Source organism: Morus notabilis, unplaced genomic scaffold, assembly GCF_000414095.1.
Source record: "Morus notabilis unplaced genomic scaffold, ASM41409v2 Scaffold241, whole genome shotgun sequence".
NCBI lineage: Eukaryota > Viridiplantae > Streptophyta > Magnoliopsida > Rosales > Moraceae > Morus > Morus notabilis.
The window spans coordinates 432,368-495,972 of NW_010358037.1; the positions used below are offsets into that span (position 1 = coordinate 432,368).

At 34.9% G+C, this 63,605-nt stretch overlaps 6 protein-coding genes and 1 non-coding gene across 10 annotated transcripts; 2 read left to right on the top strand and 5 right to left on the bottom strand.

Moving 5' to 3' along the window:
- Nucleotides 1-5,364: 5,364 nt before the first annotated feature.
- LOC21403883 (UDP-glycosyltransferase 83A1) lies at nt 5,365-8,143 on the bottom strand. The gene is made up of 2 exons (XM_010091321.2): nt 7,657-8,143; nt 5,365-6,352 (listed from the first exon to the last, which is right to left on the bottom strand). Exons 1-2 carry the CDS (start codon nt 8,141-8,143, stop codon nt 5,478-5,480), a joined length of 1,362 nt encoding a protein of 453 aa, XP_010089623.1. The 3' UTR covers nt 5,365-5,477.
- A 6,552-nt stretch (nt 8,144-14,695) lies between these two features.
- LOC21403884 lies at nt 14,696-22,879 on the bottom strand. Of its 4 annotated transcripts, XM_024161153.1 has the most exons (12): nt 22,782-22,879; nt 22,624-22,688; nt 21,193-21,589; nt 19,571-21,022; nt 19,196-19,462; nt 18,639-19,108; nt 18,423-18,550; nt 16,453-18,165; nt 16,298-16,346; nt 15,952-16,199; nt 15,685-15,792; nt 14,696-15,251 (listed from the first exon to the last, which is right to left on the bottom strand). In XM_024161153.1, exons 3-12 carry the CDS (start codon nt 21,383-21,385, stop codon nt 15,026-15,028), a joined length of 4,854 nt encoding a protein of 1,617 aa, XP_024016921.1. In that variant the 5' UTR covers nt 21,386-21,589; nt 22,624-22,688; nt 22,782-22,879; the 3' UTR covers nt 14,696-15,025. The 4 variants fall into 4 exon arrangements, with proteins under 4 accessions (XP_024016921.1, XP_024016918.1, XP_024016920.1 ...); XM_024161150.1 differs by having other exon boundaries at nt 19,196-21,022; XM_024161152.1 differs by lacking the exon at nt 22,624-22,688 and having other exon boundaries at nt 19,196-21,022.
- Nucleotides 22,880-28,183: 5,304 nt separating this feature from the next.
- On the bottom strand, nt 28,184-35,523 carry LOC21403885. The gene is made up of 15 exons (XM_024161124.1): nt 35,342-35,523; nt 35,025-35,176; nt 34,800-34,860; nt 33,023-34,532; nt 32,836-32,867; nt 32,226-32,358; nt 31,911-32,008; nt 31,761-31,805; nt 31,450-31,555; nt 30,910-31,036; nt 30,291-30,406; nt 29,635-29,711; nt 29,313-29,447; nt 28,924-28,992; nt 28,184-28,740 (listed from the first exon to the last, which is right to left on the bottom strand). Exons 2-15 carry the CDS (start codon nt 35,168-35,170, stop codon nt 28,468-28,470), a joined length of 2,928 nt encoding a protein of 975 aa, XP_024016892.1. The 5' UTR covers nt 35,171-35,176; nt 35,342-35,523; the 3' UTR covers nt 28,184-28,467.
- A 6,255-nt stretch (nt 35,524-41,778) lies between these two features.
- On the top strand, nt 41,779-41,852 carry TRNAI-AAU. Its single transcript has one exon. It is a non-coding gene; the product is annotated as a tRNA-Ile (tRNA).
- A 3,480-nt stretch (nt 41,853-45,332) lies between these two features.
- Nucleotides 45,333-49,792, top strand: LOC21403886 (ribosome biogenesis protein WDR12 homolog). Its single transcript, XM_010091324.2, has 13 exons — nt 45,333-45,592; nt 45,709-45,809; nt 45,967-46,073; nt 46,229-46,264; nt 46,402-46,487; nt 47,115-47,173; nt 47,259-47,369; nt 47,467-47,592; nt 48,132-48,275; nt 48,462-48,570; nt 49,103-49,239; nt 49,333-49,368; nt 49,458-49,792. Exons 1-13 carry the CDS (start codon nt 45,430-45,432, stop codon nt 49,545-49,547), a joined length of 1,305 nt encoding a protein of 434 aa, XP_010089626.1. The 5' UTR covers nt 45,333-45,429; the 3' UTR covers nt 49,548-49,792.
- Nucleotides 49,793-51,190: 1,398 nt separating this feature from the next.
- LOC21403887 lies at nt 51,191-55,557 on the bottom strand. The gene is made up of 10 exons (XM_010091325.2): nt 55,168-55,557; nt 54,605-54,705; nt 54,412-54,509; nt 54,238-54,287; nt 53,905-54,000; nt 52,742-52,831; nt 52,509-52,601; nt 52,299-52,394; nt 52,022-52,087; nt 51,191-51,618 (listed from the first exon to the last, which is right to left on the bottom strand). The coding sequence occupies exons 1-10, from the start codon at nt 55,372-55,374 to the stop codon at nt 51,424-51,426; spliced, it is 1,092 nt and encodes a 363-aa protein (XP_010089627.2). The 5' UTR covers nt 55,375-55,557; the 3' UTR covers nt 51,191-51,423.
- A 1,342-nt stretch (nt 55,558-56,899) lies between these two features.
- On the bottom strand, nt 56,900-57,379 carry LOC112095414 (uncharacterized mitochondrial protein AtMg00240-like). The gene has a single exon (XM_024177354.1). The coding sequence runs from the start codon at nt 57,377-57,379 to the stop codon at nt 56,900-56,902; it is 480 nt and encodes a 159-aa protein (XP_024033122.1).
- Nucleotides 57,380-63,605: the final 6,226 nt, after the last annotated feature.

A 63,605-nucleotide genomic window follows, 5' to 3' on the forward strand; every position in this document is an offset into this window, starting at 1 on the left:
CTCATTTTTGCTCCCTAGTGATTGCCTTATGGTTTCATTCTTGTGGAAGTATTGAAGATGAACTTATGCAAAGGTTTAGAATTTTGTTGGAGCTTAGGCTTAAATACGAAAAGAAAAAGACAAAGGAATGACTGCATCATGTTCATTCATGATCTGATTGGTTTCTTAGAAGCATCAAATATCCTATTTTGTCGATGACAAAACTAAGCTGATTATTGAGATTAAATGACATTCATGTGTGCTCTTGTTTCTTAAGTCACCGGATTGAAAAGAACAACAATGAAAAGTCATCGAATGTTACTATATACTTTGTTGTGGCTGGATTTAGTATATGGTTTTTTTTTTCTGCAAGAATTACTATATGGTTTACTTGTTTCACGCAAGCTCTAAAATGTAATTTTTTATTAAAAGCGTAGAAAAATCACGGCGTTGCGTATGAAAGACGTACGTAACTTTTGATAAAATGGCACCTTAACAAGTCGTTTTTATTCGACAAAAGACCACTATACGTACAACACCTTCAAAATGACGTAGTTGTTTAAATGGGGAAATCGTCTATTTATTTATTAGTTGAGGTAAATAGCAACTTATGTTACGGACATTTATATGTGATCAAGATTTTTCTCTTCCGAAGAAATTCATTCAAACTAAGGGACAGGTCTTTTTTGTAATAGCAAATGTGTTGATTGCTCAAACGACAACTAAACAAAAGTAACTTCTTTTCGGCATTTTGTAAAATTCTCTTTGTACCACCATAATTCAAATGGCCAAATGATTATTATTTGCTAAAATAAAAAAGTAAAAAACACATGAAAAAATTCTAAATCTAAACATTGGAAAATGAATTCTAAATTGGTGTACGAAATATGATAATAGACAAATACCGAGTAAATGAGATAAAAAAAAATTAAAAAAAATGAACAAAGTAAAAAAAAAAAAAAGAGAGCTAGAAGAGATCTTATACAAATATATAAAAGCCTGGCCACTGTCGCTGGCATGGCCTTTCCCCAATGACCAATGCTGCCTTCTTAGGAATCCGACATGATAATCTCATCCCATAGAAGAATTTTATTGTTTTATAATTTAATCACTTTTGCAATTGATTCTTAAAGGTTCTCTAAAAATATTTAACTGAAGAGAAAAAAGAAAATCTCTAATAGCCTTATAAAATAAAGCCTAGAATTTTTTGAATGATGAAATTAGGAGTCAAGTCAAGCCTTATTTATAATAGGCCAGAGACCTCTACAACTCAGGATGTAGGACTTTTTTAAGCATATACAAGCAAGCCAAATTTCAACAGAGTCATGGGTTGGTTAGAAATAAAACTGCTTTTGGTCATGATACTTTTTTGGTAATATACTTGTTGATGAAATGGAAGATTTTTTGTTGATTAGACATTTTGGTAATATACTAGTTGATTAGTCTGATCAGGATTTTTTAAGAGACGTTTGGTTCATGGATTAAAATCATGTGATTAGATTATTTTCGATTTATGTGTATTTTTTGTGAGAGAAAATACCGTAACGAACCATGAACCATAATTCAAATCACGGTTTGAATCCTCCAACTAAATATCCCCTTATTGATTAGACTTTTTGATGATACTAGTAGAAACATAGATTTCATAAATATAAATAAAAAATATATTTACTAGGGTCTCATTTAGAAGAATAAAAAAGAAAATGTATAATAGAACCAAAATAAAAAATATATGAATGCAAAAAGGGGAAGACAAAAAGAGAAAAAGAAAGGAAAGTAAAGAAATAAAAAAAATCGTGTTTACGAAATGTTATAGCAGTGGAAGAAGATTTAAAAGAAATTTAGATAGGAATATGAATATCTATGAAAATAAATTATTTTAATGGTAAAAAAGATAAGGGTAGAAAAAAGGAATAAAGAAAGAATACCTACTGGGGAAAAAAAAAAAAGAGAAGTAAAAATTAAAAAAAAGTAAAAAAGAAGGTGGAATGAAAAAAAAAGAAGAAGAAAAAAACTTCAAGGAAACGTTTCGTTAGGAAGCCAGGACAAGCTCATTCTCCTCTAGTTAATGTTGTACGGATACTTGTTGATGAATTGGAGGATTTTTTTGTTGATTAGACTTTTTGGTGATGTACTTGTTGATCAATTGGAAGATTTTTTGTTGATCAGACTTTGTCGTAATACTAATTTTTTAACTTGTTTCTATCGTATTATTATGTTAGGGATATCTAAAAAGCTTACATTTACTAAATAAGGAGAAATTTATTCATACAATTATTTGAGAACCTTTTAATATGATAGGAATTACACAAAAATAATTAAGTATGACACATTTAAAGAAAATTATTTTAACCATTAGTAAAATATAAAATATGAATACATGCGAAATAATTAGAGTAAAGTGGAAAACTATATTTTTAAAAAACACACAAAAATAAAATGTAAAAAAATTTCCAAAAAAATAAAAAAACAATTCAAAAATAAAAAAAAGGAGATAAAAGGGGGGCTCCATAGAAGAGAATTTTGGCTCTATGTTGGTTAGATTAGATTAGATATAGAATGACTTTTTTTTTTATCATATTCAACGGTTAGAAACTGACCCGGGTACCTCTGTGGGCGGATTATAGCGGACCTATCGGCCTACAATAGGATAGAAGATAGAGGTTTTGAACCCTTTGCGGACATAGCTGCAATTGACACTGTAGTTGAAGTTCTCGGTCCTTTGAAGATTGATTTGACCTCGAGTCCCTGATCTTGAGCAACTCTTTATCTTTTTGTTTCGTTTTTATTCTTTTCACTTGTACGGCTTTCGACTTGTTTTTTTTTATATATTTCCATTTTAGTGTGAATTTCTTGCTTTGTCTATTTTCTACGTGTCTACTTACTTTCTCGCGTGGGTCTTCATGTCCCAACCTGAAGGAAGTTTAATCCTAAAGAACAAAATGCACTGAGTCCTAGGCTTTCTAAAAACGAAATCCATTTTGATGGCACACCGCGGCTTCCCTGTCTTCCTGTGGTAGTTTCTAAGGAGAGAAGAAAAGCCAAAGTGATTTTTTCATAGATTAGAGCGGGTAAAGATGAATAAAAGCGTTACAGTTCTAGCAGGTGACCGAACGGACTAAGCCCGAAAGAGGAAATAATATGAATATTGGCCAAGCCAAGTGCATATGTACTCAGGAAAGCAATTGATCGATTAAAGATGTCTAACTAAAAAAAAATCCTAAAAAAAGGAAAACACAAAAAGATGGTTAAATAAAGATTAAATTTTAAAAAAAAAAGTATTAAAAGACTTTTTTTATTTTAACTATATATAATAGTCAAAAACTAACCCTAACATAAAAAGTATTACTAAAAAAAGTCCTAAAAAATGGAAAACACAAAGAAGGCCAAATAAAGATTTAAAAAAAAAGAAAAAAAGGAAAAAAAAGGAGCAATAAAAAGAGCCAAATGCTCTCTTCTCCTATGCCGCCACGTGATAACATGAGAGAAGATAAGCTCTTTTATGTTTATTAAATTAGATAGAAAAAAAAAACTCTTTTATTTTGACCATAGTTAAAAATTGGTCTTAACGATATAGAGGTCTTGTTAGAGAAAGTCCAAAAAAAAAAAAGAAAATACAAACAGAAGGCCAAATAAATATTAAAAAAATAAGAAAAAATAAGAAGAAAAAAAGAGTATTAAAAAGGCTCTTTTTATTATCTAATAGTTAGAAACTTATCTCAATGATAAAGATGTCATACTAGAGAAAGTCATAAAAGAAAAGAAAATACAAAAAGAATGTCAAATAAAGATTAAAGAGATAAGGAAAAAAATAAAAAAATGAGTATTGAAAATGTTCTTTTTATTTTGATCATAGTCAACTCTAATAATAAAGAAGTCCTATTAGAAAAAGTCTAAAACAATACAAAAATAAAGCCAAATAAAAATAACAAAAATAAAAAAGAGAAAAAAGAGTAATAAAAAGAGTTAAAATATCGGTAATATACTCGTCCGACATAGCCTCATCTCATCCTTGCCACTTCTTCTCCCCTGCTTTAATATGTATTTTTGTGTTAGTATTAACACATTTGTTGCTTTGAACACTGCAAGCACATGCACCCATAAGATTCCTTCAAATTCAAACATCTTACAACTACAACAAGCGACTTATTCGCTAACATTAAGGTCCAACAAGTATATTTTTTGGCTTCGCTCAATTCGTTGATTTAAAATTTTAACTTAAATTAAAATGTGACTTTATATGAGAATTTTAAATATTTTATAAGAGTTTTTAACTATAGTAAGATTAAAATTAAAAACTCGAATCGGTGAAATAAACGAGACATTTATCTTCTTCATCGAATCTAGGCTATCTCGTATTTAGTGGTTTTGTTGTCCTATCTGGAGAATTTTACAGCAAGCACGAGAGACTTGAAAACCTCATCCTGAAATATGGAGAACATCTTTCTAGTGTACAGTTCTGCTGCTTGTTTTTCCACAGGTAGTGCCATTTTCAGAACTGGTTAGGTTTTTTCTCGTACCGATCATCCAAAGTCTTTTTCATATTGCTCAGCAAAATCTCTCAAGGCGGTCCTTGCATTCACATAGCCATCAAAGAGCGAGCTCACACGGTCACGCTTCCACTTCTCTGTGAAAGAGATATCTCAATCTGATTGCACCATTCAAGGAGAAAATCATGCAATCCCATTGGATAATATCAAACCATTAAGACTCCAGTAGAATTGCCTTGAGGTATCTCTAAAATTTTAAGGAAAAGAAAAAGATGTTGCCAAATTGGTTGCAATATAGGAAGTTGTGTGAAAATGGACAAAGAGATATAACTCAGAACTTGGAACCGGCCGGCCGGTCAAAAATTTCTTATTTGCTAAAATAAAAAAAGTAATAAAACATGTCAAAGATCTAATCTAAACATTTAAAACGAAATGATCCGATCAATAGATAATTAGTAAGTAAATAAGATGAAAAATGAAAAAATAAACACGAATAATCTGACACAGAGAGTCAAAGAGAGAGGCTAGAAGAGACCTTATACAAATATATGAAAGCCCCTAATCAATCATAAATACACTTTAGAAAAAACACATAGTTCCTGATCTGGAGTAAGAATTAGCTTCATAGAAAATAAAAAAAGCACCTTATACAAAACCGGAACTGTGGCTAATTAATTAAGAAAGGTCCATCAAGTAACTCTCACCACATTGTTAAGATACATGTCTATGAAGTATGAAGAAGCATTCCTTTAATTATCATCACAATTCACAATCACGATCATCATAGGAAGTTTGATTTGATTGTGTATGAATTGGCAGAACAAAGGAGAATGAAAAAAAAAAAAATGTAAAGGGATTTCCTTTTGTAATCACCACAGTCATTGTTGTAGGAAGTTTGCTTTTGATTGTGTAGGAATTGGCATAACAAATGAAAATGAAAAAAAAAAAAAAGAAAAAAGAAAAAAAGAGCGTTGAAAATCAAACACAAAAGAAGTTAAATTAAATGATCTAGGACTTGATCCATTCAACAAAAGCCTTGAAATTCGTGGTAGAGCTACCGCCTTCTTTGACACTATTTTCAGCCATTTTCTTCAACTCCAAAGCCATTCCTTTAATTTCCTCATCACACATCACTCTCTCCACTTTACTCCTTATCTCATCCCTAGTGATGACCCCATTTTCATCTCTATCAAACCCCAACCCAACCCTCCAAACATCACAAACATAACTCTGGTTAACAAATTGGTCAGCAAAGTAAGGCCAACACAAGAAAGGAACCCCACTGCTCACACCTTCCACGGTCGAGTTCCACCCACAATGGCTCACAAAACAACCTACAGAAGAGTGACCCAAAACCTTCTCTTGTGGGGCCCACTTCACAACCATCCCTCTATTGGTAGTAGTATTATTAGCCACTCTCTCGAGAAACCCATTTGGGAAATCATTGTTATCAGTCCTCACAACCCACAAGAATGGCCTATTGGAGAGCTCTAGTCCCAAGGCCAGTTCCACAAACTGTGTTGGTTCTAAAATTGTGGAACTCCCAAAGGCAATGTATACGACTGATTTTGGTTGGTGTTGGTCAAGCCATTTAAGGCAAGAACTGGTGCTACTACTTGAACCCTTGAAATATTTATGGCTTGAGAGAAGCGGGCCAACGGGGAGGATTTGTGGGGCCAGCTTAAACGCTGCTGGTTCGAGGTCGTAGGCTGAGTTGCAAAGTAACCAATCGGTTTTCTTCACAGATGTGTTGTTTTTTACCATGAGCTGAAAGACGTACTTTTGCATGTCTGTGTTGCCGAGGGAGGCCCAAACTAAGTTTGATGTGTCCATGGCGGGCATTTCTGGTGATAACTTTATTACCTGTTTCTTAGCCAAAGTTCCTGTGAAGAAAAATTACAGAAATACAACAAACGACATGTCATTTTACTTAGGCGTCGTTTATGCAAACAACGTGTTAATATTACAATTTATTAATAACACCTGTCACTTTTAGTTTAAATAAATTTATCCAAAAAGGAAATACCTCGTTGACATTAAAATGCTGCATATGTTGCATTATAAACGACATGCTATTTACGTGGTCATTTCTAAGCTGCAGTTTATTTGAGTAGTAAACGACATGTTGCTTAGGAATGACTTGGATTTTCTTTACTTTTTTCATTTAGAAAAAGACAAGGAATTATGAGGTGTAATTTTTCAGGAAAAATAAACGACATGTAGTTAACATTTTTTTTTTTGGAGGATACATGTACTTAACATGTTAAGGACAGGTGCATTTTAAGGTGTATTTATCTTTTATCAAATTCATCATTTGACATGAAAATGACACCGTGTACAAATGACTTGTCATTTTAATATGTCGTTGACCGTGGAAAAATGTCGTCTCTTATTGATTTGTTGCTTATCACATTTAGGTAAAAAAAACAAGTTGTTTTTAATGTGTTCTTCGTATCAATAACGAGTTAAAACAAGTCGTTTACTTATATGGTTTTGTCTCTTTTCAAATTTAGATTTAGTTAATAACTTGTCGTTTTCTGTTGTCAACGTTGTTTATCAAAAGTAAGAAACGACATGTCGTTGTACATTTAAAAGAAAAGTTGTCGTGTTGCGAGACACTGGCTTGTGGGGTCACAAAAGACACGTCTTTCACAAGATGTCGTGTATCGTGCTCCTTGAAACTACAACTAGTCTGTATTTAAAACTTTTACGTGACATGTCGTTTTTTGTTTTAAAAAAGAAACCATGTGTTAGTGTCGCCTGTGATGATGCAAAATGGAGATGATATATAAGCTTTTAAGGACAAATAAAAAAGCATGCCGTCTTCAATGAGAGGAAAACGACATGCTTGTGTACCAAAAAACCGCACTTTGATTTATTTGGTCATCGATACTCTCCATAGTAAACAACAACGTGTCGTTTAAATTGATCGAGAGAAGTGGCGCATCATTTATTCAAAAGTAAAACGGCATGTCATTCCTATTTAAATGTCATCCAGTTTGAGATTAAAAAACGACATGCCATTCGAAACTCAAAAATAATGAAAAATCATTACTATAGAGGATAAAAAAAGATTTTTTTTTGGTAAGTGTTAGTGCATCGTTATAATTTTTTTTTATTTTTTTATAAATGTAGCATACTACTGATCCACAATAGGAAAAGAACATGAGTAAACGTATAATCTCACCATCTTTGTTAGTGATTCCTTCATCAATCAACTTGGGGATGCTAAATCCTTGGACCAACATGGCAGCTGCAGCAGGACAGAAAGCAGCTCTCTTGATCCCTTTCCTCTCAGCAATGTCCAGGGCCCACCCAAGACTCTGATCAGCAACCACACAAGTAATCATCTGATCTCCACTTGACCCATTAATCTGTTCAATGACTTCAGCCACTTTCCCGGGCATGATCTTCAATACTGACTCAGACAGTTTCCCTGGCCTCTTCCTTTCTTCCAACGACAACCCATCTTTGACCAACGCTAGATTTATCTGTTCCACCATGTCATAATCCTTGCTTGCCATTATTTCTCTGACTTTCTCATGAATATACTCAGTGCTCACAAATGTGACATTTAGGCCCCCCTTGACTAGGCGTTGGGAAAGTTCCAATAGAGGAATAATGTGTCCCTCTGCCGGATAAGGTACCACTAAAGCATGTGGATTATTGCCCATTCTGTTTACTTTTTCCTGATGCGCTTCAATTGGGGTCAGTAGTAACTCAGTATGCATTTTTATGGGGGTGTAATTGAAAGAAATGGGATTGTTATTAATTACGTTGTTGTCTTCAAGCTTCTTGATTTTTTTGGATTTTAATGAGGAATCTGCCTTTTCTGTGAGTTAATCTTGAGAACATTTTTTTTTTTTTTAATGATGTATCTGATTTTGTCGTACTGTTTGGTATTAACTTGCACGGCTCTGAGGCCTTTATGGTCTTCCTCTTTGGATTTATTGGGTTTTTCTTTTGCTTGGCTGCTCCAATATCATTTTCAATCTTTGTCATAAAATATTTGCTGAAAATGTTGCTGGGGTATCTGATTCTGTCCCATAAATTACATTATCAATTGGACAGTTTTTTTAAATTTTAAACTTTTATTTTTTTTAAACAGTTGAGCTACCCCACAGGGTTATCAATTGGACAGGTTTCTAGCCAATCATTCTTACTTTAATACTATGTATTGGCTAACAAACAGGCTTGATAATGAAATATATATATAGGTGGATACAATTGTATGCAGATATAACTTCTCCAAGTTCTTAAAAACGTTGTCAAGTTGTATGGAGGCTTGGAGCTTAATTTTATTATACTTTTTACTTTTTTTTTTTTTTGCTTTGATCACAGTTCGACTTGAGTATTTTACATCAGTTTGCCCTAATTCTTGTGATATGTGTAAGGGATTTTTGGGGCAACCATTTGCTGTAGAAAAAAACAAAGAGACTAAAATATGCATTTTGAGAGCGGATATTATATGATGCGTTTCTTTTCATGATTATAATAGTAACTCAAATTACATAGCTCTCATACTAAGAATGAATTATATGTTGAAGTGTGTTCTATTTATTTTTATTTTTCTCTTTTATTTTTTATTGCTATCCAATAATAATAGGTATTAGGGCTCCTAACAAACATTGCCTCTACGCAATGTTTTTTTTTTTTTGCCTTAAAAATATACTCAATTTATTTATTTATTTGTCTATGATAGGCCTGATCTAAAACACAATCGAAAGAGACATACAGCAATTGGTACTTTTTTTATGGAGACGTACAATAATTGGTATTTTTTTATTATAGACATATAATAATTAATAACTCTATTTTTTTTAATTGTTTTTGGAGACATACAATAATTGGTGCATATTTTAATGAAAAAAGTACAGTAATTGGTATTACATGATCACATCGTTACCTACTTAGAATTCAACTTGATGGGGTACTCTCACCAACATCATAGATGGTGGTACTAACACACAATTGTAAGGCTATACACAAACAGTTCTATACCTTAAAAAAAAAATAGACAGTTTTATAAAAATATAGGAGATTTTTTTATACGCCTAGCGTCAAGTTTTTTTAACTATTAAATTTGTGTATTTTTTAATTTTTACGTGATTTTATATAAATTTGACAGATAAAAAACTTGACCTACCAATATATTTGTGTATTAAAAAAGGTTTCTAAAAAGAAATAAAAAAATAAAAAAAATGTAGGACTACATGGACATGCGATGCTGAAAAAAGACACCACTTAATAAGCGGCAATGTTAGGATCACAATTTCACGGGATGCATTTTTTTTTTCAAACTCACATTTACACAAGCGCACCGCAATTCTTTAAAGAGGCCTTCTCTGGTATGCTAACATATCAGTAGGTTAAGTTTTTTGTCTGTCAGATCTGCATAAAATTGCGTAAAAGTCAAAAAATATGCATATCTAGCAGTTAGAAAAAACTTGACTAGGCGTACTATAAAATCTTCCTTCTTTAAATTTTAAGTCCTAAAAGAAAGAAACAAGAGGAAAAAAAACAAGAAAAAATTGTTGAACTTACTCTTAAAAGTACACGAGTTTAGATTTTTACCCTTACTCTTAATTAGTATTATTTTTTTAATATAGTTTTTTATAAATAGTATTAATCAATAATAAATGGTACAAATTAAGTCTCATACACTTTTAAAGAGTATTTATTAAGATTTTTCACTAAACAAAAGAGTTGTATCTTTCCATTCCATTCCACTTGAAACTCCAACTCAAAAAAAAAAAAAAAAAAAAAAAAAAAATTCGAGGCATGATGTGAATAAATTTGTACGAGATCTCATGTAGCTCTTATCATATCCATAGCACTCTTGATTCTCCCGCGGTTGAAGTTGTATGTGTAGTCAAAAGACAAAAGTGACCTTGAAGCCATGTTGGCTAGCTTGTGAGAGATCACCGTGAGAGGTTTCACATGGCCATAATTAGTGACTTTTGCTGAATATATGTCTGTGTGTGTATGTGTGGGGTAGGAAGTTGTATGTGTAGTCAAAAACATTTTGGCCGATCGTAGTTATCTTTCTTTGTGAGATCGGAGGAAGAGAGTGACCAAAAGTTTCGTCTAGCTACGAGTAAGTCACCAATCCTATATGCTTTTCCCTTATCGTTCTAATTTCATTTTCATTTTTCTCACATCTCTATTTATATTAACGCAACTAAAATTCATATTGTGAACATATGAGGTGCATTTGGATCTCGTTCTAAATTGATTTTGTTTTCTGTATGAAAATGAAAATGAAAGCGTTTTCAATCTCAAATAGAAATCATTTTTGAAAATGCGTTTGGTAGTTTTATCAAGAGATTATTTTCAGTATAAAAAAATCTATTAATGTCTCTCTCTGCTCGAGAGAGGAGAAAATGGAAACAAAAAATGAAAAACGACTAAAAGTATTTTTTTCATTTCTCTCACATTTTACACTAAACTAAAAAATCATTTTCATTTCCGTTTTTTATCTTTAATTGTGCCAAACGCCGTTTCTCTCCCGTTTTTAATCGTTTTCATATTGGACAGGATACAGGCTGGTAGAATTGGGCATCTATATCTATTAGGTTGGTACCACTTTTCAAGCTCTCAACGCAGTGTTAGTTTGGCTCTATATCTATTTATTCATATATACCACTTTCACGTGAAAATGCCAGTTAACTAGCATAACCTGAGGGCGAACTCGACTTATGCCAGCCACTCTGATCTTGTAAAATATGCTATGCTAATGAACATATATATATATATATATATATATAGAGAGAGAGAGAGATTGAGAGAGAAATTTTCCATGTGTTTTTTTTGGCATATTTTAAACATAAATAGAGTTTTTCTTTCTCTTTCTTTTTATATTTTTCCTTATAAACTATTTCCTTATTTTCTTTCTTTTTCTTCCCGCCGTCGCCACAAACCCCACCCTTCGGGTGCGTTTGGTAGATGGATCCAGAATCAAGATTCTGGATCCTAGTTCAGAATCAGTGTTTATTTACAGTGATTCTAAATCATAATTTTAAATCATGATTCGGAATCTGATGTGATGATGTTTTAAACTAGCTCAAATTATGATTCTAAAACCACCCCTCCTCTTGATTCAAGGTGATTCAAACATCTGATTCTGAATCATGAGTTGAACTTAAAATCATGAATCATGGTTCTGATTCTAAAATCATGATTAGAATCACCCTGATTTAAATTCTCGTACCAAACGAATCTGAAAAGATCCGAGTGCATAGGAATTTTACAACTTGAGGAGCGTAGAGATCGATGCTCAGAGTATCACGATAGGATACCTTGCTATCATCGCTAGCTACCATTGTTTATTAGAGTTTTTTGTATGCGACAAGATACCTTAAGTATCTTGGTAGGATACGGAGGTCACTTCCAGTTATCGTCGGTCACTGAAATTTTTGAAATTACGACGGAATACCTCTAAGTACCATGATAGTATACAGACGATCGCCGATTGCTTGAACTTCTAGCAGTACGATGTAATACCTCCAAGTATCATGGTAGGATACCCACCAATAGCGGTTGACGAAATTTTTAGTATCATGGCGGGAAACCTCTAAGTATCTTGATAGGATAAAGGCGGCTACTGGTGACTATTACCAATATTATTTGGTATAGAAATATCGTGGTATGACGTTGTTCTCTAAAAATATTATTTTTTCAAGGCACAAATAAATCTAAGGCTTTGATAAAAAAAAAAAAAAATAACAATAACAAAAATAAATGTGGCATTTCTTTAAATAGCCCCTTAATTTCCTTTCTCGATTAGAAGGAGCGAGATGAGATTTTCAGCAGTTTTAATCGGGAAGAGAAGTCCTGCCGATGCAGAAAAAGAGAATTCCATGGACAGTTTTGCATGTCTTTGATTGTTCACTACGACGATTAGACCACACAGGTTTGTATAGCTTTGAAATGATTATTTATCACCAAGAAAAGAGCAACAGCACCTTGAAAGAAAAAGTTTCCCCATCTTGTATGTATGTAAATCTCCTGTGATAATTTTGGTGTGTTTCCATTTCGCTCTCTTTTGGTTGAAACTTTTGTGTTGCCCCACGGCCTAAATTTCCTGTCCTATAAAAGTTTCTCGGAACTGTTATCCTGATGCAATCACAATGTGGTGCCAATGTTCTGATGATCTATCACATCGCTCTATCATGGATTTGTAAGTACGTTGATTTTTACAAGTGTTTGTGCATGCGATAATCGACATCAAAACCACGATAAAAAAGATCATAACAATTATCCATAGGTAGCATGAATCATGAATGGTCTTGGTGGTAATTGTGTGAAGAAAGCGTTTATTTGTCCCCAGATGAATAGGTCAATTCGTTTATATCTTGTAGCGCAAAAGCTAAAGTTACAGTCCTACCTTTTTGATTAAGTCGACTATGAAGTTCGCTTAGGGTTTGCAAAATCGACATTCTTAGTTCAATTTTTCTTGATAGAATCCTCCAAGATTTTAGTAACACGAACTGATGCAGAAAAGAGTGTGCCGGTAGAAATCAATTTCCGACTCAGCCTGTTGTTCAGGTAGACATGATAGCTGCCAACCCACATATGGAAGGTGATATATATATATATATATATATATATATATATATATTTGACAGATGATGCCATTGAGAAGAGAGACGAGTGCATTCATTTCCCTCTTCACATTATTACCATTTTCTTTTGAGTATAACGAATTTGTGCATTTGCAGTGACTGCTGTTGAGAGGTATGATTTTTAGATTTTTACTCGTTACAATTAGTAGTATAGTTTAAAGGTTTTGAGTGAATTTGATTGCCCTTGAAAACAAAAGAAACAATCTTCTCACGTTAAGCCAAGCCAAATTCCAAGCAAATTGTGGAAGAATAGTAACTTTGCATGTTCTCCTGCACTTCGGAAAATATATCCTGTCATGTTTACTTTTTTCCCTGTTTGACTTGCTAGAGGTTCTTTATTGTTCAATATCTTTGTTCCCAACCAAAAGAACCCACATCTTATCATTTGATAGGCATGGCAAAAGCGTTGAGTATTGATGTTACCTTTTCTTTATGGTTTCAATTTGACAAGAAAAGCCACCCATGTAGAAACAAATAATGAATATTTCATTTAGGACCACCGAACTGTATTTCCTTAAACCCCTCAAAAAAAGATATAATAAAATCAAAGTCCACCGAAGCATGAGTATCCATGGAGTGACCAGGACGAGCTGGGCCCCATTTTGAATGGTGGCAAACTAGTACAGCCCCACAATGGTGATGATGGAAGAGAATCAGTATTGTGTGGAAATAAAAACACCCAGCAATGTTGTCAGCTATTCTGTTTAGAAAGACACGCTGTCTGGTGTCAACCAATTAAAGCTTCCTCGTATGCACAACCCCACAAGAGCTGTCATTTTTTTATGTAAAAGATTTGGGAATGTTTCTTTGTTTCATTGTTCTTTATTCTTCTACCGGTTCAGAAAAGATTTTCTCTACTCTCTCTCACATCACTTTCCCAATCATGAATGGATCAGATACTGATACTGACAGAGTGGACACCAAATTTATTATTAAAGAGGATCACAAACTTTCTCTGATGTGTCAGTGCTGCTTTGCAGTCAACTTTTTATTTTTATTTTTAAGCAAGAGTGGCTAAGACTATCAAAAGTACTGAATATCCTTTCAGACAATAAAATACATGCTTTGTCATCAACCAATAAAAGCCCTTTTCTTGTCATTTACCACATCATGCATGCACACCCTTTTGTGACGTTTGAGGGACACAGAATCATTTGTCTGAACCCTTGTACTCTTCAAAAAGATTAAATTAAGTGTATAAATATAAAGTTGTCATAGAAGCTTCTATAACCTTTTTATAGATTTTTTGCTCCCCAACAAACCTGAAGCCAAAACTAAAACTAGTACACGTGACAAAGGAGAATAAATTATTAAGGAAATGCAAAATTTGAGAACCTTCTAAACCCCAATGCTTGTCTCTTCAATAAAAGAACCTGGTGGAATTAGTTTGGCAGAAACAAGCACTATAAAATTACAACCAAATGTACCTATTTACATATTTGGTGGCTTGACTATTGCTTGACCTTCAAGACGCCAACTCCTCTGTCCTCCAAAATCCATGCGAAATACACCTGAAAAGAGGGCAAAAAGTACAGGACAAAAGAGATAGAAACAACACCACCACAGCTATTATATGTACCTATCTAAATTAGGTATACTAAATTAGACGTTGGAAACTGGAGAGACATTCATACCAAGGATCCTCTTGCTATTTGAAAATATTACTTTGGGTACTACCTATCCTCCTTGGAATTTCATCAAAATATACAAGAAACAATATGTACTTTCTCAAAAATGACAACAATTGGCCTTGTTCAAAAATGAACTAGCAGTCTCGTCACTTGGGGCCGTATTTTCCTTGCATTCCATTTTTCAATCCTCTTCTTTCTTTGATGCCAGAATGTTTATCAACGAAAAGAAATCATTGAGATGCCGATGGAATATATAGATCGTAAGAAGATTCAATTGAGAAGGAGATCAATCAATTGATAATCACAGTGAAAGACATTGTACCCCCTCTGGCACATTGCTGGGCATCGGCAGTCCAGTGATGTATCTCTGGGGGAGCACTCTCGGTGCAGCTGTACCAGAGAAAGATGCAGTTCCGGAGGCATCCCCTGCTCTGATATGGAACTTGGCAAAGCGGTTGATGACAGAAACCTTTTCCAACTCCTGGCATTCCAGTCTCAAGTCTAAAATTGATGCTGCCTTGTCTAATCTGCATCGCCAAATTGAATGTTTTAAAAGAATGTCCTAAAGTTAAAAGGGTTTTGAATATTTGCTTGCTGCCAGATACAGCTTGTTCAGAAATATTCTGAATGATAGAATTTTTAGGGGAGGATGCACTGATGAAAATTTTAATTCCATAGCTTAACAGCGACATTTCCTGGTGGACATGATAAGTAGGGGACTTCAAGCGTTAATAGTGCACATGATCAATCCAGAACTTCCTCTAATTCTTCTCTCCCCCACTCTCTCTTGTTATTGTGTGTTATTAATTTTTGTTTGTTTGTTTGTTTTGGACAAACAACTTAACTAAGCCTTATTCCAATTTCCAACTAAGGGTTCAGAGTTGTTGAATTAACATCTAGCACTTAACCCTACGGTATATGATAACTGAGGTTGACAAGAATGTCAAAATTATTTCATACCTTAACAAGTCATTTTCTATTTTCTTTGATCTCCTGGTGAAATCTTCAACAGCTTTTGAAAAATGTTCAGCTTCAGCGCTCTTTGAAACTTTGAGCTCCTCCGAAAGCCTGAAACAAATTTTACAGACAAATTTATGTTCCATAGCGTAAACCTCAAGCTTAAAACACATTATCTTCGACTACAAACTATGCAGCATTTCAACATTAAAAGTCAAACTCAACTCTCTAGCACTCATTTGGAAAAAAAAAATGTTCAACAACACATACATGTTACCACTGATTAGTGGCTTGCACAAATCATTTCTTTGGCCATGAGCGAGGCTGCATGCATCTCCCAGTGATAATCTGGCAACATAGCATACCACACAGTCATAGTGAGAAGCAGCATTTGCTCTTAAAAGAGGTGCTGGTGCGGGGCAAAGCAGTTGCTGCATGAGCTGTGTTGTCAAGACAAGCCTTCTCTTTGTTCGAAGCAATGGTGGTCTGTCCTCAATCATTTCAACAACATCTTCCACCTGACAACAAAGATGAGAAGTTTTAACCTTTTCTGGACCTCAGTTTCTACATGAAGAAGAATGAGTGGGTTGCATGGCTCAATTAACTAGGATCCCACCTTCTCAATCAACCTGTATGAGGCTTGTGCCCATTCTTGTTCTGCAATGCTGTGGGGAAAAACATTTGAAAAAGAAAAAAAAGATGAGAAAAGGAACATTATTATCTAATGACAAATTAAACGCAAAAGTGAATAGTGGGCACCACTGGAAATACCTCATATCCTGAAATCTCTTGAAGCCTTCAGTTACTTCTTGGTGCCACGGTAAACGTTCAGATGTCATAGTTTTACGTTTCTTTGGTCTCACGGTAGCCGCACTTTGGCCAATGACATCTGAAGAGAGCAGGTAAGAAGCTGAAAAGGGTTCACTTGCAACAACGGCAGCAGCTGTGCTTGGCAAAACCCGGCTACTCTGACTGGCATCAGCAACATCCAGTTGCTCCACAGAAGAATGAATATCAAAATTCTGAGAAGGCTTCGAAATTGAGGACTGTACTCCTGCACTCCCTGCAAGCTTTCCTTCATATAGTGGAGGTATCTGTCCATTTCTTAAAGTTCCATACTGCTTAAACCAGGATGGTACCATATTTAGACTAGCTAGAGGATTTTCTACGTGCTCAGATACCACATTACTGCCACTAGGTTGATTACTAATATCATTCTGACGAAATGCAGCCACTTCTTGAGTAGGCATCTCTTGGAGAGCAGGTTGTGATGAAGCTTTTACCCTCAGATCTTCTCTCGCTTCGGGGAGGAAGCTTGGCATTTTATTATCTCCAGATGACGATGACCTAAGATGTAAAGCAGAATTTAGTCCATCGTCCTTGTAGTTCCTTGATGTTGAATTAGGTTCATACGCCGACTGCTGTCCCACTATAGCACTGACCTGCCGTATATTTAGAACCCCCGTACTTTGGTCAGTCTCTGCATTCTTCATTGCCTGAACTTGGTGCAGCAGGGAGTAGTTTTGACGGGAACCATATGATTGCTTCATGGAATGGTCAAAGGATTCATAACTTCTTTCAGAGACTGTTGGGGAATGGTAATGACTCTGATGTAATCTGCCCAGATCTGATGGCTCATATCCAGCTTTCTGAGAATCTTGGTCATTTAGCTCCTGTTGAGTCAATGAAGTGCTCTCCACACTATTTCTTGAAAGTTCCACAGGGGGAACCTTAGAAGGTTCCATGCTAGAGAGATAATGCTGCGTACTTGTCCATAAACTCGGTGGCCATGCCGAAAACCCACTCTGTTGTAGCATGCTGTCAGGTGGCTGAGGGGTTGTAATAGCCTCAAAACCTGGAAATTGTTGACCACAAAGGTTGGCACGTATCTGTTGGGAAGTATCTTGAGATGGATCGATGTTAAAAGATGGATATCTACTAGCCGTACCATGCAATGATCCCTGAGGAGATGAGCAAGACACAGGTCCATTTGACATGGGCCGCATTTGAAGTAGATTCCTGGTAAGTGGAGGATTGGAAGGAATTGCTGCATTAGAGCTTTGATGTACGTACATAGATGAGGACATGTTTGAGCGTTCTGAAGTGCTAAACTTATTACCCCAGCTCTCTCTTGGAGACAATTCATTTGAAGCCGGCAACGACTGAAATGATGGAGTTAACTGGGTCTGATTTTTCTCGCCTAGATTAGAATGTCCTTGCCTTAAATTGAGGTTACTTGCAGTTTGTGGCAAACCCTGAGAGATGAATGCGTTTGAATTGACTAGCTGTTGAGATGGAGGAAACAACCTCAAAGCAAAACCTTGAGAAACAGATGATTGATTGTACATTTGGGCAATGGGTGCCCGCACATTTCCTGCCTCAGCCACCTCGTGCAGCGGACTAAAGTTGGTGGAGCCAAAATGGGACACAGTGGTATTTTCCTTTGATTGGTCAGCCTTGGGAAGAAGCTCAAGCATATCATGACTGCCATGGTTAAGTTGGTCAGAGATTTCATACTAAAAAATAAAAGTGAAACAAATATATTATGAGAAGGAAAATTGAAAACAGGAAGACAAAGCTTTTTTTTTATTATTATTATTTTATAAAAAAAGGCACACAAATTATAAGCACATGATTAAACCAAGGCTTGTCCAGGAAAGCAGTGACATGCTCTTTAGTGTGCTTTGCAGTTATTATGATAGCAACATTTCCGTTCTATGATAATGTTTTGAATTAACTACCTTGTTTGAGCATTTATATTTGAGCCACCAGAACCAACTGCCCTGTGAAAGGTAGCAGATATATTAAGATTACGTCCAGAAGACTCCTCTGACGCCCTTAAATCTCCTTGAAGATTAGGTAAATGCCCCTGTAATAGCAAAGTTGAATTAAAAAATGAGGTATGCAACTATGATCACCATAAATCTAGTCAAAGAGGAAAAGAATCTACAATTCACCTTGTCCAAGCTAAAAGCATTGTTAGAAACATCACCCATAAATTTGAACTGCCCCAGATGTCCTTGTTTATGGAAGTTGTCCCGTGGAGAGCAGTTCTGCTGCTGCCCATATGCTTCAGCACCTCTATAAGAGTCCTGCATAACATTCGTGATGTTGCTCATCTGATACGTTTTTACTCCTGTGTTGTCATTCTCTTCATTATTCATAGATATTTTAACTTGTGTTACGTAATCAAGCTGATTACTATCCGCAACTTGCTGACTTGTTTCCTGATGAGCCTTACTAATGCGTGAAGCTGGAAGGGCAGCAAAGTTGAACAGTTGTGCATTTTCTCTGCCTAGCAGATTACTATCCGTATCAGATTCTACTTGGGCCAAACCTCCAGTGGATCTTGAAAATGAATCACCACCAGTCTTCCATGGAAAGCCATCGGAATCGTTTTTCTTGTACATGGCTTCACTAGCATGACCTGTCCAACAATCACCCAGAGTTTTCATCATCATAAGTGCCGAAAATACTAGCAACGCTACAAGTTGATCAGCATGTAAATACTCACCTTCTGGTTTGCTACTCGGATCACTAACAATATGATATGAGGCAATTCTCTGCTGATGTGCATTATTTTCTGCAAGCTTGTTGATTTGGGAAGCCCATGAATTGTCCAAGTGCATTGGTTGTTGAACCTGCTCACTTCCCTCCATAGGTAATGGAGGTTGAGGGTTACAATCCAGCCACTCACTTGCGTCTTTGGGCAACTTCTGAATGGATTCATGAGAGTCATCCTGGTGAAGATCTTCTCTCTGCCTGGTCATGAATGCAAAGCCTGTTGGATGAAAACCAGGGAAGCTAGAATTAACACTAGAATCGTTAAGCATTGACAAGGGTTTCGAACCCAAGGATGAGTCGCTCTGCAGGTTATTATCAGCCCAACCTCTTTGTTGCTTCTCCTTGTCCAAGATGTTTGAAGTCTGATTATCAGTCGAGAGCTCTGTATTCTGAAATGACAATCCACTCCACTCCTCTTGCATTCCAGTATCGCTACTTGAAGCTTCTGCAACAGCAGACTGCATAAGAGCACTCCAGCTACCACTTTGAAGAGAAGGAAATGCATTCAATTCAGTTTGTTCCAAAGCATTGCCAAAACCAGTGACCACGTCATTGCGCCTACCAAAGGGAGCATTCCAAACGTCATCATCCATATTATACAAAATTTTCTCCTCCATTGGATCAAGGGAAGCAAAACCCTGTGAAGGGGCGAGCTGCATTGTTTTCTGCTGCAAAACTCCAGGCCAGCCAGCTGGTTCTTGCTTTGCACTAAGTTCCTGCAATGGAGCATTTGCTTGAAGGGAAGTGCCCAGTAAAGAGTTACCCAATGCACCACCACCATTAAAACCCTGAAGGGGAACATGTCCAAACATATTTTTTCCCTGAAGTCCATCTTTGGACATAAAAGCCCCTTGGGGCAGGTAAGCCTGGTCGGGAGAAAAATTATATTGATCACCTAGAAAGGGATTATTGACCGCCATCGATTGCATTACAGGTTTCTGTATTTGGCCACCGACCTTGTTAAACAAATTGGGAGAATCATGTGGCATCCCCTGAACATTGGGAATGTGGCTCATAGTACCTCTTGCATTAGCAACAGGAGTACCATATAATGAGGCATCAAACTGCTGAGAAACCAGAGGCATTGAACGCAATGTCTGACCGTGCTCTTGCAAAAAAACAGATCTGTTAGATATACCTTGAGAAGCAGGAGATGCACCACGCTGCATCCTGTTCAAAAACATTTGTGATGCATCATTTACAGGTGTTCCATTGATGAGAGTCGGATACTGAACTCCAGAACCCTGCTTAGAGATTGAAGAGTGCTGACTTAGTTGCCTGGTATCACCAAATTGCTGTAGTTGCTGTTGCTTCTGAAGTTCCTGCAGCTGTTTGAACATTATGTGCTGCTGTAACAACTGCACGTCACTGTAACCAGACTGCTGCATTGAGGTAGGTTGTGGAACACCCGGTTGCTGGCCCCTCACAAGTTGCTGCTGCCCACCGACGAAGTTAAACTCCGTGGAAGCATCTGTCATTTCTGACCTTTCTGAATTAGTTGTCAGGGTGGGACTGTCCCCTGGAGCATATTCTTGCTGAGATTTAAGGACAGATAAACCTCTCAGTGCTAAATTATGTGGAATAAGACCTGTATTCTCAGCCAAAAACTCCAACTTGTTCTGCCTTTCCTGGAAACTCTGCCGTCCAAGCATAAAGCCATTCGTGTTTAGCTCTTGCTTGATGGATAGAGTATCAGATAAGTCAGATCTTCGAGTCAATTGTCCATAATTCTGATCAAATGCACAAAAAGATTCACTTCCATGTCCTCCCAAAGAACCTGCAAACATAAAAAATTAGGGGTTTCAGAAAGCGTGAATTCTTCACATTGCAAGGATTAAGGCAGAAAAATACCATTTCTTATTTAACAGTGTTAAGTACAAAGCAGTTAATGGTACTAAACAGAGGCCTCTAGGAAACATTATAACCACAAGTAAAATCAGAGCAAACCTAATGGTTGGACAGTATAGTTCTTCAGATTGGAGCTCAGTGGTTCACTGATCTGTCTCTGGTTTTCAACCCACTGATTATAAATAAGCACGGGCCGGCTGTCATTGACAGCGTGAGATAGATGCTGACCCTGCGAAAAGTTCTCTAGCTCATAAAGAATTCGGATCCTTTCTTCAACTTCGTTGCCAGGCATTAAATATCCAACTACAACCCTGTTTCCAGATACTTCTTTTCACTGAAAATGCTTATGCCCGTAGAGAATACCATTATGAACTGGACCACTTCATAGTCACAGTAATGCTTGACTACAAACTTGATGTGCTTAACGTGCAACTCGTACAACAAGTTTACTCCTAGAAGGCAAACAATTTCTTTCTTAGCATACGTCTGAAACCACCTACATAAAAATGTTTTAATAGACAAATGAGATTGGCAGTAATACTAAATAATCATAATTAAGATGTCAAAAAATAGTGGCAAATTGCAGTTATAGTCTTGTCATAGAAAAATATAAAAATAAAAGAAGGTATGACGGAGAACCATCGTACAACGTATAATGTTCGAGTTAAGACAGAGTGCAACAGGTATTTGTATGCGAAAAGCATGCCTATATGGCTAAATTTAAATGTTAAAGTTCAAGTGGGCACGTCTAGAAATAAGAAAAAATATACAAATAAAATCAGGCAACAAGAATTAGGGGACCAAAACAAAAAAGGAGAAAAGAGGCTTGTAAGACCAAGTTCAAAACTTCATGCAAGTGCCAAGAATTTCTCCATTTAATTTCAAGGAAAACTTAGGTTAAGAGGGAAAAATATTGGAAAGTCGGAATTTAAGAACTCGATTGAAGCTTCAAAATTTCGAACTTTTCTACTCTCAAATAACTTTTATGGAAAAAAAAAAAACCCCCAAAAAAGAAATTTTTATATGTTCCCTAAATTTTCCGCTCCCAGATAAGGAAAATTATGGTCTTCCAAAAGTCTTTCGAAGGATAAACAGAAAATGAGAGGCTACAAAGCTGACCAAAAAGGTAGAAAAATTTGGAACATTAGAGCTAATGTGAGCTCTAAAATCACAGAAACTATGGAAAAACTGAACAAAATCCCCTCAGAAACTACAATTAAGCTTTACAAAGCAAAATTAAAGCTTGAAAAAAAAAAACAAAAAGAAAAAACCTCCAAACCCTAAAATCCTCCACAAGACAGACATTCCAAGCTCAATTCCTCGCAGGCAAGAGAGAAATCGCCATTATTGAACACTCCAAAGCTAAATTTGACCAGAATTAAAGCCCCGAAAAAAGCTCAAAACTTTACGCAACCAAAATCACTCATCCTTACACTACAAGGAATCAGCTCAAAGCAGCGAAAACGAGCTTCCGAACTGGAATTCAAGAGCAAAATCAAAGCAAGTGCAGTTGGGAAGAAGCTTGCTTACTGTGTGATCTGAGCGGAGAGTGTTTAGGGTTCTTCAGGAGCGTGGAACTTACGGCGTCGTTTCTTCTGGCAATTGATCAAAGCGTGTGGTTTTCTATTTACATTTATATATACAAATTATAATATATTTTATTATTTATATAATATAATATAATTTACCTTGAAAATTATACAGTTCTTCCTTTTAGAGCTTCAAAACGACGACGCAGAATGCTTTCTCTCACTCCAACGCTTGCCTGAGCTGAAACTTTCTCTCCTTCTCTCTCCAAAAAAAAAAAAAAAAAACCCCACTGCGCAGAGGAGGAAAGTGTGCGAGAAAATACAAAAATGATTTTTCAGACCAGAGAGAAAGAGAGAGAAGGCCGAAGATAAAGGGGATTGGAAACAAACAGTGTCTTAAAACATTATTAATGCATTTTCAACGTGAGAGACGGGAAAAAAAATACAAATAAAAGAAAAGAAAATTAAATTAAATTAAAATGAGATACCGAAAAAAGCGCCTCAAGTTCGGATCCGAGCCTGAGCTCCGGGTTTGGTTCGAATGTTCGAACCAAGACATGGCGAGCGATGTTACGGTGTTTCTCGCGCCTATTTTTGTCGGCTCGCGAAGGAGATATTTGGGTGATCGACGGTTGTGATTAGAGGAAGACGTAAGCTCCTGGCTTTTAAGGGAAAAGGTGAACGGGATATTCGGATTCCACGCGCTTTTGGCCGTACGTGGGAACTGGGAAGAGTTTCCACTTTAGTTTTCTGCTTACTTTTGAAGAAAATTCAAAAAGGACCCCTCCAGTTTCGGTAAATCTAAAACTTACCCCTTAATTTTTAATAATAATGAATATATCCTTTATTTTTAAATTATCTCAAAATTATACCCTAAGTTTTCAAAAGAAGCAAAATACAATCCTTTAAATTCTTTTTTGTCGATCTCTGTGAATCCGACGATGACATCATTTTTTGCAATTTGGTTTTGTTTGGGTTTGTGATTGTTTATACAAGTTCAGTGGCGATGTTGTGGGGATGGGCGATAGGTTGTTTGGCAGTAAGTTTGGGTCGCGACCAACGGGTGGATGATTTTGTGTTGTTAAAGTTTGGTTTAGAAGTTAAGGTTATCCGTTTTGGGGGTTTGGGGATTGATTTTGTAGTTATCTTAATTTAGTGGTATTTTTTAAAAAATAAGTTATGTATTTACCATTTTTAATCATGATTTTTGTTCTTTTTTATCGTGATTTAGTTTCTGATGCAGATAGGAAAAGTTTTCGCGTTTGTAAGTAAATACGGTATTTCAAGTAAATATGGTATTTTTAGGTAAACACCGTACTTACCGGTCCCAATGATCAGCTTTTTGAGTAAATACAGTACTTTTAGGTAAATACGGTATTTTTAGGTAAATACAATATTTACCGGTTGTTGGCATCGGCGACCGGATTTTTAAAAAAATATTGTATTTATGAGTAAATACAATATTAACCAGCCACTTGTGTTGGCGGTCAAATTTCTGAGTAAATACTGTATTTCCTAATAAATTCAATATTTTATAGCAAATATGGTATTTAAAGGCCACTGGCTCTGATGGACAGACTTCTAGGTAATTACAATATTTTTCATGTAAACATGGTATTTTTTGTAAATATAATATTTTACGGTAAATACAGTATTTAATGGTAAATATAATATTTACTGGTAAATACAGAATTTACTAGATGCCGGCACTGACCGCTAGTCATCGGCGTAGGCCATAGTGGACCTAATTAGATGAGAGAAAGAGAGAGATATGGGACTAAGATAGAGCTTAGGGATATTTTTGAGTTTTTAATAGTGTTAAAAATCTAAGATATTAAATTATGCTATAAACTACACCACATCAAATATGTTATTTCACTGATTATGTCTTAAATATATCATTTCGATCTCTTCACATAGTAGAACACAAATCCACATTAACCCGTTACTGACACAGAGTAGGTCGCACCCAAAATCAAGCCTCAAAATAAGTTACCAATCCATTTTTTCAAAATTTTAAGATTATAGATGCAAAGCTTTTCTTTTTCTTTTTTTTTTTTTTTTGGTTGTTGTTGGGGATGGTTTCCCCCTTGGGTTCTTATGGTGAAACCCACGATCTTGAAACTCATCTTAGAAAAACTTTAAATTTCAGTTATGATTAGCAATAGTATACAACACAGTAATTGCATGTTTACTTATCAGGGTTGTGGAATGAGAATTGAGAATCAGAATCAACCTCATGTTTACTTACCCATTTTTATCTTAGAATGGGAGTAAGAATGTGTGGGTCTCACACCAATTTAGAGTTGAGGAATAGGATTGGCACTCCCCATACTCCCTACCGGATTGGCACTCTCAATTTTGATAGTAAATATGAATTACGATTTTACCTTTAATTCTACTAACAAAATTGTGAATAGAAAAGTAAAATGTAAAAAATTAAAGATCTCATAATTTACTTTTATGTCTCTCGTATCTTCTTGCTCACTTCCTCATATTTCTTCTCCTCAAAACACAGCATTGCATCCACAGCAACCAAGAGCATCCCTCTTCTCTTCAAGGCGAGTCAATAACATAAATCATTGTGGTTCTTGTTTATTGAATCGCATGTTTATTTTTAATTTTTTTTTTGTGTTTATTTGTTGAATCTGCGATCAAATCATGTTTTGTCTCTTGATTGCACAACATCATTTAAAGGATTCATGGAGATCCAGACCATTACAATTTTCTAATTACTAATTAAAAAAATTTAGGTGTGATTACGTGTGATTAAAAAAATCTAATTACTAATTAGTTATCTTAATATTAGGATAGTTAGCATAATATACAATTTTTTTAAGTTTAACACAAAAAAATCTACTAAAAGGATAAGTAAGTAAATTTATAACAGTTTATTCCGATTATAGGTGTAAGTAAACGCATGAATGAGATTGAAACTGATTCTGACTCTGATCCTAAAACCTAAATAAACAGCTTATTCTAATTCTGATTCATAACTCCAATTCTTATCTACTCTAATTTATATCCACTTCAATTACGGATAAATAAACATGCCACAAGCGATTTCATTCTAAGGTGTTGTTAACCGAGGAATAATACCGCTTCTTTTTTCTTGTTCTTCTTCCGTCTTTTTTTTTTGTCAACTGATAATGTCGTTTCTCATTGATTTGTTGCTTATCACGTTTAATTAAAAGCCAGGTCGTTTTTAAGGAGTTGTTCATATAAATAACGACAACTCGTTTACTTATAGATTGTCGTTTTTATGTTGCCTAGTCAAAGTGTATCAAAAATAAGAAATGACAGTCCTTTTTTTTTTTTCCTTGAATTGACACCGTCTTTTTACATTTTAAAAGAAGTGCATGATGGAGATGACATGTACTTGCATGTTTAGTTTTAGGGTTCAAAGGCTCAAACAATGTTTTCTTTTACACAAAATTAAATTTTTCATAAAATTTAAATTATGATTCAAATTACTTGATTTGGGCCCGTTTAGTTTACTGATTCAAATTTATAATTCGAGTTGAGATGTAATTTTATGTGAGAGCATTTTATTGTAGTAAAAAAATAGATGTGACTGTTTTTTAAAACTTTTTATTGTAATAAAATTTGAATTTTAAACTCAAATTGGTGAAGTGAACGTGACCTAAACTCTCAAATCAAAAACAGACGTGTAGCTTTTGTGGACCAGAAAAAGCTTGTCGTTTGTACATGAGAGCTACACGCTTTATTTGGTCATCGATACTCATAAAATCTCTGGTAAACAACATGCTGTCTAAATTGGTCAAGAGAAGCGGCGTGATGTTTTTTGAGAAGTAAACCTACAAGACATTCTAGCAGTGTAATATCTTATCAAGCGGTGGCAACTCTTTGAAAATTTGACTTTTTTTTTTCTTCTTAATTATCTCTCTCTCTCCTCTCTCTTTTCCTTAAACAGAAAAAGTGCAGGGTAGAATAAAAATCGTAGCTATCTTCTTAAACGTGACCATAGGAGCCCCAAATGTTAAGTAATGTCTGAATTAAGGTCTCGTTTACTTCGTGAATTTGAGTATTTAATTTGAGCTGAGATGTGACATTTTCTTAAAAATTTTCACTGTAGCAGAAAAAGTTAGATATGACATTTTTTAAGAGCTTTTACTGTAGAAACTTATAACTGAAAACTCGAATCGGTAAAATGAACGAGGCCTAAACCTACGTCAAAGAGGAAGTGCATCACCCCACCAAAGGCTTGTGAACATCAAGTCGCTAACTTGAAATTAAAATACTCTCAAGTGTTTCTCATATAGCTCGAATTTATGACCCCTCATCTACCAAATCATTTGAGAATAACCTAAACTATCATCTCAGTGATTTTTTTTGTCCCCACCAAAAAAAAAAAAAAAAAACTTTCTTTCCAAATTTTTGTTTGGAATATTTACATATTTATACATTTTGTTTTATGTTTATTCAAAAAGTATACTCTCAATTTTTAATCTTATAAAATATATACATTTAAATTACAATAAATATATAAATCCACGCCTATTGTAGGCCAACACCTTATTTTCATCAGAAAAACCTTTTTAATTACTAAAACATCCTTGATAAGTGGTTTGAAGGTATAACCAAACACTCACTGATGTTTAGCTTATACGTGGAACTAAACAAGAAAATAGTTTACAGAAAATAAAATAAAAAAAGGAAAAAATTATTGACCAAAAAATAAATAAAGAAATAGATAATGCACTAATTTTATTTAGTACCTAATATATCATTTCAAAAGATCATACTATTCAGTCATGTGTAAATTATAAACACGTGTTCAACGTTGCAATAGAAGATATATACGTACTTGGCACGGCATTTAGAAGTAAAACAAAAAGATGGGGCATATACAACCATAATAACAGTTCAAACTCCTCATTTACAACACAGTAAAAGCATGAGGCATATACACACGTGATGGACACTTTAAATCCTCGTGTACATAATCCAAAAAGCAAATTTACTGCAATAGCAGTCAAAAGGCCGAAAAGTCACTGCCTCCCAAGTTCTCCTCTTGAGTTTGTTGACTTTGGGGTTGGTTGGGTTATATTCTCCGCAAAGACTTGGCCACCAGTGTTCGAAGTCGCCACTCCATCTCGGCTAGTGCTTGCATCCATGTGAAGTTGGGACAACAAGTCCATTTATTTTATCGATTTAAATTTTATTACAGTAAATTTTTTTTAAATTAATTACATTTAATTTTTTTATTACAGTAAAAAATTATCATATAAAATCACATCTTAATTCAAATTAATGAATTAAACGGCCTGTATTGAAAGTTACTTGCGTTTTGAGGTTTTTAGCAAGTTTTTCTCTCTTTTTTTTTTTTTTTTTCCTTCAGCCAATACACAAAACTATCTATTTGGCAACTAGGATGTGTCTCATTGTACAAACCCCAATTTAAGGTTAATTTCGTAAATTCACATGACAAAATCAGGTTTTTATCCCAAAAAGGTATAGATTTATATATTAATTATAATTTAAAAGTATACATTTAATAAGATTAAAAATGGAAAGTATAACATAAAATACAGGGTATAAATATGTAAATATCCTTGTTCGTTTTGATGTAATATCCTGCAAAGTCACCGCAACTGATGCATTTTGGTGTTTTGATGCGGATACTCCGTACATGTTGAAGAATGCATGGATTTTTATATTTTCCCCCTGTTTGGTAATAGTAAAACAAGAAGATTTTGCATCATATTGCAGTTTCCCCACTTGCAAATGATGTCCATTATTAACCAGAGATGAAGCCAATATGTATTATGGTACGCTTAGCAAAGAAGGTGAAGGTCTCATCTTTGCTTATATACCTCCCAAACTATTGTCTTAACCACAACTGATAATCTGATCCCTTATCAACGAACTTCTGCCAGCTCCCATCTAGATTATTTTCCTTGGAGGGATTCCAATCAAAATGCCCTAGCTTCATCACCAGGGTGTCACCAATCTGTGCAACATAACCTTCCTTGTTTGCATGGTATATCTTCATAGAGCTCCTGCAATGGATCCCGGCCCTTCTCCGAGCCTCGATAAGCTCGGTAATGATGTCGCGGATGCCAAAATCATAGAAATGGTCATAGAATATCACTGGCTGCAAAAGGAAATAGGGAATTTAAGCTTGGCTTGGCACAAATCATTATGTAAAATTTTCAATAGTGAATCCATTTGTCAAAAAATACATATCCCTTGGATCCATTAGTTAGTCTCAACCACATGTGGGGTTTTCATGGAACACCTAAGAAGCAATATCGCAACTGAAGGATTAAGAACTTACTGTTCCAGGATGGGTCAAGATATAGGCATATCCCTGTGCAAGCTTATCTCGCGGAAATGGCCAATGACCCTGGAATCAAACAGATTAATTTAGTCCATTTCCTTCTCTAAGCTTCATCAGTTTTCAACTTAAGTTTAAACAGATCACTTATGAATGAGTTATAACTCAAAACTCTTATAGTGTCGCTTATCAAGGACAGAGAGAGAAAGAGATAATATGGAACTTCCTAACCACCATTGAGACATGACTGTCGGATAGAAAGAATGATTTATTTGCATGAATTGTACGATAATGCTATAGTAAGCAATGCAAAATTTGGTGAATTATAATACAAATAATTCTTCCAATGTGCATGTGTGTTCTTTGTCTGGGTGTTTGAGGAGAGAGACCTGTGTTGATCCTGTATCATGGTTCTCTAAAAATGTAACAGCGCGAGAAGGCCACCATCCCATAACTCCGGTCGGCTTGCCTTGAGGATCAATCAACCTCCAGTACTCGTTATGCAGAGCAGAGTGGAGTATTCCCTGCATAAGTGCAATACCTCAAAATCGTGGATCGAAAAAAAAAAATCTTCAAGAGAGATTTCTCTGTAAAAAGATTAAAAACAGGAGAGGGATTATCTGGGAAACTCAATAAAGAAGACCTAAAAGTTATGAAATTTATTCTCTTAGTCTTATTCATGTGAAAATACTAAGAAAACATAAAGATTACCTTGGTTGTCACATCGAATGCTGAAGACGTACCATCTGTGGCGTTGATCCAATTCACTATCCTTTGCCGATGAGCATCTAGAATTTAAGCAATTTCAAGGTACGACAACAACAATTCTATCACGAGTCAAATATGTAAGACTCCACATTTTTTGTGGGGAGAGCTAAAAATTGACAGGAAACTAGTAAAATAAGAAAGGAGTCCATTTATGAAGTTAAAAGGTCTTTTCAAGCCTCCTAGGAATAAACCATGCACGTATAGAGCAACTAACAGTATCCCGGATCATAAATAACAGTATCCCGGATCCCTTGCCATAATTATCCTAGACCGTTATTTTTTTTTTTCCGAAGTCGTCCTAGAGCATAATTTGAAGAAATGATTTGTGTCAAAATATAAATTGCTAGCGCAAGATCCGGATATGAACTTCTTTTGGGTAGCAAAAAAATCTTCATGACATCTATACCGTAGATAAACATCAAGCATGATATCTCCGAAATATTTTACTCTACACCTTGACCAGTTTGCAGACAAATAAACAGTGCATTTTCTGAGACATGAAACTAGGCAGATTCAGTAGGAGTATGCATGTGGGTATTGCAACACTGAGCAAAGATAGGAATTAATGCCACTAGTATTGACCCACAGGCCTTACTTACCTTGATTGTAACACAAGTTACCATGTTCATAAGTTAAACTGTCCCAATATTCTCCAATAGCAAAGGCGGGATTTGAAGCTTCTATATATTCCTTTACATATGTACCCGAGAAGCCTCTGTGAACAACATGGAAGACAGCAATTTTTCCACTATGATTTAGTAATAGAAACAGATATGCAGAGTAAATAAATGTATTCAAAAGTTTCCCAAATATCACACTGCGATATGCTGAATCAAGGATCGTGATTCCCCTATGGAAGGGTCTAAAAAACAATTTTATTTTTTTCGTTCAAATACATATCAGCCTCTTTTCTTTATTATATGATAATGTAACTAGTATTTGATATCAGAAAATCCTAATGTAAATAAGAGTATTTATTTGTAGTAAGTACAATTAGAATGTATGAATGACGAACATATACATAGCAAACAGAAGCTTTTAGTTTTTAGTGAATGGCCTCTGATGATCCAACAGAAGCTTACATTCTTTTCCACCAAACTTATATTCTCAATTTCCCATTTATAATTCATGCTTATAAGGGGAAAGAACTGAAATTGACAGCAGCAAGTGTTTGAAGACATAAATGTTAGAGGCTGAGAAACTAGAGAAATGCATAACCTTACAAAGTCGAGGCGCCACCCATCAAAACCAATATCATTTCGAAGCCAATTTAACCACTCTTTTATATCTCTTCTTACAAAATCCTGCGAATGATCAATGTTTGGTGCTGCATGGAATATATCACCTATGCACAGCATTAAGAGCAGAGATGAGTAAGAAGGAAGGCTTTACTTTGCCACCTACTCTCTATAACAATAATAACGCTTTCGTGTTCAACAACAGACAAATAGGAAGTAGAGTTAATACGTTGGAACTTGCAATTAAAAGGTTTCCACGAGCAGATCAGCTACAGGATTCTAGCTGAAGGATATGAATTCATAATCATCCATTCAAGATAAGTCATATAACATGTTCATATCACTGTTCTATTAATTTGTTGGACTTATTCCTTTTATGCTCATAGAACAAGGCATGAGGTTGGGAACGATATGCAATTAGATAATCTTATCATGAGAATCTACCAGTTATAAGCAGCTATTTCTTGTCAAGTATTTGTACTCCAGCAATGAATAAATAAATAGAAAGGGACCACGGTACCGCTTGAAGGATTTCCGCGACCCTGATAATTTGGATCATCACAAACAATTGCTTCAGGCCCCCAAGCAAGCTTGCCACCAAAAATGTTCCAAACACCATTTGGACTCTGAAATCAGCAATAGGTAAATTTCATCAACAGGCATCACCACAGCGCTCTGAAATGGAATCTAAAATTATATTCCAATTAACCAACTACATTATTTGAACCTTGCAAGATGTGATAAATGTTGCAATCTCAAAGGTGTTTCTTCTGTGGTAATTTCATTGTCACCAATGAACTAGCATGAAGTTCAATGAGAAAGAGAGTTTACCTGTTTTTCCGCACATCGATGATTCAGTACAACATCGCCTAAGGCCTATATTCATGGGAAACATAGGTAGAGCTCAAATTTTAAGGAACCAAACATGTATTAGGTTCAACTTGCAAGACTCATCCTTTCAAATAAATATTTCACACATACCAGAATGTGGTGAGAATGCATTTCCTCAATGCAGTATTTCAGTTCTTCCTCAGTACCATATTCCGAGTTCAAATTGTAAAGATCAGTAGGCATATAACCTGCATTTCATTAGATAATTGAACACTACAATGAGTCTTTCTAAGTCCTTAACTAATTCTAATTAGTTTAACAAAACACGTAAAACTAAAAGGCATTTGAAACCAATAGAAAAGCAATATCTATGCGCGTAAAAAAGAAACAATTAAAAAATTCATAAGATGGAGTTTAGACAATCATCAAAGGCCAGTAGGACTTTAACAATCAAGTGAGAAAAACCTTGAGCAGCTACAGATTTCGTTGGTGGTGGAAACCAAACTGCTGTTGCCCCAGACTGGGATAAATCAGCAGCTTTAGCAGCCAGCTCCAAGTACCACTGCCTTCTCCAGCTTTCCCAGTTGAAAGCTTGAAACTTCACGCGGAAAAGAGTACTCATCAGACAAGATGCATTGTAGAAAATTAGACATACAAGAATTCCACACAGTAAAAAGTACAGCTTAAAAGGCAGGAAAGAGAAAACTATAAATTCAAGTAATCTTGACAGTATCGTGATGGCAGCAGAAACAACATTCTCATTCGGGATGCACCTTGACCAAACTTAAAAACATTGATAGCAAGAAGTAATCTCATAAATTCTAGTACACTTCTGCATACAAGAAGCAATCTTAATTCTCATTTACTTCAAAATTATCATGTAACAACATAACCCATTTCATTTCCAGAGAAATCAAATATTGAATAATCACAATTTTAATGCAACATAAAACATCTATAAGTTGCAACTTTAATCAAAAGAGCCTAGGCACATACTTCATATCAATAAACATGATAAAAGCAATCCGAATATCCATCTACATTTATCTATAATGAGTATCAATTAGGTACTCACCACAATCTCTCGCCCGGTTCCAGTTCCTGGTTCTGCATTGAAGTGCATGTCAAAATTACATGTAAATACAGGCTTTGTTTCAGATCGATAAATTAGGAGAAAAAAGAATATTTATTCGAAAAAAGAGAAAGAAGAAGAAGAAGAATAAGAAGAATAAGAAACACTTTGATGACACAAGAAAACTTACCTAATTTCGTATGTTCTGGTGTCCTCTGCCACTGTATGGTCTTTCGCTGAAGAGCACGCTCAAGAGCCTTGCGCTTCTTCTCTATTGTTTCTTTCTCCATGACCTGCTCGATAAGCGTATCCCCGTCTTTCAGCTTTTCTTCAGCAATGGACCACACCTTATCAGGTTTAGGCAAATCCAAAGTTCTGAAATCCGAAGTCAACGCTTCAGCTACATCAATCTTTCTTGGAGGAAACTTTGGACGGATAGTGCGTATCCTCCGTGCTCTCCATTGCGGTATCTCTCTACGAGGACCGTTGCTTAGAAGTTTCCACTTCTGTGAATCATCATCAGTTAAAAGGTCTATCCTTCCACCATTAACAACATAGATGGAATCTTTATCCCCTTCAACTAGTGGACTTTCCTTCACTAACAACGACTCTGCAAGATTTGCTCTTTGTCTCCACATTTTCAAAGCATCTTCAGATGCCTTCAATGATCGCTGGAGAGCTTCACATCTCCTTAGATAGGCAGTATCTCTGGAACTAGCTGTTTCTTTTGCTGCTTCAATAGCAGCCTTGATGCTTTCCAACTCGGCCTTAAACGCTTTTGTAGCAGCCTTCTTTCTTTCCAAGGCATCTTTCTTCATTTTCTCCAGCAGTGACTTGATTTCCTCCTCCTGCTGGAGGGCCTTTTTCCTGTTTGCTTCCTGAAATTCTACTAATTCTTTCTCAGCATTGTTGGCACGAATCTCAGACGCATTCGCTTGCTCGCGAACCTGTTCCATCTCCAATTTCAACTTATCAACCTCGCTTCTTATAAGCAATAACTGAGATTCTAAATCATTCACAATACGCTTTAACTTCATATTTTCAGACTGAACAGAAACAATCTCCTCAACTGGGTTTATTCCGCCACCAAAAGCTGACACTGCTTTTGTTGCATAATCACCAGCCTTTTCTGCTACATCAAGGGCCTTGTTTATGGCGTCTTTCGACTGCTCCACAATCGACGAAATAGTACCTTCAGTGGCATCCTTGATTTGCTTTTCTATCTGATAGGCTGCTTCGGCCGCAGAAGTTTCAGCAGCCGAAACCCTGAGCTGAGCATCTTCTAGTATGTGAGAAGTAGCCTGCTGAAAAGCTATCTCTGCAAACTTCTCTACTTGCACTGCAAGTTCAACAGCATCTTGTTTGGCGAGGACCAACTTAGACTCCAGTGAGAACTTCTCATCGACCGACTCCTGCAGCTTTTGGTGGAACAATGACTTAGCTGCCTCAAGTTCTGAAACAACCAGTTCCTTGTCATGTAATATGGTATCAATGTATTCCTTTTGTTTCGCCTCTGAACGGGCCAACTCTTCAATCAACTGATCTCTCTCCTTCTGAATGGCTTCTTGCTTAGCTCTGGCCTCGGAGAGAGCTTGTCTAGCTTTCATTAGTTCATCTTCTTCTCCTGTCCCCAGTACTTCACTTCCACCCGACAAATAACCATCATCGACCAAGTCAGTGACAGCGTCATTGGAATCACCCTGCCATCAGAATCAAAACCCATAACCACTTATCACTCACTTTCTCATCCTTTTGGAATTTGGAAGACAAATAAATCATGCCCAATCAGATGAAATTTAAGCTTCATCTCCTTTGCAACAATATATTTCTTTGAATTTGAGTTTGACCTCTATGAATTAAAGTTACATTAAACGATTACTTTATAAGCTTTGATGACTGTAAAAATCCATAAGCATTAAAGGAACATAAAGTCCTAAGGAGAGCCGTAGAGGTGAGAAAATCCATACCACACTCGAGAAAATTCTACTTCTTGATCTAGAAATCACCTGGTCTTTACATGAAATTTTCCTGCAGTAATTACACTTTCATCATGATCATGAAAACTTCACTTACAAACGACAAACATCAATTTTTTTTAACCATAAATAGAAAAAACAAATTCAAACACGGGAATCAAGTCATCAACACAGGAATTCAAAGAATGGGCAATTTAAGCAATGTTTTTTACGCACTTTTTTCTCTTTGAAGCAGCTTTAGAGCAAACGATAATCCGACCCGTATATAAATTCAAAACCCGTTTGCCAATAGCACCTGGAGAAACTACGGCATTGGAAGGAAGAATCCCAAATGCCATCTGGGTCAGTAAAGTGGAGCCCATTTCTTCCTGTTAAGACAATCATCAAAGCTCGAACATTAATAACAATGAAACCAAATAATAAAGAAGTACTTACTAATTATCTACAGCACCCAGCAAAAAATAATAATAATAAATTCGATAAAGAAGAAGCTTAGAAATTTGAATGAAGATAAGTAGAACTAAAAAACAAACCTGATTACTAAATCCGTGGTTTACAATACGTAATCTGAGTTAGCTGTCATCTAAGTGGGTGGAACTGGAAATGAAATCATGATTCTTGTGGCCATGGATGCCGTACAGAAGAGAGAAGATGGAAATGAAGTGGCGCGGAGAGTGAGGCATTTATAAGATTGCGTACAAAGTTGATTGGAAAAGGCGCTTTTGAGCTTGGGATTGCAAATTTCTCTTTTTACTTTGAATATATAATAAAATATTGTGTACTTTTTTTGACTAATCTCCATTTTGTTTTTTACTTTGAATATATAATAAAATAGTTTTGTTTTATGGGCTTTTACAAATGTTTCGAGGGCAGATTAGTCAAATTGAGAAGTGGGCCGTGACCCTCACGGATTTAACGAACTCCTTCCAACTACTTATAAAGGGACTTTTTCCTAGATATTTGCCTTGAGAAAGCAAATTTACAATTACAACTTCAAAAAAAAAGAAAGCAAATTTACTGCTACTAAAAACTAGTCAGTAACCTTCAAAAAAAAAAAAAAGTCACTTATATGATAAAAAGTATAAGAAGAGTTTATAAATAATAGTTTAAGTGAAAATTTTATATAATTAAATTGCTAACTTATATGATAAAAAAATTAAAAAAAAAGGGCACAAGTAAGGAGATTATTTTGATGAGAAAGTTTATATTAAGGTTTAAGTGATCTAAGAGAGGTAGGAGAGTAAAAGAGAAACAAAAAAGGAAAAATTAGGAGAATATTAGTGTAAGTGACTATGATAGATACATGGAACCAAAAAGAAAGAAAGAAAAAAATAAAAGCGGAAAAGAAAAGGTAAAAGACCGTTTGTATGAGATATTTGTGGACATGGGGTTAAAAAAGAAAGTTAAAATAGAAATAAATAAAATAAAAGATAAAGAATGGAATTAAAAAAAAAAAACAGAGAGAGTGAGAAAGTAAGGAACAAAAAGTAATGAAAAAATAAGTTTTTTTTTTTTAAATGAAATAAAGACACATACTCACGCACACAAACATTTGATCATGGAAGTAATGAAAGAAACTAACCACAATATTAGTCATAATTAACCAAAGTTACAAAAGAGATTATTATGATAAGAAAATTGAGATTGGATATTTAAGAAATCTATGAGAAAGAGTGATAGTGTTCAAATCGAGTGAAAATAAAAGAGGAACATAAAGGAAAGTGTTAGGAGAGTATCAAAAATAAAAGATTACGATACACATAAGAGCTAAAAAGAAGAAAGGCAAAAAAAAAAAAGTAGAACACCATATGTAATTACTACGGTCGACAAAATAGAGTTTAAAAAAAGAAGAAAAAAAGATAAAGCACGAAATCAATTGAGTTAAAAAAAAATAAGATTCAAGTGCTGTTAAGGGTACAAGACTACAGTAAATAGAGTTAGAAGGGAAAAAAAAGAAAAGTAATATATATATATATATATATATATATTTATATAAACGCATGATAAAAAGAAAGGAAAGAAAAAAAAAAGGGAGGAAAAAAGTGGCTAAGCACCAACACGGTGCGTATAGTACGACTAAGGAGTGAATACTGGAGCTTTTTTCTACTCTTTTAATATAGTTAAGATTAAGATGAGATTAGGATTAGGATATAGAAACTCCAAAACATGTACTGTACTTAGGGGTGTAAGAATTCAAACCAAACTCGTCTGAGCCAATTCTACTTACCTAAAAATAATAGGATTTTTTTTTTTGCGGTAGCAATAATGCCCAACCTGCAAAGTGCGAGTAGAGTTACGGGGCAGATTCAAGAAACCTGATATTGCCCTTACCTGGCTGAGTTTATCAGCACAGAAAAATAAATTAGCCCTAAATTTAATGTTTTCTTTGACCCAATTCTAACGTTTTCTTTGATCACGGCTATTTTCGGACACACACAACTCAGGCCCAATCCCAACGTTTTTCTTTGGCCAATGATAATGGCCTTAATTGCAAGAACCCCAACGTCAAGGCCCAATACAACCAACTCGGTCACCCCGAGCCTACCCGAGGTAATCTGAAGGGTTATGGGTTTGTTGCCTTAAAGAAGTGTTGCGGCCCAAATCTTTCTCAGCCCGCACATTGCGGCTCAACCCAATTTCAGGCCCAAGGTCGATCCTACCCGGCCGACTTACATGCCTAATTGTACCGGAGCTACAATAGAAATTCCAAAACATGTGTGGGTATGTTTGTTTGCCTGTATAACAATATCATGTTGTATTATTTTATTACAATACGATGTTTGATATGATCGTTGTATTGTATAATACGGATGATAAATTAATGCGGTATTTTTTATATCATATAGTACGGCTCATTTTTTGTGTATTGTACTATATTATTTTATAGTGAGTCTGTGATCCACTTTGGGATTTGGCACGACTGAGGGTCGGGGTCGGGCAGACACGTGGTCATATTGTAACCTATAAGGGTATGTTTGTTTGACCGTATTAGAGCACCGTATTGTATAATAATACAATATTTGATGTGACCATCATATTTGTATAAACTAATACGGATGGTAAATTAATACAGTCTATGTCGTATTATTGAATACGGCTCATTTTTGACATATTGTATTGTATGATTTTATAGTAGATCGATAATTCATATCGGGGTTGGCACGACTAGGGGTCGGGATTAAGCCGATATAGGGTCATGTCGGAGCCTATAATTGGTGAAAAATAGAGGTGACACAATGCAAATTTATATTTTTAAATATTACATTTTGACCTCAAAACTTTTACAAAATTACATTGTGACCGTAAAACTTTTGAAAATTTATATTTAGACTCCAAATTTTTTTCAAAAATTATATTTTGACCCCAAATTATTAAATTTCCTTTATACAATACGTCATGACACCAAACACTGTATTGTATTATGATAACACAATACAATACAATACACGTTATACAATACAATGCAAGCTACCAAACATGACCTAATTGTTTAAAAATAAGGAAGTTTATATTTTTTAAAATTGCATTTTGACCCCCCATTTCTTGAAAAATTAAACTTTAAGACCAAAATTTTTGAAAAATTAAATTTTGACTCCAAAACTTATGACAAATTATATTTTGACCATAAAATTTTTGAAAAATTACATTTGACCCCAAAATTTTTTAAAAATTTACATTTTGAGTAAAAGGAATTAATTAACTAATAGATTATTAAATAAACATTAGTAATTAATTAACTAATTATTTAATTATGTAACTAAAAGTTAATAATTTAAGTAGTAAAAGGAATATTAATAAATTATGTATATACTAATTATTTTTCTTAATACACTAATTAATTACTTATAATCTAATAAATATGAGTACGTTACTAACATAGTAATTACTTATAATTAATTACTAAATACTATTTTTAATTATTTATCATATTAATTTATTATATATATAGTTTAATTACTAATTTACTCATTAATGATAATTCATCTTTTATTATTATATTATTAATATATAAATTTTTATTTGCTAAATAATTATCAATTATTAATTACTTTATATATTAATTTAAGATTATTAATTACAGTCATCTTAACTGTCCACATCAATTAAACCTCACAATTTACCAAATGATATTACACTGCTTTTGAAACCAGCAACACTTGTATAATTACAACTTACTAAACACTCAACTGCTTTTTATAACAACTGTTTTTTCTTTCAGTACAGTTAAAAGTAATTTTTAAAAAAATTTATAACACTACCAAACTCGCCCAAAAACTTCTACTTCTTGATTATACTTCATCCACCCATGTTGATCCCATAACGTGGAAAGAAGATGGAAAGCTTTTGGTGATTCATAATTCCGATTTATTTTCCAAGTTCTCCAAATCTAACGAGTATTTCGTTGGGAATTCTTGCAAGGGGATTCACTTTTGCTTGAATAAAGCCTGCGCAATTTTTTTGAGTAGAGTGTGTTTGATAAATCCTTTTAGGCAAGAGGCTATAGAGTTGCCTGACAAGAGCCAACGTACCATAACAATTTTATCTCAACTCTAATATAAAGTTTGCGAGGACTCGAGTCGAATCAAATACGATAATTTTATTTCAACTCTAATATAAAGTTTGTGAGGACTCAAGTCGAATCAAATACGAATTGCATTACTTTAATGATTATAACCTTATGAAACATATAAAAACTTTTAAATAATAAATATGCAAGAACACACGAATTTACAAAATAAGTAATTTTATTATAATAATGAAAATGTCATTACGAAGAAAAATAAAGATAAAATAAACAAAAAATCTGAAAAAAAGAAACATATTTTTAAGGAAAAAAAGTATTGATTCTGAAATCTATAAAAGAAAAATAGAACTCTTAAATTCAAATACCATAATAGAAATAAATCAAATAATTGATTACAAACAATCAATTGCTTTAATGAAATAATTTCGCATTTTGTTATTTTTTCGTGTATGTTGATTTTTTTTCTGTTCCTTTTTTTTATCATTTATTTCTATTTCATAATAATTTGTTATATTTTTTTTTTCATAGTGATCTCATTATTAAAATTTAATTTGAAGGAATTATAATCATGAACATAATACTAGCACTCAATTAATTAATGAAAATATAATTAACCTTTCTTTAAATTTTGTATTTCGAGTTTATTGTAATGAAAGTAATTTTTCTATGGTAATTAGTATGTAGCGTATATCTCTTTTTTTTTTTTTTTTATTAATTTGAAATAGCCACTGATGTTTAAAAAGCTATCTGTGGTTTAAAATTTTCCCAATAAAAAAAATTTCCCTTCCTTTAGAACATTTACGTTTCATTAAATGCAAATTTTTTCCTTCCTCGTTAAATGTATACAGAGATTGACTTTGGGTGTTTTAATTTTTATTTGACTTGTACGGAGGTTGTTTACATATTTATTTCCTTTTTTTTCATGATGTAAGTCTTTGTTCTTATAATAGTAGAATTTTTGTAAATAAATAAAAAAGTATGCATTTTTTAAAATCAAGCGCTCATAATTTATGTAATTTATGTAAATGTTATATACATATGTACAAAGAAGCCCAAAAATTAATGTAAGTATATTGTACATAAAATGTTAATAAGTACATACATGGACATAAAATTAATGTACGTATTTTTCAAATTTAATACCTAGAAGAAAAAAACTCCTTAATATGATGTTTTTTTATATGTTATTTTTTTATTTTATATGTTATTTTTGTATTTTTTATAAGTTATTTATTAATTATTGATTTATATTTTTATTAGGCCCTAAAGGATTTGAGAAAAAATTATTATCTTATACATTTTGTGAGATTATTAATGAGAGAAAACAAAAAATGTTTCATTAAAGTAATACTATTTTATTTCTACAACTGTTGTAAATTTATCTCATGCCACTAATAATTTGTAAGTTATATTTTCATAATCTATAGGTTATCTTTCGTAACATGCATGTTATTTTTCATAACCTGTATGTTACGTTTTTATTTTTTGTAATCTGCAGGTTATCTTTTTATAACTTGTAGGTTATTTTTCGTAATAACATTAAAATTTTATGTAGTAACATAAATAATAGAGTTGGAAAAAACAGTTGTTAAACTTAGAATTTTCTCTTTATTAATTTAGTACATTAGCTCAAGTCGAGATTGAGAGATTTTGTTATTTAATCGAAATTATTAATTTATCGAACATTTATTTATTGAGGTTAAACTATAATTTAAAATTTAAAAAATGAAATTTTTTTAAAAGATAAAATGAGAATAACTCTTAACATTTAAAAACACAGATGAAATTAACCCTACACGTTATACACATCCTTCGACACACAAGGAAAGATATAAATTAAATATTGCGCAATGCTATAAAATGTTGAGGTCAACGGGTGGCAAGTGGCAACCGTCTTAAAACAGCACATATTCCGCCTAATAACCATTTTCCATCTTGTTATTACTTATTAGGACTAGGACAATAATATATACACTTGATAGAAAGTTGTTCCAAAAAGAGAAAACAATATTGGATCAAAAAAAGTATAATCGGATACATCATAGAAAATTAATACGTCTGATTCGTTGATGTACTGAGATTCCTATTGGTACTAGTCTATTAGGGTCTCGTTCATTTCACCGATTCGAATTTTTAATTTTAAGTTTCTACAGTAAAAAATTCTCAGAAAATATCACATCTCACTTTTTCTGCTACAGTGAAAAGCTCTAAAAAAATATCACATAACAACTCGAATTAAAAACTCAAATCCGTGAAGTAAACGAGGCCCACCCAAACTCCACATTCAGCCAAAAAAAATACCCAACTCCACAATTACAAAGATGTGTGTGATGACACTATACAAAAATCCAAAATTTCATCCTCAATAATAATTTAAAATAAAAATAAAAAAATGGAACATTTTGTTTTTGCTAGAAAATAAACGGTAGCCAAGCTTTCATCAACGGCCTATTAGCTCAGTTGGTTAGAGCGTCGTGCTAATAACGCGAAGGTCGCAGGTTCGAGACCTGCATGGGCCAAGTGTTGGCTTTTCCTTTTTTTTGAATTTTGTAATTATAGCTGAAAATTTACATGGGCCAGAAAGGGTCTGTTCCAGCGGCCCAGCCCAACAAATCGCGCCCCTGGGACTTATTAGGGTTTCTCTTCAGAGAATCACGTATTAATAGACCAAAACTTCTACTTCTTGATTATACCTCATCCACCCATGTTAATCCAACCATAACGAGGAAAGAAGATGGAAAGTTTTTGGTGATTCATAATTCCGATTTATTTTCCAGGTTTTCCAAATCAAAGGAGTATTTTATTGAGAATTCTTGCAAAGGGCTTATTTTTTGCATTAATAAAAGAGGCACAATTCATACGAATATGAGTATATTTGACCAATCCTTTTAGACAAGAGGCTATACAGTTGCCAGATTCTCCTTATGCTGATGAATTTTCACGCTCAGTGATAGCAGGGTATAGGATGTATGGGTTGAGATTTGACAGTGCTACAAAAAGGTATTGTAAGTGTGGTTTAACGTCCCTATAAATTTAAATTTAAATTTATATTTAAATCACATGAAACTCATTTTATTTTACCCTTTTTACAGGTATAAAGTCGTATGTGTATTTCATCCTTTTAAATGTAAATACAATCGTGTGGTCCGGATTGGGATAAAAACTGAGATATATATGTTTAGATCAATTAGAGAAGACCTAAAATTATCACCGTCGTCTCATTATCGTAGAGAGCTATTAAAAACATCCATTCTCGTCCTATATTTGGAATTTGTGGAATGCCTTTATTTATAGGTGGAGTTCTTTATTGGGGCAAAACGCCTTGTAGAGTTGGCATTCAATCTGACATCCAAGATTTCGATCGCAAAAGATTGTTGCTTTTCATATTGGCAAGGAGGAATTTCATGACTTGATTTCTTTGTCTCCGTCTCTTTTTTCCGCCGCTCATCATCGCCGTCTTTCGTACCACTTGGTTGATCTTGGAGGGTCATTGGGTCTCGTTGACTGTTCAGCCCTTAACATTGACATATGGACTTTGCAAAATCATGATCATTGGGTTAAACACATCAGGAACTACATGGAATGTGTTGGAGCTTTCTTGGGCAATCTTCATCAAACTAAGGTTATAGGGCCATGGGAAAATGGTCAATTGCTGATCAAGGTCAGCAGCAATTATTTTTCCTACAATCCAAGCACTCCTCAATCCTCATCATAAATTCAAGTTGATTCGCGGTTTGAAATTCAATTTCTGTACTGCCGTCTATTGCTACACAATCAGCCTCCAATTACTTTCTTAGAAAAGCCTCTAGATCATAATAAGCCAAATTATTTGTTTTTATGTTCCTTTTTACAGTAATTTTTTTTAAAAGGATTATTTGTCCTTCTAATTCTCTATACATTTATTTATTTATTTATGGAAGTTGCATTGCCCCTATTCACTAAACCATATATCCTGAAAACATAAAAGCTATTTATAATTAAGGTGACGTTTAATATGATGAAGTGAAATGATAATATTCTCTCTTGCTTACAATTAATAGTCATTCCATCAGAATAGTTGCTCCACCAAAAATGCATGAATGTCATTACCAAAGAGAACTAACAGAAAAATTGTTTCATTCTAATCTTAAAATTATTAACAACATTTGTACTTAATCAGTGTCTATTCGTAAGAAAACCGTTCATGACACACATTGAAATTAAATTATAATAAATTGTTAGTAATTGTTAGGGAATCACTTTTCACTTTTTTTTTTATATATAAAGTAAACATGTTCTTAAAGGTAAATTTTGGAATTTTTTCTGATATTTTTCTCTTAATTTTTGAATTTTATAATTATTTACATGGGCCAAAAACCCACATGCGCCAGAAAGTGTTTGGTCCAACCCAACAAATCACGCCATTAGGAATTCCCGCATTTTATTTTGTTTAGTTTGTTTTTTTTTTTTTTAGAAATTGTGTTAGATGGCCTTTTTTAACCACTTCTCATAAATGGCTGATTTTTTTTTTTATTTTACAAAAATGGTCGTTTTATTTACAATAATTGACTCATGGACCACAGTCAATTACTTAATAAACATGTAATGTGTTTATTAAAATTAGTTAATTATTAATTAATTTTGATTAATTATTAACTAATATTGATTAATAAATTAGAATCAATCACAATTGACCTCTAACTCAATCAGTAATTAACCATTGAATCAATCAATGATTGACCATTAAGTTAATAAAAATGGTTATTTTTATAATTTTACAAAACCTCAACCATTTGTTAAAAATATCCTTAAAAAAAAGGCAATTTGTGCTGATTTTTTTGCCTTTGTTTTTGGGCCTGTTTGTTTCTGGTCTCGTTTTTATTTTTCACAATTTTCGAGAAAAAAATTGAAAACGCGTAAGAAAACGCGTTTGGTGTAAAATTTTCTAAAATCAAAACTGAAAACACCCGTTTTCATTTTCTCTTTTTTTCTCATCTTTCTAAAAATGAATTTTTTCCGTTTTCATTTTTCTTGTTTTCATTTCCAAACTTCTGAGACTATAAAGGCCAGATTTGATCTCATTGGCAACAGATCGACCTAGAACACGCATGACTTTGTTTGACTCAAGGAAAAATCTAGCAAACCCAAATCCGATGCTCTCACCGCATGGAACCGGAACTAGACGCAGAGCTGCATCCATGGCGGCAAGGGATGAGCAAGAGAGAACACAAATGAGCTAGGATCTGAGATCTTGGATCCGCCGCGATCTCATGGTGACGAAGCGAATGATGACGATGATTGCGTCCGTCGTAGCGACAACGTCTTGTCCAGACATGGCGACAATAGAGAAAGGGGGCAGAAAGAGAAGAGAGGAGGGAGATCTCGCAGAATCCACGGTTGACGCCGGTGAAGGATTGAACGTCGATCCTCACGGATCTCGAACTCGGCGAGATCCACCAATGGCACCGGCTCTCCACAGCGTCCTCAATCTGAGACGAGCGAGATGAACGGCACCGGATCTACCCGGATATCCAGTCAGATCGCGTGCCTTCTTTAGCCACGACACGACGAAGAGAGAGGAAACCAGAGAAAGTGTGACGAAGACAGGGAGGGTAGAGAGAGAGCGACGAGATGAAATGAGAGAGAGAAGCGCATTGAGAGTGACAACAAATTAGGGTTTAGATTGTATTAACTAAGGGTATTTTTTTTATATAATTATTAACTAAGGGTTATTATTTATTTAATATATTATTAATTTAAATATTATTACATATTTTTAAAAATTAAACCACCAAACACAATTTCAATTTTTTTTAAATTGAATAAAACTATCAAATGCATTTTCAGAAATGATTCTAAAATAAAAATAAAAACGTTTTCATTTTTATTTTCATACAAAAAATAAAAACGTTTTGGAACCAATTCCAACCATATCTTTTATTTTTTTTGTTTTTTGTTTTTGTTTTTGTTTTTTTTGTTTTTTTTGTTTTTTGCGCTAAACCCCCGTCTTAACCCTCCCCCAAAACCCTAGCTTCCTTCTCCTGCTTCTTCTTCACTGCCAAATTCATTTCTCACGCAGTACTGGTCGTTCTTTTTAATCCAAGGAAACGGAAAGAGATGGACGTCAATGGAGATGCGGACGAGACTTCTCGAAGAATCCAAGCGCGTTTCGTCACGAAGCTCGATCCTCCTCTCAAAGCCCCTGCTACTTCCATCGCCATTCCCTCCAGTCTCACCCGCTTAGGCCTCTCCACCATCGTCAACAATCTTCTCCAAGCTGGTACGCTTTTCGGTTTCGCCATTGTTCTCTTCTTCGGTCGCCCTGAAATGGATGAGTTTTTGAATTGGAATGCCTAATTTTGAGGATTTCTACCTTTGATTTCCGCTTCTGACCAGGAAATCCTGATTGGGAGCCCGAACCGTTCGATTTTCTGATCGATGGAGAACTCGTTCGGATGTCGCTCGAGCAGTTCCTTCTCGCCAAGGGCATATCGGCGGTACTTTCGTCTCTTTCGAATTCAGTTTCCTTAATTATTTTTCTGATTCTGATTCCGAAAAAAAACTAGTTTGATAAATTTGAACTAACTAGCTGCATTGTAGATTCTTTTCTCATTTTAGTGTTAATATCTACTAATGTTTTATGGCGTATCACAGGAGAAAGTATTGGAAATTGAATACATAAAAGCCGTGGTTCCTCGGAAAGAAGAACAACCTTCTTTACATGATGACTGGGTTAGTGCAGTTGATGGTTCTAGTCCTCGGTAAGCCCATGAGAAGTTTGATTACTATTTTACCTTTGACAAAAAATGTTAAATAGTAGGATATGTGTTTTTGTTTTCGTTTTTTGTTGTCTTGATTGGAAGGAATAATGTTTTATTTTGTGTGTTTTAAGGCTTTAGTTTTTAATGTATGGCAGGTTCATTTTGACAGGATGTTATGATAATTTTGGAAGGTAATTGTTAATAACATACTTACCTTTGTATTTCATAGTCTTTCGGTGTTCATTTTTGCGTTTGAATTGATATTTGTTCATAAAGAGGAGCTTGTTATTTTCAGTTTATTTATTTTTCTTCATTTAATCGTCTTTAGGGTGTGGAAATCTGCTGGAGTGTGTACGCATATACTGGAAGGACATAGTGGTGCAATTACTTCTGTTAGTATCGTCAATCCAGAAGGTGCAGTAACGATAAAAACTTTTGGTCTTTGGACTATTTTCAGTAAAATAAAGTTTACAAACCCCTTCCTTCTTTTTCTTGTTTTGTTTTTTTTTTCCCGAGAAAAAGAAGAAAATTATCTATGTGGTTTTATGTGTCAATTGGCTTGCTTGCTCTTGTTATTTTCATTTGGTTCTGAGCTTTAAATGACCTGTTCATGATGACATTGCTTTCTTTGACCCCCCCCCCCCATTTTCGACTTGAGTGCGTAGTGTTGTTTCGAAGTTAGCAAATGTGTGATTGTTTTTCTAGTCGAGTAATGGAGAAAATGAAATATATCACAGTCAATCTTTGGACCTTTTAAAGTGTCTAAGAATCAAAACTTAGGTTTGTTTCTTTTATGTGACAATTATTTATGAGCTTGATCATGTTAACTTACTAACAACATGACACTCATGTCCACCCATATCTGACCGTTTGGTACCAAAAGGAAAATTCATATCTTACAGTTGGTTTATTTTAAAATACAGCATCATTTTTCTTTAAGAAAAGATGCTGTTGCAAAGCTTTATATATATATATATATATTTAAGAAACGTATTTATGGCTATACTTCTATACTTTGGAATAAGCTTTGTTGTTGTGCAGGGGAAGAAAGGGTTACCGTTGCCACTGCTTCAAAAGATCAGACCGTAAGGCTGTGGAAGGTAATTGGAATCAAATATTGTTTTAACAATGTTCACTTGATGTCTTGGCTAGTCTTATGCATTCCATCTTTTTTTCTTAATAAAGTTCAGTGCAGAAGAGCGTGTGAAGAATCCTTTGAAGATAAGGCCATTCAAACTTTTGCGTGGACATAAAGCATCTGTTCAGAGTGTTTCTGCTCAGACTTCTGGTGACATGGTATAGTCCATTTCCTTGTATCTATAGTAGTCAATTGACCTCTGAAGTAGAGATTCTGATTATCCGCTCTATCCCTTTTCGCATTACATGTGTATAGGTTTGCTCAGGTGGTTGGGATTGCACAATTAGTTTGTGGGAGTCAAATGAGACTAATACAGAAGGTGACCTCGTGTCAGTTAAGAAGAAAAGGGTGAATGATCGAGCTGAGGAATCTCAGTTGGAGGTACTTTATTTATCTTTGTATGTCGGTGAATTTGAGTGCTAGTCCCTTTGCGGAGGAAAAAGTCATTTTAGTTACTCTTTTTTCAGGTGACGCCAGTTTACTTTCTATTTGTTAAATGTAGTGTTACAGTGAAATAATTTATTAGTGTTACTTGAGGGATACAAGGGATCAACGAATCCTTTCAGGGATACTGCTGTGACATGATTTTAAAAACAAAAGAAAAAACAAAATAGAATAAAAAATAAAGAAAAAAAATCTGGTGACTTTCTTTCTTTTCACCGGACTCCACAAAACTTTTTAATTGTTGTATTTTTTATTCATTTATCACTTTCTATCTCAGGTTAGCTTCTGTAATTCTGTGATTTCCGTATCATTTATTTACTTTTTGTTTTTCAAATTCGTTCTAAAGTCTATTTATGTCTGTTTTTTACTTTAATTTTTCTATTGCTAGATCCTTTCTGGCCTTAGGATGTTAGCAGAATGATTTGTATCCCTTCCTAGTTGACTTCTTACGAATAAGAATCTCTTATTAAATTCAGGGTGAAGCTGTTTCGACACTAGTTGGCCACACACAATGTGTGTCCTCTGTAAAGTGGTTACAACGTGAAACAATCTACTCTGCATCAATGGACCATTCAATTAGAAGGTGGGATGTTGAGACAAGCAAAGATTTGCTGAACATAGTAAGTCTAAATATTCTGCCTTTTTTAGCAGTGTCTCAGAACAAGGAAGATGTTTACTGGTGTTGTACAGATTACTGCAACAATATGAACAAAAATTCTTTTTCTAGCTTTTTTTTTCTGCTCAAATTCTAAGTAAACGCTTAAACTTGTGGAGTTATTTGATGTAACAATTTCTTTGGTTGATAGAACTGTGGGAAAGCTCTCAACTGCATTGATATTGGAGGTGAAAGTTCTACGCTGATTGCTGCTGGTGGTTCTGACCCCATTCTTCGGATATGGGACCCTCGAAAACCAGGTCTGTAAAATGAGCCAAGCATATAATCTCTAATCTAATTAACAAAGTTCATTCTTTTGACAAAGCACTCATACATATTCTGTTAGGAACCTAACTCAGAAAATCAACCAAACACCAATACCACACTCACACACACCAGAAACAGCAAGTAAATGAGAGTAATCAGAGGGAATTTTATTAATCTAATCAACCAAAAACACCAAATTACACTGAAATATAAAGGATAGATCGGAGATTTCGAGCAATCCGGCACTCCCAGCCGTTCCGGCAACACTCTCAACACTCAGACGATGGAAAATACTCAACACCTAAACCTGCTGGCCTTCCCCCATTCAAATTACTCCCAGAATAGCCCCCTCCACGTCAGCCCCCTCCTAGCCACTTTCAATATTTTCCCTTAAGCCCCTAACTCTGTGTTTTCTTCCCGTTTTGCCCCTCCTAGTGTAAACTTGCTTCAGTAGGGGTCTAACATATTCATGTGTTAAGTTACTGGCACACTTCGGATATGAACCGAAAATTCTTACTCTTGCAGGAACTTCTGCTCCTGTCTTTCAATTTTCATCTCACACTTCTTGGATTTCGGCTTGCAAGTGGCACAATAAATCATGGTTCCATTTGCTTTCTGCATCCTACGACGGAAAACTTATGCTGTGGGATCTGAGAACTGCGGTATTGTACTCTCGTTGTTCGCCTACTGTGATTTTTGCACTTTCTCTAGCATTGCCGCTGCAGCTGTTTACTAATGAATGTTTTCTTTTTCAGTGGCCTCTATCCGTCATTGGTTCACATGAAGACAAGGTTAAAAAAAAAAAAAAGAATAATATTTTCTCAGTCTTAGCCAAGTGTTGTTTTCTTTTATGCTTATGATTGTTATTTTTATCATTTAGGTACTTTGTGCTGACTGGTGGAAAGGCGACAGCATTGTTAGTGGTGGAGTGGATTCAAAGCTCTGCATATCTTCTGGAATTTCCGTGTAGTGATGTGGAAGTTAGGGAGAGAAATTTTGATATTTATATTATGAGTTTTAGTTTTAAGTTTCTTTTTTATTTTTATTTTTCCTGGTTATAGAACTGACGAGCTCCTTTAGACGGCAAGATTATAGCTTCATAATTTATGCGTCGCTCCGAGTGTTGTATTTTAAGCATTAATGTTTGAGGTAAAGTTGCAAAGAAATGTGCATGTCGAATTCTCTGTTTTTTTTTTAATGGTAGAATTCTCAATTCCAAACAACCATGTTTTAATTGTAACTAGTCGAAAATGAAAAATCATGGATTAATTTTAAAAATTTCCCTATAAATTATGACCATTTTAACACTTTTCTTCTTGAATTTTAAAAGTTAATGTTTGTTCTCTTTGAATTTTAGTTCGTTAATAAGTTTTCCGTTTCTGTTAGAATGAGTAATGAAAATCGCCACGTGTCACTTATTTGACCTATATGAGGAGGGTATTATCGTAAATAACTTAACAAAAAACTCAAGTTATCAAAAAAGGAATTAAAAAAACTAAAATGCGTAAAAATTTACAGCTTCTTTCCTTATTTTATTTTCACATTGTTGAAGAGATAAGCCGCGATTCTAGGTCTTTTATACAACTGTCGAGAGGAATTATTGTCATCCATTTTTCCTTTTTTTTATAATATCAATTTTTGTTAGTCACATTTATTTTGCTAGTGTCTACAAGGTTTGACAAAGCATTCATTCATCCAATTTCAACCGTTTTTGCTATTTTCCCCCCCTTTACATCGCGATAGTTCTCTTTGATCATTTCATCATTTATATCCCTGTATACATAATTTCAATAGCATGTTTCATATTTCTTTTCTTTCCCTGGTGCTTACAAGCATGCCTAACGAAAGAGTCATTGTCTTCCTCTCTGTTGAAGCAGTTGTGGTACTATGCCTTCCATATTGACATCGAATAGGACCTCAAATTTCTTTCATCACTCAGTCACTGTCATCAGTATTTGTACTGCAAGAGCTTGTCATAGATGAATGAGGTGAGAAAAATGAAGAATTGGTTTTTGAGAACAAGGGGGTGAATTCTTTCAAAAAAAACTAGAATCTGATCTGATCTGATCATGAGAGTATAAGAGTAATTGCACACTTATTTCTCACTAAATAAGTGATACGTGGTGATTTCTGCCACTCATTCTAACAAAAGAGAAAAACTTGTTAACGGAATAAAATTTGAAAGAAATAGATGTTACTTTTTAAAATTCAGAATGCAAAGTATTAAAATAGTCATAATTCAAGAAGAATTTTTAAAATTAATCCAAAAATCATTGCCCATAAAAACCAACGACGAATGTCGAACTTGCAAAAAAAGGGCGTGTCGCTTATTTACAAAAGGCGGCAAACTTCTAACCAGAGGGTGACATGCCGTTTTAAAGGATTTGAGTCAAAGAATAAGCTTCTTAGTGTGAACGTCATATCGTTTATCTCATGGGACGAGTTTTCAATAGTAGTGATTTCTAGTTTCATTAATTATTGTAAACTTTTTTTGATCAATTATAAAATTTATTATAATTATCAGATTAATATTTTACATTAAAATAATGATACCTATTGATGGGTAAATATTAGAGTAACCATTAAAACCACACCCTATCTCATGTTGCAGCAAACTATTAAGATGATAAATTAAGTGTCGTTTTTTAGGTGGAGATCAAAATCTTCACTGTTAAATTGTGGGAAGCTTGTACACGGTACACCCTGTGCTAGTAAGTTTTGCTACCTTACACAATTTTTTTAGTCTATGGATATCTGAAACAAGTCTATTACTGTACACCCTTATTTCTATATATGCAAGGCATAAGCAACAAAATCAAGTTCTAAAACGAATGTACAATTAACCATTAAGGAGTAGAAGTAGAATATGCCTCGGCAGGGATCTCAAGTCCTGAAAATTTTGCAATGGGCCTGTCAGCATTATCATCTCGAGCAAACTCTTCAATCAACTGCGCAACTGAGACGGGTTTCTCGACATGAGGAAGATGGCCACTTTCCGGTATTAGTCTCATTTTCGAATCTGAAAGCTCGCAATGTAACCTCTGCATTATGTTCATAACACGGATTATAGCAAAAGTAGGAAAAAAAATCATGCAATTCATCAATGTTAGGTGGTTTTCATCTAGAGATCCATGTTTCTAGAACATGGTAGGCTCCTCATATGATGGATAGCCTTGGAGTCGAAGTATATTGTTTTCCAAAGAAGTTCAAAGCAAAAATTGGATATCAAATTAGTGCTTAAATTGCCTCTGTTAGAGTTAAGGCCTGAAAAATGCACTCCTTTTAACCGTTTAAAGGGATTAAGGGAACAAGCTGATGAGAAGCATATTCTAAATTAGAGGCACAGTAATGCTTTATGCTTATGTACTAAAGTGACTGACATTAAGGTTATTCTATGATAAATAAACTTTTTAAAGAAGCTTGGCTCAGAGCTTAAGGACTGACCATTGTTTGCTTGTAGCTGATAATTTGATCATTCTCGCCGCAAATGATAAGTGCTTTGTGCTTCACCTGTAAAAAAATTGCAGCCAATAGGTCCTGTCAACATTTTTTCTCATGCTAAATGCTAACAAGTGTTTAGATAATTTGGTAAGAATGACCCAAATCAAATAGAATGCCTGCACTATCAAATATGAGCAGGGGCCAAAAGAAATCAGTTCATTATGGAATCTTGCCACCACTTACTGACAATATTCAAAAGGAAGGCATACTGATAGTGTACCTGTTTAATTTGGCCAGCAACATTATAACCCCCACTTCTCATAAAACTGACTGTTGCATCTTTCCACCAAGGCAGTAGACAGTGTAATCGGCCAACCTAATTCGTAAAATTAGATCTATATTAGAATTTACATTGCAACACCTACTTCAAATATGGCGATTAAAGAAATACCATTGAAGGCTAGTATTTACATGGAAAAGTATATCTTACATTAGTCCAATCTAAGGTTGTAGCTAAAGAAATGCCATTGAAGGCTAGTATGTTTGCATAAAAGCGCAGTGGCATGCTTTTCAAGAAAGACACCTGAGTACAGTTCGTGAAGGAGTCAGGAAATAAGCTCATTATCTTTTTGTTTCTGAGATAATATGATTATATGTCGTATGCATGTATAGCCGTTTCAGCACTTGTGAAGATCCGCAAAATCATGAGATATGAATACCTACCCCAGCGTAGGCTACCATCTTCGGCAATTTTGCTAGGTTACCAGTGCCCTCTGCATAGACGCTTGCGTTAATCAAGACCAACTTTTTGACCTGTCAATCGAAAAACCACAAAAAAAAGTAAGCAAATATTGATCATAAGTAAATCTAAAATAAGAGAAAGGAAAGGAACAAAAAAAAAAAAAAAAAAAAAAAAAAAAAAAAACTTTGAAAAAGGGCGGGGGGAAAAAAAAAAAAAAAAAAAAAAAAAGAGAAGCTTGACTAAGAGCAGGAGGAGGAAAGCTAGAGTCTGGATTGCATCAGCTCTGATCTTAGTAAAAGGGCCTAGTTCGAGACAGAAAACTATCTAGACAGCTCAATTCATCTTCTACTAACTAGAGTATTGTAAAAACCTCTGCATAAATTATCTTATTTCTAGTTAAGTGAGCTTCAATCCAATTTACAAGCTGAGTTCGTGAGTGGACAGTGGAGATCCACATTCTCGTAATTAAGGGGATGTTTGGTTGTTAAATTTAAAATTATGATCTATAATTTTAATTTTTTATAAAAAAAAAATATTATAACAGAACTAAAAATCATAATTCTAAACTAGTAGAATTTTTGAAACAAAACAAACGTACTTAAGTGGTTAAATAGTGCTACTTCGAAAGGACGTTTACAGATGCAATCAACGCGTCAGGAAAAATCACTAGGTATCGATAGACTTTTCTCTAACACCAAAAAATCTTTTTGAAGGTCTAAACGATTGGATTTTGTTGAAACACGTCACAGATCGTCGCTTCGTGACGAGTTTTGTTTAATGGTCTATTTCCACCACATTTTCGTGGTCCAAATCCAGCACCAGCTATAGATCTTCTAAAAACTGGAGAAATACCTTATTTAATCTTGAAGTGATCCCAAAGCGATAAAAACTAGATCTTTCTGTATCGCATCATTAATATATGTAAAATATAAATTTTAATTTTCACTTACTTAGATATATAATTGAATTATAAAAGTTTTATTTATGCTTTTCACAGTTTAAAATGCTAAATTCAGTAATGGAGAACTTTGACGTAAAAATATGTTTTTGTTTCTTTTGGGAAGAGGCAGAAAGTCTTTTCTATGACAGCATTTAAAGGGCATGGATGGACATGGTAAGAAGCTCGACAAATAGATAAACTTACAGCTTCTGGATAATTGACTGCAAAGTCAATTGCAACAGCAGCACCAAGGCTTGGTCCAACTAATACCATTGGCCTCTTGATGTAGGAGTTCCAGAACTATATAAGAATAAGAAAGTCAAATAATCTCTCAATTACCCGAGACACCAAAAACATAAAAAAACCTTTCATGACGGCCTAACACAACATACATCAAATTCTCAGAACAAGTTAAACATCTTCTACATGATATACTACGGTCGTTTAGACGAGGAAAATATCTCGAAACCATTCCACTAGATCATGTAACATTTAATATTCAGATCTTTTCTAAAGATGCTCGTGAGATGAAAATACCTGATAAAGGTGATTACGCTTGGATGCCACATCACATGGTGGAAGCCTTTCTGGGTATTATGAGAATGAAAAAAGAATTAAGTCTTAAAGCCCGTATTGCAAGGTAAAAGCAAGTAAATATAGAGCCTTACTTATAGAACTAAGAGAAACAAAAGTAAAGAAAAGTGAATGAACCTAAATCGGAGAAACCCCATCCCAGAACATCTACAGCCCACGTCTCCAAACCAACCTCCTCAAGCAATGGGTGTGCGCATCTCCATTCCAAACAAGAACTAAGCAATACAAGTATAACAGAACATAATTGAATTATGTTAAGCAGGAGATTATGTTTTAATAGTCATGGTTTAATTTTGTTACATTTGTTTACCTGTCAAAACAGTGGAGAAGAACTACTGGATTGGTCTCCCTTCTTTTGAGTGGTTTCACACAACTGCTCATAGTATAACTACTAGAATCTCCAAACTGCCACTGCAATTACAAGAGTCACATTTGAATTAGAACTTTAAATAAAGTACACATATATAGTTTTCTTTTTATCAAAATACAATTCTGGGTTTCAAATATTTACGAAAAACTTGTTCTAAAATAGTCTAAACTTGCACTTCGGACCGGGAGTTTCACCATATTCCAATTTCCGTTTTCAAAACTCCGAGAAAGATTCAAGCCCATAATTTACCTCCACTTCTTTTCAAACAAACCCACCAATCTTGAATCTAGCACTTGTCAAAGTAGCAAGAACAAGAAAACAAGAAACGAGATTCAGCATAACACAAACATCTCATTCCTGGTTTTTACACAAAGCCAATCTGCAATATCTAATGCTATTGACTGATTTTCATACTGAAAATAAAATATCTCGCTTCAAAAAAAAAAAAGAAAAAAGATAATAATAAAAAGCTATTCTGGTAAAGCAAAATGTAAAAATCATACCTTCACGGGAAGCCTCTCAATCCTCTGAGCCAGGTTTCGTGCAAATGGGTCTTTAATATTTTGCACCTCTTTCGGAAGAAACGACGGAAACCCATTACATTCACCACCATTTCTATCCATGAGACTCCTTACGCTTCCACATTTCTTTGCTGTTATCGCCGCCATTGTTTGCGGGGATTGCGAACAAACCCACATGAAAGCCGTCATTTTTCCGGTTCAAAACAATATACAAAATGGGAAGAAATCAGTTGACGTTCAAACTTTTCTCAAACAGAAGGAAAAAAAGAAGACGGTGAGAATAGGTGCGTGAGATATAATATTTTTATTATTATTATTTTTACGTTCCGAAACTTGTCAGTCAGCCCAGGACGCGTCAGAAAATAGAGGGAAACACGAAACAAGAAAGCGAGTTAGAAAAGCGTAACGTGCTAGAAAAAGCTTTGGAACATTTTTTCAAAAACTTTTTCACGTTTTTCAAGAAAAAAATAAAATTAATTTAACATTTTATTAATTTAAATTTTTAATTTTATTACGGTTAAATTTTTTTATAAAAAGTTACATTTAATTATTTTTATTACAATAAAAAATTCTCACATAAAATTATATATCAATTCAAGTTAAAAATTTAAATTCGTAAACTGAACAAGAACTTAAAAAATCACATTTGGAGCAACTTTTATTAAAAAATAAAATTAAAAACACATTTTCTATTTCCCTTAAAATCTGAAAACGACTATTGAAATTATTTTTTAATCATTTTTAAAAACTTTTTTGTACATCTTTTTATGAAAGATTTTAGTCTGACAGTAATTATTTACCTAACTCATCCAATAAGTAATTTTTAGTCGTTCGATGGAAATGGACAAGCGAGATTCATCACGTCATTGCAGAAGCATTCGTAAGTGATAGCTTCCGTACATTGCAAGTGGCAGCTTTTATTGGCCATGTGTTGAACGAAGAGAAAAAGGAGAAGGAAGAGTCAGGTTGGTGGCCACGTGTATATGTGAGAGACAAGGAATGATGTGAGAGACAAGGAATGACCTGAGAGACAAGGGAGATGGCTGTAGGAAAAAAATATATTAAAAAATGTGGAACCCAATTAAAAAAAAGCTCTTTCTCTGGACAAAATAGAGAAATGCTTGATTAGCAAAAAAAAAAAAAGTGTGAGGTTTAATTGTAGAAAATGAAAAAGGTGGAGGAACACAGACTCAATTTGTTCTGTGATTCTACTTTTTAATAATGACAGAAAGCCAAAATAAATAGAGTACAAAATGAGAGATAATTCCGGAACAGGACACTAACCTTAAACGAAATTTCTCTTACAAAGAAAGAAAAACAAAATCACGGGAATTAAGAAATCAGACAACGAAACATAGTTGTAATAACAAGACTTTCTAATATTGATAAAGGAGCAATTACTAATGCTTCAAAGTCAATGCACGTGGCCACCAAGATCAGGCTTGCATTTCAACACTCCCCCTCAAGCCGCACTGTAAATATTGATCATGCCTAGCTTTCTTGAAAAATCATCGAAGTTTACTCGTGCAAGAGCCTTTGTGAGTATATCAGTCGTTTGACAATTCGTCAGAATCTAACTAACCATGAATATTCCTGCATCAATTTTTTCTTTAATGAAATGACGATCAATCTCAACATACTTTGTCCTGTCGTGATGAGCTGGGTTCTTGGCAATACTGATTGCATCTCGATTGTCGCAGAATAATTTCATAGATTAATCTAAAGTCACTTTTAATTCAGACAATAATCTCTGTAACCAAATACCTTCACAAATGCCTTGTTCCATGGTGCAGAATTCTGCTTCTGCACTACTACGGGCTACAACTGATGGTTTCTTGCTCCTCCAAGTTACCAAGTTACCCCACACATAGGAGCAATAGCCTGATGTTGATCTGCGATCAGTCACTGACCCAGCCCAGTCTGCATCTGAAAACACTTCGATATTTCTTTTAGAAGTTCTAGAGAAAAATAGGCCTTTACCCGGTGTCATCTTGAGGTATATCAGAACTCTATATACGGCAGTCATATGTCGCTCAGTTGGGTAATTCATGAACTGGCTAACAACACTAACGGAAAAACCAATGTCAAGTCTTGTGTGAGATAGATAAATAAGTTTCCCCACAAGGCGCTGGTAACGTCCTCTATCGATAGGAGCACTCTCATCATTGGCTTTCAGCTTAACTGTTGGGTCCATGGAAGTCTGGCAGGCTTGCAACCAAGCATTCCCGCTTCACTTAACAAATCCAAGATCTACTTATGTTGGGAGACGGAGATACCTTTTCTTGATCGACCAATTTCCATCCCAAGGAAGTACTTTAGATTCCATAGGTCTTTAATCTCAAACTCCTTGGCCAATAACTGTTTGAGTATCCTAATTTCCGCCTCATGATCACCTGTTATGATAATATCGTCCACGTATACAATAATGATATCCTTCTTCCCGTTTGGAATGTGCTTCACAAATAGAGTACGATCCGATTGACACTGAGAATATTCGTACCTTTTAACCGTTTTTGTGAATCATTCAAACCAAGCCCGGGGAGATTGGTTGAGTCTATACAAGGATTTTTGAAGTCTGCAAACCTTGTTAGAGTTGGATGTCGACTCAAGACCGGCAGGAATATCCATGTAGACTTCTTCCTCTAGATTTCCATTGAGGAAGGCATTCTTCACATCTAGTTGGTGGAGTGGCCAGTCGAGGTTAGCTGGCAAGGATAAAAGAACACGAACTGTGTTGAGTTTAACCACTGGTGTAAAAGTTTCTTGATAGTCAAGGCCATAAGATTGGGTGAATCCTTTGGCTACTAGTTGAGCCTTATACCTATCAATACTCTCATCTGCCTTATATTTAACTGAAAAAATCCATTTACATCCCACAGATTTCTTACCCTTTGGCAGTTCAGTAATCTCCCACGTACCATTCTTTTTTAGTGCCTGAATTTCCTCATTAACAGTAGCTTTCCACGTAGGACACTCAAGAGCTTCCTGAATATTATGAGGAACCTGTATCTCTGTAATGCTAGTAGTGAATGCACGAAAAGAAGGTGATAATTTTCCATAAGAAATAAAATTCCTAATGGGATGCTGAGTACATGATCTAACTCCTTTCCTCCAAGCTATGGGCATATTCAAAATATCATTTTCCAACTTAGTATCAACAATACCATCAGTGTTAGTGATAATATTACCTGGAATATTGCTAGGATTAGGACCCAGTTTAGCTTCATGGATTCACTAAGGTAGTACTTCTTCCTTCGTTTCCTTTTGGATGGGCTCTTTATCCCGCAAGTCAACAATGAACTCTGTGTTTTCAGCAGGTAAGGGTTGACTAGAAGACTCTGGAGGAATGTGATTCTTTGACTCTGGGAGAATGTGATTTTCTGTGGTGATAGATGACTCGATGAATGACTCAAAGTCCTAAGACTGATATTCCTAAGTAGAATTCTCCCCCTGAATATTAGTCTTAGGGTAGTATGGTTAGTTTTCGAAGAAGGTGACGTCCATCGAATTGTAAATTTTTCTCGTGGCCGGAGAGTAACACTTATACCCTTTTTGGTGTGAAAAGTACCCAAGAAAGATGCACTTGAGTGACCTAGTATCAAGTTTACTCCTTTGATTTTGATGGACATGAACGAAGACAGAGCACCCGAAAATTTTGGGTAGGATGGTGGAAATGAGACGTGTTGTTGGAAAGGATTTTTGGAAGGTTTGACAAGGTGTATTGAATTTTAGAACCCTAGACGGCATTCTATTGATGAGGAAAGTTGCCGTAAGGACTTCTTCCCCCCAGAATAATTTCAGAACATTGGTTGAGAACAGTAGCGATCTAGCCACTTCAAGTAAATGTATATTTTTTCTTTCAGCGATTTCATTTTGTTGCGGGGTATCTACACATGAACTTAAGTGAATTATCCCTTCTTTTGCTAGAAATTCTCCTAGGATGGAGTTGAAGTAATCCCTAGCATTGTCAGACTTTAAGATTTGTATTTTTTATTAGAACTGGGTCTGAATCATATTTTTGAATATTTTGAAGATTTGACCCGTTTCTGATTTTTCTTTCATAAGAAACACCCAGGTTAATCTAGTGTGATCATCTATGAATGAGACAAAACACCTAGGACCTCCTATATTTTTTATTTTTGATGGACCCCAGATATCGCTATAGATTATTGTGAATGCTCTAAATGCTTTGTAGGATTGAATGGGAAAATGGGACCGAGCATGTTTCGATAATTGACAAATTTCACACTCAAGCGAATTTGGATTTTTATTAAATAAAGATGGAAACAAGTGTTTTAGATACATGAAACTTGGGTAACCTAGGCGATAGTGTCATAACATGATTGCACTATCGTTATTTTTACTAGAAACAGAAAAAGAACTACCCTTAACTGCCGCTTGAGGTTGTTCTTATGGATAGTGGCCCTCTTTGAGGATGTAGAGTCCAGAGCATTCCTCAGCATTGCCAATCGTCTTCCCCGAATCCAAATCCTGAAATTCACAATGAGTGGAGAAAAAATTAGTAACGCACATCTTTTCCTTAGTGAGTTTACTAATTGACAATAGATTACAATCCAAATTAGGAACAAGTAGAACAGAGTTGAGAGTAATGTCCTTTGATAGCACAACTGAACCTGTACCGATCACCTTTGATAGCGAACCATCAGCTATTCAGACCGTTACGTTATTTTGACAAGGACTATATGAATCAAATATTGTAGCATCTCCCGTCATGTGATCAGAAGCTCCTGAGTCTATGATCCAAGGTTTTTTCCTTTTCTTTCCCACAGTAAAAGCGTTCAAAATATTACCTTTGTGAGCTAGATTTCCTGAACTAATGATATGATTGGACGATGAACTGGTTTGAGGTTTGGCTGATAGGAGAGGAGACAACAATTTTTGAAGCATATCCATTTGCTCCTTATTAAAGGGGCTTGTTGTAGGTGATGATTGCTCCTCAGTAGTGACGTGATTTCCTTGGCCTTCTTTTTCCATCTGACGAGCCGGCTTCCAATCAGCTGGCTTCCCATGAATCTTCCAGCAGGTTTCTCTCAGGTGGCCTGGTTTCCAGCATTGATCACACCAAGGTCTACCTCCCTTATTCTGGCGGTTGTCAGAAGGAGCAAATTAGGTTTTGAGTGCCGAGCTTTCTGCCATGTTTAGTTGTTGATGAGATCCCATCATGAGCTTCTTCCGGCTTTCTTCTTGGCGGACTTCAGAAAATGCCTCTCTTAGGCTAGGTAGAGGTTTTACTACCATGATTCTTCCTCTGATTTTATCCAGGTTTTTGTTCAACCCTAACAAAAATTTATACATACGTTTCCCTTCGACAATCTTTTTGTGTAACAAGCCATCAATAGCACAAGACTAGTTATGAACTTCAAACCTACCAAGCTAGCGCCATAGACGAGTAAGGGTATTGAAGTATTCAGTTACCATTTGGTCGCCTTGACGTAAGTCGTGGATGGTGCCTTCGATCTGTACGATTTCTAATGTGTTTTTCTTATTGGAGAACATATCTTTTGCCATGTCCCAGATTTCCTTGGCTGTATCAAATGACAAAAAATTTTCGCCAATGTCAGGAGTCATCAAATTGATAAGCCATGACATGACCATATTATTTTTTGCCATCCATTTCTTGTAGGTTGGCGCAGTGATTTCTGGTGAGGTTGAAGTCCCGGTGATGTAGTTGTCTTTCTCCTTCCCCTAAATGAATATCTGTATAGATTTGGACCATTGCAAATAATTTTGCCCATTCAATCTATGAGTAGTAATTGGAAAGTGAGAAGTTTCTATTTGATGATGAGAGGTAGAAGAAGAGGAGATGATTATGTCAAAGGTGGATGAAGATGACGAGTTGGTATTCAATCCGAAAGAGGAGCCGTATTTAGTCATAACTCTGAAAGAGAAAGGATGAAGATGTAGAGACATGATTAAACCTGCTCTGATACCATGTAGAAAATGAAAAAGGTTGGAGGAACACAGACTCAATTCGTTCTGTGATTCTACTTTTTAATAATGAAAGAAAGCCAAAATAAATAGAGTACAAAATGAGAGACAATTCCGGAACAGGACACTAACCTCAAATGAAATTTCTCTTATAAGGAAAGAAAAACAAAATCACGGGAATTAAGAAATCAGACAACTAATACATAACTGTAATAACAAGACTTTCTAATATTGATAAAGGAGCAATTACTAATGCTTTAAAGTCAATACACGTGGCCACCAAGATCAGGCTTGCATTTCAACATTAATCGTTTATGGAGGGGGAAAGAGCTTAGTAAAAGCATCAGCTTTTACAGTTTTACAGTAGGCAAAAGAGTCATCCATACCACCTTAAGTTCTGAAGTTAAATTGCAAGTTTAACAAAAGCAACTGAGCAGGTTTATTGAAAACACAGGCAAGCACTACTAGTGAGCCAACAATTGATGTTGGTGCCAGTTTCCCAGTGCTAAGGAAGCCATATTTGAAAGCCAGTTCAAGACAATAGTCACCGATATATGCGTGATTATGTGGATGATGGACAACTTTAAAGATGAGAATTGCTCATTGACTATTTACGGGAAGACGTTTGTCCTCACAGCGAAGTAGTTTGGTAAAATTATGGGTTTGTTTGATGGGGAGGATGACTTTGAACGACATGACACCGATGACGAAGTGATTAATTAGAAGAAACAAATCAATAACATGAAATACAACAAATAAACCAATATACATATTAAGGATGAGTCTCTAATCTGGCACATCAATTTTACCTGACTGATCCGCTCAAAAATTGTGGCCATCAGATTAAAAAATGGACGGTGTAGATGAAAAGTTTATTTTCATGCGTCTCTCAAGCGCACTCCCACTCCCACAACCAAACCCATTTCTCTCTCGACCTCCATCGACCTCTTCTTCAGCCATCTCGTTGCCGGGGACTTCCGACGGACGGACGATGAGACCCATCACCTCACGACAACGCTCGCAACTAAATTTTTTTTGGTTGATTAATCGCTAAACTTTGCGTTTTCCTTGAGCAAAACTTTAGATACTAATAATAAAAGGAACGATGATTTTAAAAATTTAATGATAATTACATATGCTCATCACGTGATAATTAAAATTTTACAGAAAAATCATATAAGGAACACAATATTACCTTCAATGCTAGTTAAAACGTTTGAAAACCAGAACATTGTACTTCTATAAATATACAAGACTTATGTTGAATCGTACAACTGCCGTATGTGAATATACAAGACATATGATGAATTGTACAACTTATTGATTAACGCCCAAAAGTGATATTCACAAGCGGTCAATTGTAGCACAGAAGGGCGGTCGTATCCACACAGAGATAACCAAACAACAAGAAAGACTAATAGAATAAGAGCGTTAGAGAAAATTGAATTAAGGAAAAATGAGAGTTTTTGAGATTTTTGTTGCAAATAAAATAAAAAGAAGAAAATATTTGTGTTGAAGAAAACGGTAAGGTGTCGAGAATCCCTAATGCTTCGTTCACCAATTTCAGTTTTGATTCACAAAATAAAAGAACTGAATAGATTAAATCTCTATGTTGACTCCGAAAATATTATTATTACAAGTTATCTAAAATCGACAATATATCAATATGACAATATTGCAGTAAAAGACAATTTGCAAAATAATTTGAATAACAAAACATTGCATGACAGAATTACATAAGAAAAGCGTGACTGAACTTATATAAAAATTGGCACACAATATTTTGAAAAGTAATAGAAAAATAGATGAGATTTAATTCATTCAGATGTTGAACTTTACAGCACAAGGAATCAAAACCCCGAATTGGGTCACTCAACAGAAGTTCATCTCTAACCTCACCAAGAAAACTCTAGCCTATCTTGCAAAACATTCTCACAAGTTCTAAAGAGAAAATATGAGACTGACAGCAAGACGACAGAAAACTGAATATTAAAAGCTTTTTAAAACCTTAGGCCAACCCCTCTATTTATAGTGTTCAGATGTTGCCTATCAAATAAGGAAATAAATTGTAAAACTAGAAAATTACAAAAGAAAAGGAAACAAAATAAAATTACATATAAATTAGGAGAAATCACATATTTGATTTGGAGAAGAAATCTGGTAATTTGCTCTGATTTTTGGGGAAGGAATTCGGATTCATCTCAAAGGAAACACGTGTCGAAGCTTGATTGGAGGAAAAGAAGTCAGCCTGCCACGTGGCGCGCGCGGAGTGGAGGAAAGGAGCTGGCCGTTGGAGACAGCTGGGACCCGCTCGGACAGCTGGCGCGTGCAGAGGGAAGGAGCAGGCTGGCAGCGCAGGTGCGGGACCCATGCGGGAGAGTTGGACGCGCGCTGAAGCTGCGTGGAGGGAACACGCCAGTTGAGGCACGGGCGTGCTGGGGACGCGCGTGAGATGGAGTGGGGAAGGCAGG

Excerpts from the sequence above, each read along its gene's own strand:
- LOC21403886 (XM_010091324.2), top strand. The coding sequence starts at position 45,430 with ATGGACGTCAATGGAGATGCGGACGAGACTTCTCGAAGAATCCAAGCG. Across the intron at positions 46,074-46,228 it reads GTTGATGGTTCTAGTCCTCG|GTTCATTTTGACAGGATGTT; the intron begins GTAAGCCCATGA and ends AATGTATGGCAG. Across the intron at positions 47,174-47,258 it reads AGACCGTAAGGCTGTGGAAG|TTCAGTGCAGAAGAGCGTGT; the intron begins GTAATTGGAATC and ends TTCTTAATAAAG.
- LOC21403885 (XM_024161124.1), bottom strand. The coding sequence starts at position 35,170 with ATGGGCTCCACTTTACTGACCCAGATGGCATTTGGGATTCTTCCTTCC. Across the intron at positions 32,009-32,225 it reads GAAATCTGTAGCTGCTCAAG|GTTATATGCCTACTGATCTT; the intron begins GTTTTTCTCACT and ends AATGAAATGCAG. Across the intron at positions 29,448-29,634 it reads CATTCGATGTGACAACCAAG|GGAATACTCCACTCTGCTCT; the intron begins GTAATCTTTATG and ends GCACTTATGCAG.
- LOC21403887 (XM_010091325.2), bottom strand. The coding sequence starts at position 55,374 with ATGACGGCTTTCATGTGGGTTTGTTCGCAATCCCCGCAAACAATGGCG. Across the intron at positions 54,706-55,167 it reads TTGAGAGGCTTCCCGTGAAG|TGGCAGTTTGGAGATTCTAG; the intron begins GTATGATTTTTA and ends TTGTAATTGCAG. Across the intron at positions 54,288-54,411 it reads ATGGGGTTTCTCCGATTTAG|AAAGGCTTCCACCATGTGAT; the intron begins GTTCATTCACTT and ends CATAATACCCAG.
- LOC21403883 (XM_010091321.2), bottom strand. The coding sequence starts at position 8,143 with ATGGGCAATAATCCACATGCTTTAGTGGTACCTTATCCGGCAGAGGGA. Across the intron at positions 6,353-7,656 it reads AGGAATCACTAACAAAGATG|GAACTTTGGCTAAGAAACAG; the intron begins GTGAGATTATAC and ends TTTTCTTCACAG.
- LOC112095414 (XM_024177354.1), bottom strand. The coding sequence starts at position 57,379 with ATGGACCCAACAGTTAAGCTGAAAGCCAATGATGAGAGTGCTCCTATC.
- LOC21403884 (XM_024161152.1), bottom strand. The coding sequence starts at position 21,385 with ATGCCTGGCAACGAAGTTGAAGAAAGGATCCGAATTCTTTATGAGCTA. Across the intron at positions 19,109-19,195 it reads TCCGAGTAGCAAACCAGAAG|GTCATGCTAGTGAAGCCATG; the intron begins GTGAGTATTTAC and ends ATTGTTGGACAG. Across the intron at positions 18,166-18,422 it reads AATATAAATGCTCAAACAAG|TCATGATATGCTTGAGCTTC; the intron begins GTAGTTAATTCA and ends TAACCATGGCAG.